This window comes from Phocoena sinus, chromosome 1, assembly GCF_008692025.1.
Source record: "Phocoena sinus isolate mPhoSin1 chromosome 1, mPhoSin1.pri, whole genome shotgun sequence".
In the NCBI taxonomy this organism is placed as follows: Eukaryota; Metazoa; Chordata; class Mammalia; order Artiodactyla; family Phocoenidae; genus Phocoena; species Phocoena sinus.
In genome coordinates this window covers 46,275,636-46,346,246 of record NC_045763.1, presented here as the reverse complement: position 1 = coordinate 46,346,246, position 70,611 = coordinate 46,275,636, and the positions used below count along the sequence as shown (strand labels likewise).

Here is a 70,611-nt window from a genome sequence, read left to right as displayed (position 1 = left end):
CTTTGGATTCAGTGGTTGAGTCCGGGAAGGCTCCATGTTAGGTCACCTGGGCTCGGGTTTGGCTGAAGGGGGTGCCCTTGAGTTGCGCTGCCATCACTTGTCAGCTGCAAGACCTCCTCGCCGAGGGAAGGAAGGAAGGTTCCTCTCCATCCCTGAGGTCTTGGGAGGGCAACAGATGGGGCGGGCAGGTGGGCGGGCCCAAGATGTGCTGTGCCAAAGCCAGGTCTGATTCCAAAGTTCTCCCTGCCGTGCTCGGTGGCGCCTTGCCCCTTCCTCCTTCATGCTCAGGCTTGCAGGCCCACTGCAGCCGTTGCCCAAGTCCACTCAGAGGGGACTGTGTCCTTGGAGAAGACACTTCAGGGTTGAATCCTGGCCAGGCCCAGGCCTGGGACACCTGCCCAGGCTGGGTGAGTGGTCTCTGCTCTGAATTGAATCCAGAGGACCTGGGCTCATTCTTGCCTCTCCACCCTCCATGGCTCTTGTTCCCAGAACCCGCTTTGCCATGGTGGGGCTGTGTCCTCTGCTCTGCAGTAGGGGTGGGAGTTGGGGGCGGGGGGGAACCGCGCCAAGCAGGAAAATGGAGCCCGCTGTCACTCGGCTTCGTGGGGTTCCTCACTGCGGGGCTAAAAGAAAACAGTATCAACTTGATTTCTCCAACCACTCATCTCCCCCTTTTTTTCTTTCTCCCCCGGCCCCCAACTGTAGTTAATTTTAGTGCCTTACAAATCCTAAGCTCAGAGAAAAGTTAGCTCCATTTCCGTTCCAGAGGGAAGGAAACCTTCCCAGGTCCCTGCCCGCCTAGTAGAGCTTGGTTGTTTATGCAGCTCTGTCTTAAGAACTGCCCAGCCTCAGCTGAAAACCCAGAATCTGAGAGGGAATTGTGTAAGGGAAGCTGGAATTAAGTGAACTGTGCCAGGCAGTGACATTTTCGGAGAGAGAGAGAGAGAGACCACTGCACCAGGAGCCAGGAGGCCTGGGTTTCAGTCCTTGCTGTATTCCTCACGAGCTCTGCACCCGTGGGCAAGTCATTTGTCCCTCTGAGCTGTAGTTTCCTCATCTGTCACATCAGCACACACAAGACCACCTGAGGCCCTTCTGCTGTAGAAGTGCAGAGCTGTCTTAAACACCACAACTGCAAACCCCATGAAAAGCCTCTTGTGTGGATAGTCAGAGGAAAAACAAATGATCTAAGTGGACGCTTGGGGGTTGTCTGCCGTTTAAGGTCCTTCCTTCAGCCCAAGGCCAGCTCTCATCTTTTCAGAAAGGCACAACCATGGCCTGCAGGGAAGTGTCAATCTTGTCACCACAGGTTGCCAGAATCCTCCCAGAGCCATGCTTTGGCTGCCGAGGCTCACTCATCCTGCCCTGGGCTTGGCGTGCTGCAGTGTCGCGGCGTGGTCCTGGGAGTTCTGGGCGCATTCAGGACACTCAGATGGCAGAGGAACCACTCTTCCCCATTTGGCCTCTGGAGGGGGCATAAGAAAAAAAAAGAAACCTCATTTTCTCGCTTGTATGCAAAGCACGTGAATACTGGCATTAGCTCTCCTAGTGGGCCCGTGGGCTTCCCGCTCGGCGCTAAAGTGATGATCCTACTTACTGTAGAGGAATGGTGAGCCCGAGCAAGGTTAGCCCAACAGATAAGGTCCCATCCTTTCACCAGTGGGGCCTCCGTCCCTGGGCCCCTGGGAGTGTGGCCAGAGATGCCAGCAGCTTCTGTTATCCTCAGTCCTACAAAGCAAAATCCTGCCCTTCGGAGACCTCACTCGGAACCCGGGACTCAGAAGGGAGGGAGGGTCTGGGGATCACACCAGCCTCAGGTTAGTGTTTCGCTTCAGTGATATCTTGCCTAGAAAGGGGCAGTCTTCCAAGCATGTTGAGCTGGGCGACCAGCTCTTTCTTGTAGCCAGTCTCGTCACTACCCGTCCAGATGGTGGTTTCAGGTGGAATTAAACTTGGCACATGGCGGGAGTGGGGCAGCGTGTGTGGAAAGTATAAGAAGAGGCCTCTCCCTTCCGGAACGCCGAGTTTCTCTGCATGAAGGTTTTCTGTAAAATCCGGATTCTAGCCAGTTTCTTTGGCTGGAAGGATACATAATCTAATTAGCTGTTACTGAGAGGGAAGGGGTGGGGATGGGGGTGGCAGTGAATGCTGTGTGATTTTTAGTTTTTTCCTTAATCGTGGGGACCACGGAAAAAGGCCTGGGTCCCCCCCCCCACCCCCCAGCAGGCTCTGCGGCTGCAGGCGCTGTGCCTACTGTCTGAACACTTCATGTCCCTATGGCTGTGTGGCCCCCGCTTCTGTAAGAATAAAAGTGTGATCTGGAAAGTAGCCTTTGTCGTTTCTTGCTCTGGGGACCCCGACGTAGAGGCACTCCTGGCCCGAGTGCAGGCTCCAATTTCCCTCTGAATCCGCGAGGGCTAGGAGATGGCGTGGGGGAAGGGACAGGTGTGTTAGGGCAGAGGGACCAGGGTGATTTTCTTAACTCTTTTTGAATTTCCGTCACCGTCACAATGACCTGGCGTAGATGTTGATAATATTCCCCTATCTGCAGGGTGGAGAACAGAGTACAAGGAGAAACTTGGAAGCTAGGAGACCAGTGAGAAGAGTTCAGGTGAGGTGGGGCTCAGATCGAGGTGGGGCTGTGCTTTTTAAGGCACCAGACATGACAGAAGCTCTGGGCAGCAGTCCTGGCTTTGTCACTTGGATGACCTAACTAATTTTGGCAAATCAGTTAATCCTATTGAGACTCTTTCCTCATTTACACACTGGTAGAGACCACCAACTGTCCACTAAAACCCCTTCCTTTGAGCACACCACTGGACTGCATTTCCCAGCCTCCCTCGCCCTCAGATGGGCCCTTGGGTTAGAGTCGCTCTAGGAGAATGTGAGCAGAAGTGGTAAAGTCCTGTGTGAGGTTCTCCTGGCTCTTCTGTTATTTGGACGCAGATGACAACCAGGCCATAGGTGGTAGCAGAGTCACAAGGGGAAGGAGCTAGGTGCCTGAATCACTGTATGGAGAACGGCCCACCAACCTGAACTTAGGCCTGGTCTGGGAACAGGAAATAAACTTTCACTGTAGTTGAGTCACTGCGTATTCAGGACTAATTGTTAGAGCAATTTAGCTCACCCTAATTGTTACAGGTCGTCAGGCTTAAATGAACAGAGACACACGGGTTGAGTTTAGTGCAATAAAGTTTTATGCAAATGCATAGATATTCATGATGGACATTTTCCTAAAATATATGTGATGTCAGGGTCCCATCCTAAAGTTGTTTGAGAGGAACCCCTTAGGAAATTCTTCTTCCAATTGTTCAGTTTCACAAATCAGGATTTGTAAATTCTCCTTAAAGGAGGAGAAATCTTTAATGTCCTTAAAACAGATTTTGTAGTTGAAACCTGAAATATCACCTTACATTTGAATAGCATGCAACATACAATATCTTCTTTAATCCTCACAGTCCTGTAACAAAAGCAGGTCAGTTTTTATCCCCATTTTACAGATGAGGAAAGTGAAGCTCAGGAAAGGTCAAGTGATTTGCTTGGAGGCCACATTGAGGCCATTACCGAGTTAAACAAGGATGCAGACTCATTAGTCTTAAAACATCAAAATGCTTCAAGAGCCTCACCCCAAGCTAGTTAAGACCGTAGTTCCAGGTCTAGAAAGAGTGAAATGAGACCCTTGGCTGAGCCCCACACATAGTGGGGATTCAGGAATCTCTTCATGAACTCAGCTCAGAAAGGAAGCCACTAGGGATCAGCAGAGGGTTCTGCTTTGACCCAAAGCAGTTCCTTCTGCAAGGGAACCGTCTTGCCCCACCAGACCCTGTGGGCACTGTGGGCAGTGTCCAGACACCAACATTCATGCCAGAGTTGCAACAGTTGGTTCTCCAAACTTGGCTTATATGAGAAAAATCACACACGCATGCACACACACACACACGTACACACACTACACAAGTTAAATGTAGATATGTTTCAAAAACATGTTTTCTAGCTATGTCCTGGTGTTAAGATGGCCTACAGGTTTCATCCTGTAGGGCCGCTGTAGTCATTGCAGGTTGTGAAAGATTGGGAGGCTTTGTTGATTTCTAGGAGGTGGTATTTTGATGCTATGGACTGTTTGTGACCTGAAATTCATATGTTGACAGTGTTATGGAATCGGGAGGTGGGCCTTTTGGGAGGTAATTAAGCCATGAGGGTAATTACCCTCATGATAGGAGTGGTGTCCTAAGAAGAGAAATGAAACAGCTAGCCCTCTTTGTGAGGATACAAGATGCCCATCTGCAGACCAGGAAGAGGGCTCTCATCAGATCTTCCAGCACTTTGACCTTGGACTTCCCAGCCTCCAGAACCATGCAAAATAAATTGTTGTATAAGCCACGCAATCTGTGGTAATTTATTATAGCAGCCTGAACTGCTGATGACAGATGGTTTGAAGATAGTTGAGCCAAAGAACCCAGAAATAGCTGAATCCTGCTCTGCCCATCATACTCCTCCCCATGGGTTTCCCTAGGGGGCAGATCCAAGGGAATGATAAAGAAAAAAAAAAAAAAAAAAAAATGGGGCACTGCAAGATCATATAAATAAATAAATAAATATAGATATAAATGTATATCTATCTATAGATAGAGATATAGATAGATAATAATAGATAGATAGATAGAGAGAGAGATGATAGATAGATAATCCTGGTTCCTGACACTGAACTCCTAAATCTCTTGGAATTTCCTGGGTAATGGGGTGTCTTTTGTTCTAATGAGGTGACTCCGGGTGAGCACCTGGATTGCTCTTGGATGGGGGCTGGTCACCAGAAAGGCCAAGCCATGATTTCAGCCCCTGCCACCACCGCCCCCATCCTCCAGGGTGGGGAGAGGGGCTGGAAATGGAGTTAATAATTGATCATGCCCGATTAGGCATGTTCCTGATTTTGTAAGACCATTCGTTCTTCTATATATGAAGGAACCATGAACAGAGCTCACTACCATCTCCTGCATATAATCTATAACAGAATTGCAGGGATTGGCAGTAAAAGCAAATAAAGTCAGCAATCTAGGGATCAATGACCACAGCCTGAATCACTCTTGGTTGACCAGTTAAACAACAGATAGTTGTGCATTCGTTGTAGGCTTGGCACTGTGCTAGGCATCCCAGCATTACAACAACAGGTAATCTCTGCCTGAAATTGCTAACTCTCTGTTTTGCCACCTTGACTCATATGAAGGACTTGAGGTATATCAAGCATATTTGCAGCTTAACTGATGAGTAAACAGAGTGGGTAATACCCCCAAATCCTTAAAATAAGAATAAGCACTACTTTATAGGATTTGCTTATAGGGGTCTGCTCCAACCTTCTGATGGGTGCCTACAATTCCTCCATTAGAGTCCCATCTTGTTAAGATAAGGGTTAAAATGCAAATAATTTCAGAAAGGAAAACATTAAGTTGTTTTTCATCAATTATGCCTCCTTGTTAATAAAATACTTAGGAGTAAGTTTTTAGGAAGACAGGATGAGAGCAAGAAGGAGTGTAGGGAAGAGGCATTGGCAAGTGGGTAAAAGGTTGAACTGAATGTTGAGAAAATGAGTGATTCCACAGGACTGAGTCAAATAAGATGAATTATTGTTTTGGATGAGCAAAATCAAGGTAGACTGTTACATAAGAATAGAAAAACACTAAAATTTGGCTATTTCTAATAATTTTCAGAAATTTCTCTACTAAGATAAAAAGCAAATGTGTACAACAGTGAACAAATCAAAAGGTTATTGATAATAAAGCTACAATGTCAAGGGCCTGAACCAAGATGGTGGAGTAGCAGGACAAGCTCTCTCTCCCTCTTGTGAAAACACCAGAATCACAACTAGCTGCTGGACAATCATCGACAGGAAGACACTGGAACTCACCAAAAAAGATACCCCATATCCAAAGACAAACGAGAAGCCACAATGAGACGGTAGGAGGGGCGCAATCACAATAAAATCAAATCCCATAACTGCTGGGTGGGTGACTCATGGACTGGAAAACACTTATACCACAGAAGTCCACCCACTGGAGTGAAGGTTCTGAGCCCCATGTCAGGCCTCCGAATCTGGGGGTCCGGCAACGGTAAGAGGAATTCCTAGAGAATCAGACTTTGAAGGCTAGTGGGATTTGATTGCAGGACTTCGACAGGACTGGGGTAAACAGAGACTCCACTCTTGGAGGGCACACACAAAGTAGTGTGCACATCAGGACCCAGGGGAAGGAGCAGTGACCCCAGGGGAGACTGAACCAGACCTACCTGCTAGTGTTGGAGGGTCTCCTGCAGAGGCGGGGTGTGGCTGTTGCTCACCGTGGGGACAAGGACACTGGCAGCAGAAGTTCTGGGAAGTACTCCTTGGTGTGAGCCCTCCCAGAGTCTGCCATTAGCCCCACCAAAGAGCCCAGGTAGGCTCCAGTGTTGGGTTGCCTCAGGCCAACCAACAGGGAGGGAACCCAGCCCCACCCATCAACAGTCAAGAGGATTAAAGCTTTATTGAGCTCTGCCCACCAGAGCAACACCCAGCTCTACCCACCACCAGCCCCTCCCATCAGGAAACTTGCACAAGCCTCTTAGATAGCCTCATCCACCAGAGGGCAGACAGCAGAAGCAAGAAGAACTACAATACTGCAGCCTGTGGAACAGAAACCACATTCACAGAAAGGTAGACAAGGTGAAAAGGCAGAGGGCTATGTACCAGATGAAGGAACAAGATAAAACCCCAGAAAAACAACTAAATGAAGTGGAGATAGGCAACCTTCCAGAAAAAGAATTCAGAATAATGATAGTGAAGATGATCCAGGTCCTTGGAAAAAGAATGGAGGCAAAGATCAAGAAGATGCAAGAAATGTTTAACAAAGACCTAGAAGAATTAAAGAACAACCAAACAGAGATGAGCAATACAATAACTGAAATGAAAACTACACTAGAAGAAATCAATAGCAGAATAACTGAGGCAGAAGAACGGATAAGTGACCTGGAAGACAGGATGGTGGAATTCACTATTGTGGAACAGAATAAAGAAAAAAGAATGAAAAGAAATGAAGACAGCCTAAGAGACCTCTGGGACAACATTAAATGCAACAACAGTCGCATTATAGGGGTCCCAGAAGGAGAAGAGAGAGAGAAAGGACCAGAGGAAATATTTGAAGAGATTATAGTCGAAAACTTCCCTAACATGGGAAAGGAAATAGCCACCCAAGTCCAGGAAGTGCAGCGAGTCCCATACAGGATAAACCCAAGGAGAACACACCGAGACACATAGTAATCAAATTGGCAAAAAAATTAAAGACAAAGAAAAATTATTGAAAGCAGCAAGGGAAAAACAACAAATAACATACAAGGGAACTCCCATAAGGTTAAGAGCTGATTTCTCAGCAGAAACTCTACAAGTCAGAAGGAAGTGGCATGATATACTTAAAGTGATGAAAGGGAAGAACCTACAACAAAGATTACTCTACCCAACAAGGATTTCATTCAGATTCGATGGAGAAATCAAAAGCTTTACAGACAAGCAAAAGCTAAGAGAATCCAGCACCACCAAACCAGCTCTACAACAAATGCTAAAGGAACTTCTCTAAGTGTGAACTACAAGAGAAGAAAAGAACCTACAAAAACAAACCCAAAAATATTAAGAAAATGGTCACAGGAACATACATATCAATAATTACCTTAAACGTGAATGAATGAAATGTTCCAACCAAAAGAGACAGGCTTGCTGAATGGATACAGAAACAAGACCCATATATATGCTGTCCACAAGAGACCCACTTCAGACCTAGGGACACATACAGATTGAAAGTGAGGGGATGGAAAAAGATATTCCATGCAAATGGAAATCAAAAGAAAGCTGGAGTAGCAATACTCATATCAGATAAAATAGACTTTAAAATAAAGAATGTCACAAGAGACAAGGAAGGACACTACATAATGATCAAGGGATCAATCCAAGAAGAAGATATAACAATTGTAAATATTTATGCACCCAACATAGGAGCACCTCAATACATAAGGCAAATACTAACAGCCATAAAAGGGGAAATTGACAGTAACACAATAAGAGTGGGGGATTTTACCACCTCACTTACACCAAAGGACATATCATCCAAAATGAAAATAAATAAGGAAACAGAAGCTTTAAATGACACAATAGACCCGATAGATTTAATTGATATTTATAGGGCATGCCATCCAAAAACAGCAGATTACACTTTCTTCTCAAGTGCGCACGGAACATTCTCCAGGATAGATCACATCTTGGGTCACAAATCAAGCCTCAGTAAATTCAAGAAAATTGAAATCATATCAAGCATCTTTTCTGACCACAACGCTATGACATTAGAAATGAATTACGGGGGGAAAAAACGTAAAAAACACAAACACATGGAGGCTAAACAATATGTTACTAAATAACCAAGAGATCACGGAAGAAATCAAAAAGGAAATCAAAAAATACCTAGAGACAAATGACAATGAAAACACGACGATCCAAAACCTATGGGATGCAGCAAAAGCAGTTCTAAGAGGGAAGTTTATAGCTATACAAGCCTACCTCAAGAAACAAGAAATATCTCAAATAAACAATCTAACCTTACACCTAAAGGAACTAGAGAAAGAAGAACAAACAAAACCCAAAGTTAGTAGAAGGAAAGAAATCATAAAGATCAGAGCAGAAATAAATGAAATAGAAACAAAGGAAACAATAGCAAAGATAAATAAAACTAAAAGCTGTTTCTTTGAAAAGATAAACAAAATTGATAAACCATTAGCCAGACTCATCAAGAAAAAGAGGGAGAGGACTCAAATCAATAAAATTAGAAATGAAAAAGGAGACGTTACAACAGACAGTGCAGAAATACAAAGCATCCTAAGAGACTACTACAAGTGACTCTATGCCAATAAAATGGACAACCTGGAAGAAATGGACAAATTCATAGAAAGGTATAACCTTCCAAGACTGAACCAGGAAGAAATAGAAAATATGAACAGACCAATCAAAGTAATTAAATTGAACCTGTGATTAAAAATCTTCCAACAGGGGCTTCCCTGATGGTGCAGTGGTTGAGAGTCCGCCTGCCGATACAGGGGACATGGGTTCATGCCCCGGTCCAGGAAGATCCCACATGACGTGGAGCGGCTGGGCCCGTGAGCCATGGCTGCTAAGCCTGCGTGTCCAGAGCCTGTGCTCCAAAATGGGAGAGGCCACAACAGTGAGAGGCCCACATACTGCAAAATACATAAATAAATAAATAAATAAATTTTCTAACAAACAAAAGTCCAGGACCAGATGGCTTCACAGGTGAATTCTATCAAACATTTAGAGAAGAGCTAACACCCATCCTTCTCAAACTTTTCCCAAAAATTGCAGAGGAAGGAACACTCCCAAACTCATTCTATGAGGCCACCATCACCCTGATATCCAAACCAGACAAAGATACTACAAAAAAAGAAAATTACAGACCAATATCACTGATGAATATAGATGCAAAAATCCTCAACAAAATAGTAGCAACCATAATCCAACAACATATTAAAAGGATCATACATCATAATCAAGGTGGATTTATCCCAGGGATGCAAGGACTCTTCAATATACACAAATCAATCAATGTGATACACCATATTAACAACTTGAAGAATAAAAACCATATGATCATCTCAATAGATGCAGAAAAAGCTTTTGACAAAATTCAACATACATTTATGATAAAAACTCTCCAGAAATTGGGCATAGAGGGAACCTACCTCAACATAATAAAGGCCATATACAACAAACCAACAGCAAACATCATTCTCAATGGTGAAAAACTGAAAGCATTTCCTCTAAGATCAGGAACAACACAAGGATGTCCATTCTCACTACTATTACTCAACATAGTCTTGGAAGTCCTAGCCACGACAATCAGAGAACAAAAAGAAATAAAAGGAATACAAATTGGAAAAGAAGAAGTAAAACTGTCACTGTTTGCAGATGACATGATACTTTACATAGAGAATCCTAAAAATGCCACCAGAAAACTACTAGAGCTAATCAATGAATTTGGTAAAGTTGCAGGATACAAAATTAATGCACAGAAATCTCTTGCATTCCTATACACTAATGATGAAAAATCTGAAAGAGAAATTAAGGAAACACTTCTATTTACCATTGCAAGGAAAAGAATAAAATACCTAGGAATAAACCTACCTAGGGAGACAAAGACCTGTATGCAGAAAACTATAAGACGCTGATGAAAGAAATTAAAGATGATAACAACAGATGGAGAGATAAACCATGTTCTTGGATTGGATGAATCAATATTGTGGAAATGACTATACTACCCAAAGCAATCTACAGATTCAATGCAATCCCTATTAAATTACCAATGGCATTTTTTACGGAACTAGAACAAAAAATCTTAAAATTTGTATGGAGACACAAAAGACGCCGAATAGCCAAAACAGTCTTGAGGGGAAAAAAACGTAGGTGGAGGAATCAAACTCCCTGACTTCAGACTATACTACAAAGTTATAGTAATCAAGACAATATGGTACTGGCACAAAAGCAGAAACATAGATCAATGGAACAAGAGAGAAAGCCCAGAGATAAACCCATGCACTTATGGTCAACTAATCTATGACAAAGGAGGCAAAGATATAGAGTGGAGAAGAGACAGTCTCTTAAATAAGTGGTGCTGGGAAAACTGGACAGCTACATGTAAAAGAATGAAATTAGAACACTCCCTAACACCATACAGAAAAAGAAACTCAAAATGGATTCAAGACCTAAATGTAAGACTGGCCACTATAAAACTCTTAGAGGAAAACATAGCAAAAACACTCTTTGACATAAATCACAGCAAGATCTTTTTTGATCCACCTCCTAGAGTAATGGGAATAAAAACAAAGATAAACAAATAGGACCTAATGAAACTTAAAAGCTTTTGCACAGCAAAGGAAACCATAAACACGACAAAAAGACAACCCTCAGAATGGGAGAAAATATTTGCAAATGAATCAATGGACAAAGGATTAATCTCCAAAATATATAAACAGCTCATGCAGCTCAATATTAAAGAAACAAACAACCCAAACCAAAAATGGACAGAAGACCTAAATAGACATTTCTCCAAAGAAGACATACAGATGGGCAAGAAGAACATGAAAAGCTGCTCAACATCACTATTTATTAGAGAAATGCAAATCAAAACTACAATGAGGTATCACCTCACATCAGTTAGAATGGGCATCATCAGAAAATCTACAAACAACAAATGCTGGAGAGGTTGTGGAGAAAAGGGAACCCTCCTGCTCTGTTGGTGGGAATGTAAATTGATACAGCCACTATGGAGAACAGTATGGAGCTTCTTTAAAAAACTAAAAATAGAATTACCATATGATCCAGCAATCCCACTACTGGGCATATACCCAGAGAAAACCATAATTCAAAGAGACACATGCACCCCAATGTTCATTGCAGCACTATTTACAATAACCAGGTCATGGAAGCAACCTAAATGGCCATCGACAGACAAATGGATAAGGAAGATGTGGTACATATATACAATGGAATATTACTCAGCCACAAAAAGGAATGAAATTGAGTCATTTGTTGAGACATGGATGGATCTAGAGACTGTCATACAGAGTGAAGTAAGTCAAAAAGAGAAAAACAAATATCGTATATTAACACATGTATGTGGAACCTAGAAAAACGGTACAGGTGAACCAGTCTGCAGGGCAGAAGTTGAGACACAGTTGTAGAGAACAAACGTATGGACACCAAAGGGGGATAACGCCAGGAGGGTGGGGATGGTGGTGTGCTGAATTGGGTGATTGGGATTGACATGTATACACTGATGGGTATAAAATTGATGACTAATAAGAACTTGCTGTATAAGAAAAGTAATAATAAAAAAAATTACTAGGACTTTGATTGGTATTGAATCTATAGATGAATTTGAGGGAATTGGCATCTTAACGACATTGAGTCTTTTGATCCATGATTATGGTATATCTCTCCCTTTATTTAGGTCTTCTTTAATTTCTCTCAGCAGAGAGAAATTTTATAGTTTTCACTGTACAAGTCTTATACCTCTTTTGTCAAATTTATACCTAAGTATTTGATAGTTTTGATGCTATTATATATGGCATTTTCAATTTTTGGTTGTTTATTGCTAGTGTATAGCAATAGTTGATTTGGGTATATTGATCTTATGTCCTGAAACGTTGCAGACTTATTAGACCTACTTGCACCTAGTTTGGCTTATCAACCTTTTTGAGGATTCAGTAGTATTTTTGTTTCGATAGACAACATGCCTGTGAATAAATTCAGTTTTACTTCTCCCAAAACAGTCATTTTGACATGAGTGACAAGGTAACTTCTGTAAGGCACTCATGCTCTTAAGATTGTTTGAAGTATTTTTTATCATTATGTGAGTTTTGTGGCTGAGGCTGTGAGTCTGCCTCCTCTTTTCTAAAGACAACATACTCCTGCCATCCCACCCAATCTCTCACTGTCCAAAAACAGTGAGGGCAGAAGCTCAGGACATTGTGACCAACCCGCACAGACCCACCTCTGGGCTAGACTGGCGTGCCCATGAGTTCTGACTTTGGGAGTGGAACTGTTTGTTCCCAATGGCTGCATGATTCCTGGAGGTCAGCAGCCTCCTCGTGGCATTTGGCCCTGCTGAGCTTCCAGGAGCATCCTGGGATGGAGATGGAGTATTCCCAGAGAGGGCCTACAGCCACCTTAGGACATATGCTCCACTCTCCCAACTCTCTTTGGGTTTTACTGATCAGGGATCCAAGGACTTTGGCTTTAGAATAAAAGGGGTTCCGAGAGTGTCAACCACATTCCACCCCTTTAGTCCATCTGCTGTCTGGCTCCCATGTTCATGTCACTAGCCGATTCTCAGGATAATTGATCTCTCGTATCAAAAGATATCTGGCCCAGCAGACATCATGACCTCCTGGTAGACATCTCCAGGAAAAGTGATCCCACCACACCTCTCCCCTCTCCCAGGCATTCCCATGTGTCCTTTCTCCAAGAACCCCCATTCCCACTCCTACTTTCCCATCCCCAGATCTGTCTTCAGGCCTTTGGGTCCTCCGGTCACTGCAAGCTGTCCTTCATGTGCGGCTTTAAGGAATAGGATCTGAATTGTAATCCACAGTTGGAGGGCACTTCCCCCTAGTAAAAAGTGTGATTCTTTCCCTTTAAAAAGACAGAGAAAGAGAAAATGGAACTGGTCCCTTGGAAGAGATTGAGCCCCCCATCCCTGGAGGGGCACCCACAGGGGATGAACAGGGTGCTTCCTAGGGGATCCTACGTTAGTTGAGAGGCCAAAATTGATAACCTCTAGAGCTTTTCCAACAAAACATCCTGGTTCTAAGGAGGAAATTCCTTTGCTATGCACCTACTTTGACTCATCAGAGCCCCCAAACCGGTTTGTAAGAACTTCAAATACAAAATCCTAGCACCTAAAAGACCATCCCAATAGGGAGACTGAGGGTCACAAAAAGGAGGGAACTTGCCTGAGGTCACCCTGATGACCAGAATTCCAGCCCAGAGCCCCTGACCACAGTCTAACGTCCCTCCCATTGCTCGGATTCTTTCCTAAGGGTGAAACCCATGAGGACTCTCTCTGGTTTCATCTCAGAAGCCATTTGGAAGGTGGCATTTTATAAGAACCCCTTGCTTTGTGTGTCCAACAGCATATACCAGCCATTACGGTGCACACATGTATGTGTTTGTTCATTGTCTTTCCCACCAAGACGTAAACTTGATGAAGACAGGACTTTGATGTCTTTATTGATACTTGCCCTATGCCTAGACTGTTTCAGGTGCTTGAAAGGTGGTGTCCACAAATATCTGTCAAAGGAAGGCAGGCAGGAGGGCGGGCTTACAGGGCCAAAGAGGCCTTTATGATCATCCGGTGGGTCTCCGTGCCTTCTGCTCTTCAGTCCTCCCCAGCCCACTGCCCCTGGCCTGGCTCAGAGCCTCAGCTCTCACCTGACACTAAGTCGGCCTCCTCGTCTCCATCCAGCCCCATCCCACTCCCCTACCCAACAATGCCACAGAGTACATCTTTAAAACACAAGAGTTACTTCCCATTTAAACGTTTTTGAGGGTCCGGAAGAAAATATTTGCACAATACATGTCTGATAAAGGATGTATGCCTGGAATATATAAAGGACTCTCAACACTTAATAGAAGAAAACAAGTAACCGTTTTTTAAAATGTGCAAAAGAAGAGATATGGAGGAGGTACATGAAAAAATGCCCAACATCTTGTCGTTAGAGAAATGCAAATTCAAACCACAAGGAAATACCCCTATTAGGATGGCTAAATTTGGAAGGAAAAAAAGCCTTATAATATTGACAAGGATGTAAAGCAATTAGATCCACATACATTGTTAGTGGGAATACAACCTTTTCAGAAAATAGTTGGGCAGTTTCTTATAAAGTTATACATACATTTATCAAGTGACCTAGAAATCCTACTCTAGATATTTCCCAAAGAAGAACAAAAGCATATGTCTACATGAAGACCTATATGGGACTGCTTATAGCAGCTTTATTCAAAATTGCCCAGACTGGGAACAACCCAAATGGCCCTCTCCTTGAAAGTGGATAAACTGTGGTATATCCATTCAAGAGAACACAAGTCAGCATTAAAAAGGGACAAACTGCTAATATAAGCAACAGTATGGATGAATCTCAAGAACACCATGCAAGATGAGAGAAACAAGATTCTACATACGGCATGATTCCATTTATATGACATTCTGGAAAAGGCAAAACAATAGGGCTGGTAATCACATCAGTAGTTGCCAGGGGCTGGGGCCTACGAATGGCACAAGGAAACTTTTAGGGGTGATGGTAATATCCTTTATCTTGCTTGTTTGGGTGATTAATTACATGACTATATACATTTGTCAAAACTCACAGAACTGGAAAAAAAATCTCATAGAGCTATATACCTAAAAAGGGTGAATTTTACTGGCTGTAAGTTTTACTATTATAAATCTAACTTTTACAAAAATCCTTCTGTGGCTTCTCACAGGTCAGATAAAGTCCGAGCAGCTTAGCTTCACAATCAAGGCCTCTAAGGACTGACCTAACCAATCTCACCTGCCTTATTCTCTGCGATTCCCCTTTATACACTCCATACATCATCCGAATCGAACCATCTAGGGTTTTCCGGACAGGTCCTGAGCTTTTTGGCTTCCTTTCCTTTGTTCATGCGCTTTCCTTTGTCCTAATTTTTCTCCTCCCTGAAAGAAGTGAACACTTGTGGAAAGAACACAGCTTGGAACCCTGGGGAAGGGGGATTCTGTGCTGAATTTCCTAAGAGTCCCCCTTTCCTGTTCAAACTTCCAAATCTCCCACCAAAGCGGCATGCACAGAGGCAGGCCCAGGAGGTACAAGGGGAGTGACCGGGTGTGAGCAGGTGGGGCGAGGACAGGAAGACTGGCCATGGTGAAGGCTATCTGTGCCTTAGCCTTCCTGGGTTCAAAGGGCCTTCTCTCCTGGTCTCACGCTCCAGAACGCTGTGGGTAAAAGAGTGGGGAGAGCATTCTGGACATAGAAAAGTCCCAGGCCCCTCCTGCCCTCATCCTTCTCACACCACCCTGTAACTGTAGAATGGGGGTTGAGTGCCTTCCCCAGAAAGGTGGGAGCCACTCTGGGACAGAACTGCTGTCTGTCTGGTTCTCTTCTGCCATGTCCCAAGATGTGCCTGCCACATAGCAAGTTCTCAATTACTTTTTGAAGATTACATGCATGAATGCTGTTGCCTAGCAGCGGCTTTAGGAAATCCCTTTCTCTCCCCAAATTTCAGTTGTCTCAACTGAAAAACATTGAGAGTAATTCCTACCTTTTAAAGTTATTGTATACAGTAAATACATATAAAATCACTTTGAATATTATAAATATACTCTAGTGATATAAGAATTTATTATTATTATTGTTATAAAAATGGATACTGATGATTTCAATTTCAGATTTCTGGACAAGGAATGTGACTTTAGTTAAAAATACTAAAAAGTTAGTATGCCTACTGAAGTATTTAGGAGGAAGTATTGATGTCTGCCATTTACTTTGAAATTTATCAGATTGTAAGGTAATTAAGATGGGTAGAAGGATGATCAGAGATAGGTGATCAATAGATTAACAGACAGGAAGCTATGTCATAAAACAAGAAGAATAAAACATGAATGGTAGAATCTAAGTGATGCACATACAAGGGTACACTGTAAAACCCTTTCTATTTTGGTGTACGTTTAAATTTTTCGTAAAAAAATGTCAAGTGAAAAAACTTAGGAAAAATAAGCTTCTGCCAGATCGAACTGGAAGTTTCCTTGCGTGGAGCACTGACTCATCCTTTAACAACTATGCATTGAGCTCCTTCTACACGTGCCAGCCAGACACTGGAGTTTGAGAATAGAGAAGTTCTGTTTAGTAGGGACCACAGGCATGTGAATAAATAATTACAATATAAAGGGAAAGTGCCTCAAACTGGGAATGCACAAGAGGCTGAGAATAAAGAGGCATTGTCTGGAAAAATCAAGGAAGCCTTCATATTTAAGCAGAGTTGTGGAGGATAAATAGGAATTTTCCAGACAGAAACTAGGAGAAGAGTGTTTCCAGAACAGATCACAGTGTGGCCAAAGCGTGGCCTGGCTGGAGTGCAAAGTGAGCATGTCCACACGGCCAGAGGGCGGCCAGATGGAGTAAAGAGACCAGGCTGTAAGAGCCAGAAAGGGGACCAGGTGGAAAACTTGCTCCATTGGTCCATCAGCCACATTTATGAAGCACCTCCTGTGTGTATAGCTCTAAATAATGGAAAGCAAAAGGCTGCCTTTCCACACGGGAGTCAAATCCCAGGCTGCCTCGCTGGAAGCCCAGAACCAGCGGTTTGGCAGGAAGAAGCAGGTGAGGCTTGGCCGTGACAGGTGAGAAAGATTAGCTTCCACTACACATTCCAGAAGGAGACTTTACAACTCTCCCACACACGCCCTCCCTTGCCTGGACTGAAGACAGCAAATTGTTCAAGGCCAAGTTGTGTTCCACACCCATGGCCTCTGCAAACCTGGCCAAGGAGGAGAGGCTGAAGTACAGGATCTGAGTCAGAGCCCTGGTCCCCGCCCTGCCTGTTTGGCTGCGGGTCTCTGAGCCATTTCCCCCACCTCTGCAGGCACTCACGTATAAGATGGGAAGACAGCCCTGACCACCGCTCTTTGCCTTTCTACAGCAGCCTCACAGTCTGTGGACCCTACACTTTTCCATCCACATCCGCACTGAGTCGTAGCCCGCAACCTACAGCCGAAGCAGGGATTGACAATAGCACATCAACATGGAGGAGTTGTGAGGCCCCAGTGAGAGCACCTCCATCCTTCCAGACTCAATTTGTTCTCATTAATTCTTTATTCCTGCCTTAGTTTTAAATTTATTTTGACTTTTTTAAACTTCTAGAGTAGAATGATTGCTTCTTTTGGTTTCAATCTTTCATATTTAATATTAAAAGCTATTAAAGCTATGAATTTTCCTCTAATGGGTGCTTTGACAATATTACATAGGTTTTTTTTTTTTTTTTTTTTTTTTTTTTTTTTTTTTTATGCGTTACGCGGGCCTCTCACTGTTGTGGCCTCTCCCGTTGCGGAGGACAGGCTCCGGACGCGCAGGCTCAGCGGCCATGGCTCACGGGCCCAGCCGCTCCGCGGCATGTGGGATCCTCCCAGACCGGGGCACGAACCCGCGTCCCCCGCATCGGCAGGCGGACTCTCAACCACTGCGCCACCAGGGAAGCCCATTACATAGGTTTTGATATAGAGTTTTTATTGTAATTAATTTCTAAATGGACTGTAATTTCAAACTAGATTTTCTCTTAGCCAAAAGCTTTTAAGAAGACTACTTACTAGTTTCCAAGTACTTGGTTTTGAGGGTTATCCTTTTATTGTTAATGTCTTGTTTTATTGTACTCTGTTTAGAAAAAGTAACCTAAAATTTTCTATGTAGGGTGTTTTTAATTTAGATATTTTAAATGAAATTTTCGTAGAAGATTAACTTTTATAAGTGTTCCATGAATATCTGAAAATGATGTGGAGTAAAACACACCTATTCAAATCCTCCAAATAATTATTTACATGTCCTTATCTGTCAAATTCTCAGGTCTATTAAGAATTCCCGGGCTTCCCTGTTGGCGCAGTGGTTGGGAGTCCGCCTGCCGATGCAGGGGACACGGGTTCGTGCCCCGGTCCGGGAGGATCCTGCATGTCTCGGAGCGGCTGGGCCCGTGAGCCATGGCCGCTGAGCCTGCGCGTCTGGAGCCTGTGTTCCGCAATGGGAGAGGCCACAACAGTGAGAGGCCCGCGTACCGCAAAAAAAAAAAAAAAAAAAAAAAAAGAGAATTCCCATTATGACTGTGGGAGTTTGTTGCTGTTATTTTGAGTGTGTGAAGGTTCATGGTTTTTATAACTTCTTCATGGATTTCATTGTTTACCATGATTAAATACTCATCTTTGTCCCATTTAATATTTTTGCCTTGAATTCTATTTTGCTTGGTATTGTATTACCACTTTTTGCTGTTGTTCACATTTATCTGGTAAATCATAGCTAGATATATTCTTATATTTTATGTCTTCCCCTTTGTTGAGCTCCTATGCTAATTCACTTTTCACTTGCAGTATATCTCCCAGTAATATTTTCAGAAAAGATACATTTGGTATATATCCCAAATTCTTGTGCATCTCTATTTGCACATGAATGATAGTTTGGCTACGTAGAGAATTCTAGTCTCAAGTCTTTTTCTTGTTGTATAAACAGTGTTTTCTATCATTCATGTTTCAGAAGAGAGGCCCAAAACATGTCTGATTGTCTTGTATCTAGATCGTAGGTTATTTGTCTTCTTAGATTTGACATCTCCAAGATTTTTATTTTACTTTTGAAACTCAGAAATTTCACCACACTTTTAGTGGATTGAATGCATACATTAACCTCCATCCCTCCTGAAATCTCACTAAAACAGGAGTAAAGGAATACAAATTTAAAATCATATACCCACAAGGACAAAAAGCATAGAAGCAGCAGCAGTAAGAGAGAATATTTAGGAAGTTGAAAAGCAGATGGAAGAATGGTAACTATGTTAGCATACCCAAGAAAGCTAAATCCTAAAATAGAAGAAGTTAAAGCTAAGAATTCCCTCACTCCAAAAGACCAAGGAATTGGCAGCACTAAGTACCTCTGGAATTGGGAGTGCACCAGAACAAGGATATGGGTTGAATGTCTGTGTAATATCAACTTCCCTCTCCACTCTCTGCAGCCAGATGAATACCCTTCATGAATGAAGAGTGCAGAATTTATTCTCTGGAGACAGAGAGGTTCTCTGTACAGGATGATACCGGGAAGAGTTGATGTCACAAGTATCCTATTTAAAACGGGGAATCAAATGGGAGTTTGATCACTAAATATTGAGATCTCTAAGTTCTTCTCCCCCACGTAACGTTCTGGCAGCCAGGTTTACATCTCTCAGAAGAGCTTTCTCCAGCCAAGGCCGAGAGAAAAAGATCTGACAGCACTGACACTGAAATTCCCCCAGTGAAAACACTCAGCTTGGTCATGCTATGGTGAACCAATGGTCAGCAAGTGCCCCAGAGTCTCTAGTAGGATTTTCAACTAGACATGAGTGCACTGTCAAGGATCACCAGATATTTGAGAAAAATCTCTGATATGGAAGATTGAGGCCAAAACAAACACATGAAAAAAAGAAAAACAGAAGGAGACTATGTCAGGCAAACTTGTTTTAATAATATCTTCAAAGGATAAGAAAGCATTGTATCCATGAAATATGAGCATGTTGTTACTAAAAGGAACATTCAGAAAACAAAAATAACTCTTAGAAATTAAAATATGAACTCAGAAATAAAAAACTCAGCGAATGAATGAGAGAACATTTCTCATCACCTGAAAACAGTCAGCAGCGCAGCAATACTCAGGGCAGAACCAAGCACAGAACAGGTCTTTCAAATGAATCAATCAATGAAAGAGCATATAAGGACATCCTTCTTCCCAACTTATGACTTACCTTCTGTGCCTCGTGGCAAAGTCCTCCTGACCCAAGAGTCCAATTGAGTTGGGGCTTCATGAACAACGAACCTGAGTCCCAGGGAGGATCATGCACCAGCCTGACCATCAGACACCCACAGGCACCTGATGGTTGGCTTCCATTCAGTAGCATTCATAAGCCTTAATTATGCCCAGCCATGTCCTGTAGGGTATAAAGTATTTCCCTTTTACAGATGGGAAAACAGCTCTGGAAGACAAAGGGTGACTCTTGGCTAGAGATGGGTCCACAAGAACCCATAATTGGTGTAGTCTGCCTCAAGAGTTCTTGTCCTTTTTTTAATTTGTTTCTTTCTAATTATAAAAAATAATATATGTTTACTTTGAAAAATTCAAACATTTCAGAAATAGAACAAGGTAGAATGCAAAAGACGCCCCAGGTGTAACCATGGTCAGCAGTCTGGGGCCTAGTCCTCCATGGTGTGTTGTCAAATGCATGTGGCAATGCATTTGTTAATGGGATTTTTAGTCTCCTATTTTTTAATATTCATATGTATTTACTCTTTCAGACAAAGTTTATAATAAATGTATTCAATTCCCCCTACCAACCCCTTACAATTTGATTAAAAATGGCACTAAATGTGTACATCAATGGGGAGAATTACTATTTTTCCAATATTGAGCCTTTCCATCCATGAATCTGGTATTCGCTCCAGTTATTCAGGCCTTCTTTAACATCTTTTAGTAAAGGTTTATATTTTTCTTCATTTATGCCTTGAATATACTTGATTAAGTGTATCCCAATGCATTGTATTGTGTAGCTCATAAGAATGGAATCTTTTTCTTTTTCTCAATTAAGTTTTCTATTTGTTGTGGCTGCAGTATCAAAGGAAACTATTTACACACTTTATTGCACTTGCTTCCTTACTTTGCAGTTTTAAAATGAACTCTCGGGACTTCCCTGGTGGCACAGTGGTAAAGAATCCGTCTGCCAATGGAGGGGACATGGGTTTGATCCCTGGTCTGGGAAGATCCCACATGCCGTGGAGCAACTAAGCCTGCGTGCCACAACTACTGAGCCTGCGTGCTACAACTACTGAAGCCTGCACGCCTAGAGCCTGTACTCCACAACAAGAGAAGCCACCGCAATGAGAAGCTCACGCACAGCAATGAAGAGTAGCCCCTGCTCGCCACAACTAGAGAAAGCCTGCATGCAGTAATGAAGACCCAACGCAGCCAAAAATAAATTATTTTTTTAAAAAAAAGAGTGAATTTAAATAAATAAATAAAATGAACTCTCTTGGATTTCTTTAGGTAAACACACATACCATTATAAATTGTGATGATTTTGCTCTTCTTTACCAATATTTTTATTTCTTGTCTTACTACATTTGTTAGAACCTCCAGAACAATGTTGAATAATGCCACTGATATAGGCATCCCTGTTTTGTTCTTGACTTCATGAGAAACCTTTGGTATTTCACTGTCACATTTAATGTTTTTGGCCTCCTCTTTCAAAGCTCCCACCCTCCCTCAGGGTGAAATGCCCTCCTGTTTCTCCCTGTCTCTATCAAATCTCCATCTTAGTAGTCTTTTCCTTGGATCTTTGACAACAAAGGGTGATTTAAGCCATTGTAGTTTCTCTTCCAGGGTGATGTGCATTTTCAGCCTCTGTAAAGAACTTACCCCTTGTCCCCAATGTTCATTGCAGCACTATTTACAATAGCCAGGTCATGGAAGCAACCTAAGTGTCCATCGACAGATGAATGGATAAAGAAGATGTGGCACATATATACAATGGAATATTACTCAGCCATAAAAAGGAACGAAATTAGGTCATTTGTTGACACGTGGATGGATCTAGAGACTGTCATACAGAGTAAAGTAAGTCAGAAAGCAAAAAACAAATATTGTATATTAACGCATATATGTGGAACCTAGAAAAATGGTACAGATGAACTGGTTTGCAGGGCAGAAGTTGAGACACAGATGTAGAGAACAAATGCATGGACACCAAGGGGGGAAAGTGGCGGGTGGGGAGGTGGTGTGATGAATTGGGAGATTGGGATTGACATGTATACACTGATGTGTATAAAATGGATGACTAATAAAAACTGCTCTATAAAAAACTTAATTAAATAAAATTTAAAAATTAAAAAAGAAAAAAAAAAGAACTTACCCTTGTATTAACAAGACGGAATTCGGCCAAGGCCTAGCAGCGGCTAAGGGCCCAGGAAGCCAGCACTTACAATATACCTACAAAACATCATCCACAGGGCAGGGCACATTTACATGCATTATGTCCTTCAGTCCTTAAAGCAGACTCTACAAGGTGGTTATTTTGTTTACTCTCACTTTTCAGATGAAAGTCTATCTCCAAGTAACATGTCCTAGGTCGCACAGCTGAGTAGTAGACACAGAATTCTAAGCCAGTTTACAAGGGAAATCCTGTAGCACTCACAGGCCTGAGTGTTGGATGTTTTTAACAGTGGTGAAAGGATACATCTGGACCCGAGGGGAAGGCAGATGTGCAGGGGGAGAGAGTTGAGGGTCCAGTGGGGGTGGGGCATCCTTTCCTTCTCTAGAGCCCTTTGCTGAGCAAATAGTATGTAGGATGGGGTTTTGCTGACAGGGTGGCTGGGAGAGGTAGTCCTGCTGGAATCAGAGCGTGGCACTCTTCCCAGCAACACCCCGCCCCCAAATCCTCACAAGGGCACTGGTGTGTGGAAAGGGCCCTGATCTAGGAGGAAAGGACTGGAGTCTAGTCCAGCTCTATCACTACCAGCTGTGTGACCTTGGGCAAGGTGTTCCTCTCTCTGGTCCGGTTGAACAACTGCAAAAGAAGGCTAACCGGGCTTCCCTGGTGGCGCACTGCTTGAGAGTCCCGATGCAGGGGACACGGGTTCGTGCCCTGGTCCGGGAAGATCCCACATGCCGCAGAGCGGCTGGGCCCGTGAGCCATGGCCGCTGAGCCTGCGCATCTGGAGCCTGTGCTCCGCAACGGGAGAGGCCACAAGAGTGAGAGGCCCACATACCGCAAAAAAAAAAAGGCGGCTAACCACCTTGGTTAGAAAAGGCAAGAACATGCTTTTGCACACTAAAAGTGGTCCACATGGCTTTCAGTCAAACAAGGCAGAAGAATCCACTCATTTACCTCTATTCCTTCCTACAATTTGCTAAAAGAACTATAAAGGAATTGTTTTTCAATAGACAAACAAGAAAGGGAGAAGTGTTATCAGGGGACAAGGGTGTTAACATATTTCAGGGAAATGCAATGTGCAGGGAGGCATCAACAGAGCTGAGAGGGCCTAAGAGCAAGCTACTTTCAGAAGGGGAGACAATGAGAAGCTTGCCAGCTCCTGCTGCAAACCCCAGAGAGGTCCAAGAATTGGAGGCACCAGTGTCTCACAAAGCAGGCTCAAGACTGATGATCAAAAACAAGGGGAAAGTTGGACACTCCTCAACACACACACTCCACCCACCCAGCAGGAGACTGGAGGGTTAGTGCTGAGAGAGACTCAGGGTGGGAGACGGTTGGGGGAGCTCAGTGGCAGGTGGGCAGACAGGCACCATAGTGAGCACAGACGGAGTAGGTGGAAGTCCATATACTGACTGCGACCCCCAGCCTCCTTCCCCTAAACACCAGCAACCACACTCACCACTGTCCCCTGCCCCCCAGGATGCAGGATCCTTTTCTAGAGAAGCTGAATGGTCCCACAGAAAGCCCCTAGAAACATTGACTTTGAAGGTGTCCCAGTGGAATGACCAGAGCCTGATCCAATCACTCCCAGTGAAGCCCTACCCAGACTCACAGCATTTCTTAATGCTTTCCTCCCAAATATGATCAAGTGAAAGGAAAAAGGAACTGGGAAGAAGTGGAGACAATTCAGGGAGCAAAAGGAAACTGAAGGAAGACTCACTGTCATCCTTAAATGAAAGAACACACTGCATACGTGGCAGAGCACTGGGGGCTAGTAGAAGAAAAAAAAATACAATGCAAAAGAACTCTCAGAAACTGAAAAACATAAGAGCCAAATTTTCAAAAGGCAAATAGCAGGGTGGAACAAAATTTAGAGAAAGTAGGAGAGAAAAGAAAGAAATAAGAAATAAGGGGAAGGGCTTCCCTGGTGGCGCAGTGGTTAAGAATGCGCCTGCCAATGCAGGAAACACGGGTTCAAGCCCTGGTCCGGGAAGATCCCACATGCTGTGGAGCAACTAAGCCCATGCGCCACAACTACTGAAGCCCGCATGCCTAGAGCCCGCATGCCTAGATGGCAACAAGAGAAGCCATCGCAATGAGAAGCCCATGTACCACAACGAAGAGTAACCCCTGCTCACCACAACTAGAGAAAGCTCGCGTGCAGCAACAAAGACCCAACACAGCCAAAAATTAAAAACCAATTTTTTTTAAATAAGGGAAAAAAGATAAGAAAACTAGAGCATCAAACCAGAATGTCTACCATTCATCTAAAAATAGAACACAGAAGGGAGGAAATCACTAAAGACAAAAACACAAAAAATTTTTCCCAGAATAGAAGGTCCTGAGTTTCCTTAAGGAAGGAACCCATTAAGTACCCAAAGCAGTGGATGAAAATAGACTCACAGTAGACCCATCATCAAGAAATTTCAGTACACGAGGGACAGAGAGAAGATCCTAAAAGCTTCCAGAGAGGAAGGTGCAGGTTGCATACAAAGGACAGGAAACCAAGATGGCATCAAAATTCTTAACAACCATGCTTAAAGGTCGAAGGCAATGGAGCAAAGCCTTCAAAATTCCCAGGGAAAATTATTTCCAGCTTATATTTTACTTCCAGCCAAATTACTGATCAACTGTGCAGAGAGGAAGAAGAATCTTTTTCAGGTATGTAGTCTATCAAAAATGGCACCTCCCATTACCCTTTCTAAGGAATCCACCAAAACAAGAGTGTCAATCAAGAAAGAAGACACATGGGCTTCCCTGGTGGCGCAGTGGTTGAGAGTCCGCCTACTGATGGAGGGGACACGGGTTCGTGCCCCAGTCCGGGAGGATCCCACACGCCGCGGAGCGACTGGGCCCATGAGCCGTGGCTGCTGAGCCTGAGCGTCTGGATCCTGTGCTCTGCAACGGGAGAGGCCACAGCAGTGAGAGGCCCGCATACCACAAAAAAAAAAAAGAAGAAGAAGAAGACACAGGTCCACTTTGATAAAAATATTTAAAAGCTGGGTTTTTTTTTGTTTTTGTTTTTTTTTTACCTCTCACTGCTGTGGCCTCTCCCGTTGCGGAGCACAGGCTCCGGACGCGCAGGCTCAGCAGCCACGGCTCATGGGCCCAGCCGCTCTGCGGCATGTGGGATCTTCCCGGACCGGGGCACGAACCCGTGTCCCCTGCATCGGCAGGCGGACTCTCAACCACTGCGCACCAGGGAAGCCCTAAAAGCTGTTTTTAAATATTTAGATCTGGTCCCCCAGAATCTGGTCCTCATGCTCTCACCAGAATTTCCGATGACAGAATGACAGAATTTCCAGTTCTAAAGTGCATGTTTATTCATATTTTAACGTTTCTGAAGTTGAGATTATACGGCAATTGATGGTATCTTAGGTCAATAAGACACGGCGGCAGCTAACATTTGCAAGCTGTTTTACAGTTAGCCACAGTATTCCATGCACTTTTTTCTTTAGGTTTCACAACAACTTCCTGAGGTGAGTTTTACCAGCCCCGTTTTCAACACCAAGAAGCAGATTCCATGTGGTGATGCCATGCAAGGTAATCCTAGACTGTGTGGGTTGTGGGTGGAGGAGTTAGCCTCGATGGAGTTCCTTTTCTCCTTACCACCAACTTTAGACAGAATATTCCATTTGGGTCTCCACCGTCCCCTGCTCATTGACAGCTGAGGGAAGTGAGGCTCAGAGAGGTTAAGCGATGTGCCCCACCTCACACAGCCAGTAAGCATCAGAGCCAGAATCTGAACTCTTTCCACTACCACAGCTGTTTGCCTGGCACTAGGGGCGGCAGCTGTGCTCCCATGGGAACCAAGCACAAGATGCTGGAGCCCCCAGCCCAGCCCAGAGTAAGCCCCTCTGTGCCCTTGCCCCTCTGCTGGAGCTCCAGTGGCACTCACTGCATGAGCCTGTCCCGGGCTGGGTCCAAGAGGTAGCACTTGGATCCACCCATGAACAGGGACCGGTATCGCTGCCGATGGTCCTTTGTCTCCATCAGCTGGGTGTTGAGGTAGCGACCCACACCCACGGGGTTCTGCACCAGGGAGAAGAGGCAGGACATTAACAAGCTGGATGCCTGGCTTGGAAACTTGATCTCAGGCCCCCTCCCCTCCCTCTAGGCTCCTCCTTACTCCATCTGTTACACAATGAATCATGTTCCACAAAGAGATGTGCAAGCCCTAATCCCCAGGACCTCAGAGTGTGAGTTTATTTGGAAATAGCTGCAGATGTAGTCAATTAAGATGAGCTCATACCGGAGTAGGGTGGGTCCTTAATCCAATGTGACTAGTGTCCTCATAAGCAGAGACATACAGGGGGAAGATGGCCATACAACATGGAGGCAGAGGCTGGAGTGATGCATTTACAAGCCAAGGAGTTCCAAGGATTGCCAGCCACCACCAGCAGCTACAAAGAGGCCAGGAAGGATTCTCCCCTACAGGTTTCAGAGGAAATGCGGTTTTGTCGATACCTGGATTTCAGACTTCTGGCTCCCAAAACTGAGAGAGGATAAATTTCTGTTGTTTTAAGCCATCTAGTCTGTGATACTTTGTTATGGCAGCTTTAGGAAATTAATACACCATCCCACCCAGAAACCTGGGTGGTAGGTACAAGAAGCGCCAGTGGAGAAGTTCAGAGAGGAGATGTAGCCTGTCCAGAGTGACTAGTGAGGGCAGGAGAATGGCAGGACAGGAACCTGCCATTTGTATAGAATCTGTCCCAAGGTCAGACTGGGTCCCCAGGCGAAGACTCTCTCCCCTGGAGGAGGTGCAGGCTGGAGGTGAGAAAAGGAAGAATGTAGGGACCTGATCGTCTGGACCTCACAAGAACCGAGCAGGGCAGGGGGTGTGGGCACACTGGGGGCCAAGGCATCGCTTGGGAGACAAGGAGGTGGAGTGGAAGAGGGAGAGCTGGGGTGTGGACCTGCGGGATGGGGCAGGGGGAGCTTAGTAGGAAGGCAGGTTCCAAGCAAGGTGTTCCCAGGGAAACCAGGAGAAAGCCACAGCTTAAAAATACACAGCTGTTCAGGAGGGCTGCGGCGGCAGGGGGTGGCAGGGCAGGCTGGCACGTCCAGCAGCAGCAGTGTCAGTGTTTGGGCAGCTGTTCGGGGCTGGAGGGGGTAAAGCCAGCAAGGGTGGCCCGACCCCCCCACCCCCGGGAGGCCATCCAGAGGCTTTGGAACACAGAGGAGATGCTAAGTAAGAAGGAAGAATTCCTGGAGAAGAAGATAGAGCAGGAGCTGATGGCCGCCAAGAAGCACGACACCAAAATCAAGCGTGCTGCTCTCTAGGCACTGAAGCGCAAAAAGAGGTATGGAAAGCAGTTGGTACAGATCAACGGCACGCTGTCAACCATCGAGTTCCAGCGAGAGGCCCTGGAGAATGCCAACACCAGCACCAAGGTGCTCAAGAACGTGGGCTATGCCACCAAGGCCATGAAGGCTGCCCACGACAACATGGACGTCGATAAAGCTGATGAGTTAACGCAGGACATTGCTGACCAGCAGGAATTGCAGAAGAAACTTCAACAGCTATTTCAAAATCTGTAGGGTTTGGAGAAGAGTTTGACGAGGAGGTGCTCGTGACAGAATTAGAAGAACTAGAACAGGAGGAACTAGACAAGAATATGCTGGAAATCAGTGGACCGGAAACAGTCCCTCTACCAAATGTTCCCTCTATATCCCTACCAACAAAACCCACCAAGAAGAAGGAAGAGGAAGACGACGATGTGAAGGAATTGGAGACCTGGGCTGGATCCAGTGCGGGCTGGGCCCGGTCTGATGGCCTGCGCGGCGGGCAGGCGCGTGCGTGTGCAGGGCAGGCAGGTTCCATCACTCTCGATTCTTCCTCCCAAGCAGTAGGGCAGCATCACTGCTCACTCTGCATAGCATGGTCTGCACCCAGCGGGACAAGCAAGGGGCGGGGGAGGTGCCTGCTGTTTATAATGTTGACTTTCTGTAAAATAAACTGTATTTGCAAATCCAACATTGAGCTTCTGGACTCCACTGACTCCACTGCTGAACCTCAATGGATAGGGTCAACCATTTGCAGTTGAAATGACCTGAAAATGTAGCCTCTGTCCTTTTAAGTCAGCTGACTTGTCACACATCTCTTTGTAAGACTTGTATGGTACTGGCAGGAGTTGTTTTGTATTTTTTTGATAAATTTATTTATTTTGTTTAATTATTTTTGGCTGTGTTGGGTCTTCGTTGCTGCACCCAGGCTTTCTCTAGTTGCGGCGAGCGGGGGCTACTCTTTGTTGCAGTGTGCGGGCTTCTCATTGCGGTGGTTTCTCTCGTTGCAGAGCATGGGCTCTAGGCACGCAGGCTTCAGTAGTTGCAGCACGCGGGCTCAGTAGTTGTGACACACGGGCTTAGTTGCTCCGCGGCATGTGGGATCTTCCCGGACCAGGAATCGAACCCGTGTCCCCTGCCTTGGCAGGCAGATTCTCAACCACTGCGCCACCAGGGAAGCCCAGGAGTTGTTTTTTAAAAGCCATAAGCTTTTCCTTATCCTTAGCTGTAATAATGCATCTGATTTTGGTTTCCTTGAGAGCTGTATTTCTGTCTATCACCTGTGTACTGGCTCCTGTGTTTCCCACTCTGGCCCACTCCTCACTCCCACTCCCCTGATCTTTTTGGAGTTTGTGACATTGATTTGAAACGGATGGTGTTCTCTTGAGAGCGCGTGAGATTGTTAGAGTTAAGTCCCAGCTATGCATTTTTCTAACGTAGCTCTAAGGTCCTTGTTGCTGTTTGTGATAACTGATAGATAACGCATACATTTATAATAAGATGAAACTATGGTTTGCACTATTAAATATCTCAATTAATTAAAAAAAAAAAACAGCTGTTCAAAACCAGGCAAAACTAACCTGCACTGCTGGAAGCTAGGAGAGGAGCCACCTGACGGGGCGGGAGGTTGGGGGGTGGCCCTGGGGTGCTGGAAACGTGCCCTTCAACCCTCTGGGGGGTGGTTACATGGTGAGTCCATTTTGTGACAATTCATGGAGCTCTTCACTTAGGACTCATGCTCCCTTCTGTATGGTTATTAGACCCCAGTAAAAGGTGGGCTTAAAAAATGAAGGACAGGAATGAGAAACGGAATGAGGCTGATGCCCAGTGCCATCTGGTGCGTGAAGAAGGCAGGCACAGGAGGCAAGAGCTTAGCTGTCTTATACGAACACCAACACACCGAAGATTACCTCATATATGGGGGATGGCTGCCTCTGGGGAGGGGGAGGAGAGGGGAGGGGAGGGGAGGGGAGGGGAGGAGAGGGTAGGGGAGGAGAGGGTAGGGGGAGGAGAGGGTAGGGGAGGAGAGGGGAGGGGGAGGAGAAGGTAGGGGAGGAGAGGGTAGGGGGAGGAGAGGGTAGGGGGAGGAGAGGGGAGGGGGAGGAGAGGGGAGGGAGGAGAGGGGAGGGGAGGAGAGAGGAGGGGAGGAGAGGGGAGGGGGAGGAGAGGGTAGGGGAGGAGAGGGTAGGGGGAGGAGAGGGGAGGGGGAGGAGAGGGGAGGGGAGGAGAGGGGAGGGGGAGGAGAGGGGAGGGGGAGGAGAGGGGAGGGGGAGAAGAGGGGAGAAGAGGAGAGGGGAGGGGGAGGAGAGGGGAGGGGAGGAGAAGGGAGGGGGAGGAGAGGGGAGGGGAGGAGAGGGGAGGGGAGGAGAGGGGAGGGGAGGAGAGGGGAGGGGGAGGAGAGGGGAGGGGAGGAGAGGGGAGGGGAAGAGAGGGGAGGGGGAGGAGGGGGAGGGGAGGAGAGGGGAGGGGGAGGAGAGGGGAGGGGAGGAGAGGGGAGGGGGAGGAGAGGGGAGGGGGAGGAGAGGGGAGGGGGAGGAGAAGGGAGGGAGAGGAGAGGGGAGGGGGAGGAGAGGGGAGGGGGAGGAGAGGGGAGGGGGAGGAGAGGGGAGGGGGAGGAGAGGGGAGGGGGAGGAGAGGGGAGGGGGAGGAGAGGGGAGGGGGAGGAGAAGGGAGGGGAGGAGAGGGGAGGGGGAGGAGAGGGGAGGGAGAGGAGAGGGGAGGGGGAGGAGAGGGGAGGGGGAGGAGAGGGTCCTTGCTCAACCAGAGATGAGAAATGGGTCAACTCCCTGAGCTGCCCCTGAGGCCTCAAGACAAATATGCAAGAGAATGGAGGGAGCATTTCCCTAGAAAATAAGAGGGTGGGATGGCTCTGGGTGATGTCCATTAGCACAGTGGTTCTCAAACTTGTCCCTGGAACAGCAGGATCAGCATCACCTGAGAACTCATTAGAAATGCAAGTTCCCAGGCCCCACCCCAGGCTTACTGAATCAGAAGGTCTGGCATGGGGCAAGCCCTCCAGGTGAGGCTGATGCCCGCTCAAGTTTGAAAAACCACTGCCTGAGAGAAATGAGACTGTGGAGTGGGTGTTAGTCCCTGGTAGAAAAAAAAGAGGTGGGATGGGCTCCCTCAGAGCATCAGTTCCCAGGCGGAAGGAGAACTTGGGGCTGCCTGTAGAATTAGGAGAGTGTTCCCTGCTTCTCGCTGTGTATCCCCTACCCAGACGCACTCACCCAGGTTCCCAGAACCATCGGGGAGGCCTTTATGCCTATCTGCTTGGGAGACAGCAGGAACGCCCAGCAGGAACGGTGGTTGGTTGATGTGTTTGCATTCCTTCTCTGGAGGAAGCCACATACTGGGACCAGACATGGCCTAGAGGTGAGGAACCAAGGCTGAAAGCTTGGCGAGGTCTGGCGGTGGTCAGCCTGGGGCCAGGTCTGATGAGGGCTCTGGGCGGCTGACCTCACCCCCCTGGCAGCCATGAGACTTGAGCCAAGGATGGTAGGAGGTACCTGGCCACCTCCCAACTTACCAGGAGCCCATCCTCTGGGGGTGAAGGTGCCCTGCGGTACTCTCATGGCCCCTGCCACCCACTCTATGCCCACCCATCAGCCTGAAACCTCTTTCCAGGTTCCCAAGGGCTCTCCCGGTCTGGCAGGGTCCAGAGAGGTGCTCTAGACCCCAGTCTGAGGAGCAGAAGCCACACGGACTTTGCAGCTAAATGAGCTGGGCTCCAATCTTGGCTCCTCCCCCTTGCTGGGAGCCTGGGCAAATCCCTTCCTATCTCTGGGCCTCAGTTTCCTTTCATGAAATGCAAAAGACAATCCCTCCCTCCAGGGGGCTGAAATGTGCCCTCCCCAGAGCAGGTATTCAGGAAATGTTGGTACCCTCTTTCATTCCTCTGGACACGCCCACCTTCCCAAGCCCTTAGCAGCTCCCTCCCTGGGGGGCAGAACCTGCTTGGGGGTCGACTAATGTCCAGAGCCTACTCAGATGACTGGCTGCCGAGCCCCCAGAAAGGAGCCCACCGCTCCCCTAAACAGAACCGGTGTGCGGCCTTCTGTCAGCCAGACCCCTTATTCACACTTGGTCCCGCTCCAGTTTTCCCCTCACCCTCTCTGCAGGGGAGGGAGGGGCAGAGATCAATGACCACTGGGCACTTCCTGGGTGCCAGGCTCCATGCTATAGGCTCTAGTACTAACCTCAATGAATTCTCACAGCCACCTGGTCATGCTCACGGAACAAGCGTGTAAACCAAAGCTCAGAGAGTGACAGACACTGATCCAACGTGACTAGTAAGTACAATACCAGGATTGGGAACCAGGTGAGTCTGGTACCCAAGGGTGAGCTTTCGGCTGAAATAGCCACTTCCACCCCACCCTGCCCCCGCAGGAAAGCCCCCTTCCAAGAGAAGAAGGAAGGAAGGCCATAGGGGCACAGTGACTAGTTTTGGGGGACACTGGCTAAATGTGGCCCAATAAATTCTTTCTGGAGGGGCTTCCGGGTTGCGGGGAACTTTTGAAAAAACTCCACGCTTCTTATTGTGACATGAGTTAAGTTCTTCCACGAAGCTCTTGAAATTCATCAGTTCCCTGGGCCGTTTTTTTCTGAGAAACAGAGGAGGAAAAAGAATATGTTATGTCAGGAAAAGCAAGAGCTGCGATGCTGGACCCGTACCACAATCAGAGACAAGCAGTGGTCCAATGAGGCATCACTCTCCCCCATGCCTGCCACTGTCCCATGGCCAGGCCAGTCCACCCTGACCTGGGCGACAGAGACGAAGCCCCCCAGCCAGGGGTGGGGTCAGTCTGATGGGGTCTCTAACAGCCCCTCCTCCGTGCGGTGCCCTGCAGCCCAGCTTGCCTTCATCCATTTCTTCTTTCTTTCACTTGTTTCGTGGACATTTACTGAGTCAGGCACTGTTCTAAGTAGGAAGGAGTGATAGTCCAAATATTTAAAAACCAGTGTGACGGGGGAACACTCAGGATTCTTAGGGCAGCAAAACTACTCTGTATGATACTATAATGGTGGATACATGTTATTATATATTTGCCCAAACCCATTGAATGTACAACACCAAGAGTGAGCCCTAATGTAAACCATGGACTTTCGGCAATAATAATGTGTCAATGTAGATTCACTGATTGTAAGAAATGTTCCCCTCTGGTGCTGATTACTGATAGTGGGGGCCTGGGCATGTAGCGGGGACAGAAGGAACATGAGAACCCTGTACTTTCTGCTCAATTTTGCTGTGAACCTAAAACTGCTCTTTAAAATGTCTATTTTTTAGATAACACAAAATAATATCCTGAGGCCTGGGCATTGGCTCTAGGGCCTACGGGAGTGTCTGAGGCCCCTGCTATGCTGACAGGACACCTTAGTAGCTGGTCATGGGGAGGCCTGGGAAGACCCAGGGAGGAGCCAGGTTGCAGGGCTCATTCAGTGGCTATTTACCAGCTGGTCCCAAAGAATTTCAACATTTCACCACCCCTAATTCCTAGCGCTCCTGTTGCCTTTACCACAGCACCCACTCCCTGCTAACATTCTATATTGTTTTCACTTGCGATTGTGTTTCTTTTTGCACTAGAAAGTAAGCACTTACTAGAAAGTAAGCACCACTGGGGCAGGTTCCCCTGCACTTAGACGATTACCTGGCCCAAGGCACACATGAGGGAAGGCACAGTAGAGGCAAAATAAACAGTTAGACAAACACTTAAGTCCAATTACTATGAAAGCAAAGCCCACGGTGCTAGGGATCACACAACAGGAATTTGACTGGTGCAGGAAAGGGGGGCATCAAGCTAAAATTCTACCTCATCTTCCCCTCCCAGCCCTCCAGTTCTCTGCCACTAACCCAGTCAGCTTAGCTGGGTCTGAGATGGCTGGGAAGTGTCTCCCAAACAGCAGGACACCCAGGCCTGCAGCATCTAGGTCCCTGCAGGCCTGGCAGCCTGTCTCCTATCCAGGCCTGGTACTGGGGCCCCCTGCACCTCCCCTGCAATTCGTGCTGGTACAGAGGAGAGGGGACTGGAGGTGAAGCCAGACAGATGCCGTGGGGTTCAATCCCGGCTCTGCCCCTACCAGCTGCGTGGCTAGCCTCAGTCTCCTCCTCTAACACAGGGCGCCTTACCCTGTCCTAGCTGGGAGCAGGGAGTGAGCAGGCTACGGGAAGAGTCCTGCGCAGAGCCTGGCACACAGGGTGCTGTGGATAGGTGAGGCCTGTTGTCCTGCCAGGGAAGGCATAGCCCGCCTGGGTACAGACCTGCACAGAGTAATGTCCATAAGGCTGAAGCTTGCTTTGTTCACCAGAGAAAGTGTCATAGAGGCCACGGGTGCCCATGGATCATGCCAGGTACGCCTCGATGCCACTTTTGAAGGTGTAGGTGCCCAGTGCCAGACTGCTCCCCTGGAACAGAGCACAGAGGACAATCCCTGCAGGTCCATCACCCCTTGGGGCCTCGGTTTCCCCATCTGCCCTGGAGTCCCCCCCCGCCCAGGTCTGTGCAGCAAGGTGGGTGAGGCCTGGCCAGGGTAGGGGATACCTGATGAGCCAAGGGGGGCGGTTTGTTTGTCATCCTGCACATGAGGCCCTTGGAATGAGGCCAGTTCCAGGCACTGTCCTCCAGCTTCGTGTATGGGTTGCCCTTCTCCCCATAATTTCCAGGGCCTGGATAGTAGTTCTGGGGGCGAGAGGGAGGGACATAAAAGCTGTTAGTCCCACGCCTTGTGCTGCTGAGTGCACCTGAGGAAGAGATGCCCTCCAGAGGGTAACGGGATTTTCAGAGTCCCTGTGTGTTAACTGCCCCCCAAAACACACAGCACTGTGGGCCTGTGAGCCTCTGCCACTGCTCAGACCTTCAGTTCCAAGTTCAGACTTCACTGGGGCCCCACTGGTCTGTCCAGCTTATCCCTCACTGTTCCCTTCCTGCATCTGACGCTTCAGCCAAAGTGAGGTCCTTGCTGGCCCCCACACCTATGCCGTTCCGGCAACCTCCTCGCCTTTGCTTGCGTGTGCCATTACTGCCACCCAAAATGCCTTTCCCGCCTTCTTGGCCTTGGAAAGTTCTTCTAATCCTGTGAAGCCAGCTCGAACGTCATCTCTCCTGGGAATGAAGCCTTCCTTCCCTGATCACCCCAGACAGCTGCTTGCTTTGGTGGTCTCGGAAATCCCAACCACTACACCCCTGTGTTATAGCCCTACGTTTACATGAATGGGTTTCCCACTGTGCTGTGAACAGTGCTGTGACCTGGAGGGATCTGGAGTCCTGGGTTCGAATCCTGACTCCACTGCTTCCTATCTGAGTGACGTTGGGCATGCCACTTACTCCTTAGCCCCATGGCCCACATTTCAAGCACAGGGATAGTAGAACTTTCTTCCAAGGTAATGAGAATGATATGAAATAACATCTATAAAGCTTCCTGCACATGCCCAGCCCATAGTGGGTGCCAACACCTAATAAATCAGGGTGGGGTGGCTGTCTTGGTGGGGCAGGGTAGGAGAGAAAGAGGTAGGAGAGGTTGAGAACTGTGGCTGGAATGAGAATCTGGAGCCTCGACTGCCAGGGTCGGAAATATGGCCTTTGTAGGTGGAATGAGAAGAGCCACCCTGCAGTATAGGTGGGTGAGTGGGTAGCCATCGTTGGGTCAAGACCCGGCAGGATGTTTTCTGCTGCTTTGCACCTTTTAGCCACACGGGATCGCTGCCACTCCACATATGGCTCAGCCCTGCCTACCTCCAGTCCCTGGAACTTCCCAGGAAGCAGCCCAGAACCAGGCCTGGCAGAGAGGGTGGGTAGTCAGGCCGTGGCAGGCATCAGATTCATTCACCCTCAGAGGAACCAGAATGCACATTGCCTCCTTCCAGGGCCCAGGGTTTCCAGGTACGTTCAGGAGAAAAGCCCCAAAGTAGGAAGGTGGGTCTCAACATCACGTGCTGGCTGCTTTACTAGGCTTAATATCTTGGTCCTAGAGACATCCTGATGAGATCAGATCAGTGCCACTTGCAATCAATAGATGGGGAAACTGAGTCTCAGAGAGGCAAGCCTTGTGTCCAAGGTCCCACCTCCAGAAAGGGGCAGCACAAGGGCTCTAACTTCAAAATCCATGCCTGATCCTCTGAGCTTCTACTGTTTCCCAGGCACTGTGCAGGCACCAGAGGTGGGAGAGAAATAAGCACCACAGTGTCTAGGGAGACCTCAGAAGCGAGGGTTATAACAAGGGGGTGGAGCTGCTGATCCCGGAGCTCACAGACCAGGAGGAGCCTAGTGCCGGCACTCTGTCGGCAAAGCCTCATCTCTCCCTTCAAACCTTCAGGTTCAGAGGTGCAGCAACACACCTGGGCTGATGTGAATACCCCTGACTTTAACTAGAATGTTATGTTTCAGGGTTTCTGGGACGCAGGCAGGAGTGCTTAATTCTGGGGGAAGTGGGAATTGTCATTTACAAGATTTTCTTTTAGGTGGACCTTGAAGAAAGAGTCATCTTCCCAGAAGATGAAGGGGTGGGACAGGTGTCCCAGGTAGAGGGAGCCATAGGAGCACCTTTGAGACAGTTGGGAAAGGTATACTGGGAAGAGAATGGGAAGGGCATCCAGACTTGATTCTGGGGCATGAGGACACTTAGGAAGGCGACTGGGGCAATAGTAGGTGACCAGGAAATCAGTCCTGGGGGCGCCCCTGGGCAGGGGGAGTGTGGCTTGGGCTTGCGCAGAGGTCAAGGGGATGGAAGGAGGAGGACGGGAGACAGAAGCACAGACCCCCGTGACTACAGGGGAACAAGGTGCCCATGGGCTTCTGGCTCTGGCCGCTGGGCGGTGCCATTGCCCAGGAAGAGCAGGCCTGTGGGAGATGCTGACATGGCAGGAGGGGGGCATGAAGAGTTTGAGGAGCCCAGAGGACCCCGGGGTGGGGATCTGAAGCCATGTGCATGGAGCCTGGCTGCGCAAGAGAGAACACCCCACAGAGGGTGCTGGGGGAGGGCAGGGCCTGGGAAACAGAAGCCATGGAGGGGGGCTGGCGAAGGAGCTCCAAGGACACACAGTCCAGTGTCCCCACAGCCAAGGGAGGGCAGAGCGTACTAGGAGGAGGATGGAGGCAGAGTCCAGTGCCAGCACAGAAGGCACTGGCTTTGCAGGGGTGTGCTTCAACAGCCCATCTGCTCTGGGGAAGGATTCACAGGACCCAAAGCAGGCACCCACAGCTTTGGCACTGGCACTGCAGAGGCCCCCATGGAGAAGTCAGCACCCTGCACAGGTGGCATTTGTAGGCCTGTCCCACCCACACTGGGGGGACAACTGGAGGGACCAGAGGCCAGAGGAGGCCATCAGGTTCTCAGCCCAGAGCAAGATGACAGCTGAGAAAGTCAGGCCTTGGATGTGAGCTCTCCCGGGGCTGCCTTCTGCCCACTGGGGCAGTGCCACCTCCTTGAACTTTCTGTCCAGCCTTGAGCCCAGGAGAGTGGCTTGGGGAAATCCCGCAGGGCCCAGTGAGGTTACTGCAGGAGCAGATGTGGGGACCAGAGAGGAGAAGAGACAGCTGGAATGGAGGGACAGGCCGTGGGACCTTCACCCTGCTCAGCCAACCCTTGCAGATGCTCCAGCGCTGGGGACCGGGCACAGGAGGAAACAGACAGCATCTGATTTGTTCCCCCAACTCCTCTGCCTTCAGTGGGGCTGGGCTCTGCCATTAGATCCTGTCCTCCACAGATGGTCAAGGAACCAACCAAGTGAGCCCAGCCTACGGGTCAAGTGCAGTTGTTATGTGTGGACACCTTGGACTCAATCCTGCCTCTGCCGCTTAGCAGCTCTGTGACCTTGGGCAGTCACTTAACCTCTCTGTGCTCGTTTTCTGTCTGTAAGTGGCGATGATAGTGCCTGCTTCACAGGGCTGTGGTGAGGAGTACAGTCATTAGTTCACTCATGTGCTTAGAACAGTGCCTGGCGCATGGCAAGTGCTGCATGGAGTGTCGGCTATTATTACTTTAGACTTGAAGGAAATCACTCATTTTTCAGGGCCTCCAGGCAGCCCCTCCCCCCACACTGCAGTTACAGCTTCTGAACCTGAGGGTGCACGTACACGTCCCCTGAACGTGGCAAGGAGTAATTCCCAGGCTCCACAGAAGGCTTCACAGCGGTGAGGTGTGGAGGAAAGGCCCTGGCTTGGGGTTTGCCCATTCGGTCCACTGGGGCAAGATGTTTATCCTCTCTGAGCCTCCAGGGCCTCATCTGGAGTGGTTATAAAAAATTAGAGTGTTTTGGAGAACCAGTACTTAGTAGGCAGGCATGGGCTTAGTCCACAAAGACTTATCACGTGCCTACTATGTGCCAGGCGCTGCTAGGACCTGGGGATTCTGCAGTGAACCAACCGGGCAGATGTGGTCCACCCTTGGGGGCTGCTGTGCGCTGGGGGAGAGACACTGGACCCACAGCCACAAGCGGAGCTCCTGGGAAAGGGAGATGGCACCTCATGGGGTCAGGTCAGACCTCGGAGCTGAGAGCTGAGGGATGAGCAGGGGGTCCTTAGGTGAAGGGGCCGCTGGGGGCGGAATGGCACTTCTGGTAGAGGGGAGAGCAGGGGCAAAGCACAGGACGAGTGCTTTGCCTCACTTTGAGGAGTGAGGAGGGCAAGGCTGTCCAGCCCAGGGAGCGTGAGGGGCAGGGGAGGAGGAGTGGCACTGGCAGCGTGGGTGTGACTCCCGCCTTTGCCCGCATGACCCTATGGAGCCTGAACCCCACTCATCCCGACCCACACCGATGCCACGGCAGCCCTCCCGCCACCCCCACCTCTCACCACAGTCACCTCCCATCTGGATGCCTCCGATCCCCTCCCCCACAAGCATGTCACTCAGTACCCCCCCACACAGAGCAAAACCCTCCTCCGCTGTCCACCCACAGCACCTGGAATCAAACCCAAGGCCCTCACCTTGCCAGAAGGGCCTCATGTCCTGGTCCTCACCCCTCTGCTCTTGCCTCCTCCCCCCTCACTCACAGATGCCGTGAGTCTCCATTGCTCACCTACCACAGGTTTTGCTCGAACACCACCTCCTCCCAGAGGTCTCCCCTGACTACCCTATAAATGGCACCTCATCGTTCGCCATCTCTCCCTGTCTCATTTTACCCCATGGCCCTCATTATATGTGATTTGTTTCTCTGTACCATTGTTTCTACCACTAGGACCACAGCTCCATGAGGGCAGGGACCTTGTCTTCATCACTGCTGGATCCCCAGGGCCTGGAACATTACGTGGCACTAGAGGGCGCTCAACCATTATTTACTGGATGGCTGGATGGCTATAGATATGGAGGAGTTTGTTGAGCACCTAATGTATGCATGGCTCTGTGCCACGGACTCAAAGATGAACAGACCCACCCCTGCCGGCAGGGAGCTCCTTGTCTGGTGGAGGAGACACAGAAACCTACGACAGCCAGTGGGCTGAAAGCTGTGGCACTGGAAAGCAGAGGGGCTGTGGGGTCCCAGAGGGGAGACTGGCCAAGCCTGGGAAGAAGAACGGTAGGAGAAAGGGTGCTTCCAGCCCCACCCAGTCTGCATGCTCTTCAGACAGAGCAGAGGGTAGGAGGGATCCCACTCCGTGTATGAGAACACCTACCCCAATGAGTCCTCGGAAGCGAACCTCTCCGGAGCTGAGCAGCCCCCGGGTGCTGTCCCGTTTCTCCTACAACTCTTCTAAGAAGTCTTTGGAGTTGTAGGAGCCAGGCCCCAGCTCTTCCTTCTGCCCCAAGAGAAGAGAGCAGAGGTGAAAACTTTACACTTGGGAGTGTCCACGCGGGCAGGAGCCCAGGCGAGGATGTGTTCCTTAAGGGATGAGCTCTACCTGGGCCTGGGAGGACACTGCAGGCCACCCTGGGGGCAGGCAGGACCAGGCAGGAGCACCTGGCACCAGCGGTAGGGCAGGGTGGGGCCCCAGGGGCCTCACCTGCTGCCGTTTCTCTTTCAGCATGGCCCGGTACTGGAAGTGGGGCAGCTGTGTCAGCCGGGTGGCTTCCTGGGCCTTGGCACAGCCTGTGCCCACCTCCTTCTTCAACTTCTTGATGCTGAAGCAGGTCTCCTTGTAGCCATAGGTCCCAGGTCCTATGTGGGACTGAGTCAGAGCACAGTCCGAGTGAGGCCAGCCACACCCACCAGTCCACCCACAGAGCAAGTCCTTGCCAAGCTGTCACCCTGACCTGGGAGTGGACAGGCAATACCCCTCTGGGGGCCCCTCCCCCAGCCCCGAGCCTGGCCCTCAAGGTGCAACCATGACGTCCTCTGTCACTGGCCCCCTTACACTTCAGAGAGGGCCCGCAGCCGGTCTGTGCAAGAGCTGCAAGTGGAGCCCAGGTCTCTGTGAATCTGACCCATGCTGTTTTCACTACAGTCCTGCGTTTATCAAACTCACTGAGGCCCCAGCTCTGAGTCAAGCTCTGAGCTGTGGGCTGAGGGCACGGAGGGGTGTGAGGCATGTCCCTTACAGATCAGCTCATCTGTCATGGGGAGGGACTCGGGGGGGCAGTGGCCAGACCACGTGGGAGACTCGGGAAGCTATGCAAACTCACCACGTCCACAGAGTAAACCCTGGAGTACGGGGCCTCCCTGAAGGCGCTGAACTTCTGGTTGGGATAGACAGCGGAGACGTCAAACCTGGGAGGGACAGATGCCCAGTGAGAGGCACCCAGCCCTGATGAGGGCAGTTCTGGGTGGTGGGGAAGTTGGCATCCCACGGGAGGTGACTTTGGAGCTGGCCCATGAAGGATGAGCAGGGCTGCTGCCTCCTCAGGGTCTTCGCCCTTCCAGGTTCCCTCTCCCTAGATTCCACCCTTGTCTGGTCCCCTAACCCGCTGCTGGGAACCTTTACTCAAAATCACCTTCTCAGTGCAACCACCAGCTGCACCACCCCCTGCACTCACAGGCTCCCCCTCCCCACTTCCTTTTTCTCCATAGCCCTCATCATTAGCCAACATTTTATATCTTTTTCTTTTTTTGTTTATTATCCACTCCCACCACCCCTCCCATATGAAGGCAAGCTCATGAGCAAGGGCTTTGCTGTTTTGTTCACTATTTTATCCCCAGATGCTAGAACTGTACCTGGAACATAGTAGGTGATATATATACATATCACCTATCACATATATATATATATATATATATATATATAAATATACACCACCTATGATATGATACATATATCATAGGTGGTATATATATATATATATATATGATATACACACGATATATGTCATATGTATGAAGGAAGAAAGACACCTGGGCTGAAATCCTACCCATAACTTTTGGGCTGAGTGACCTACTATGGGCCAGGCCACTCGGCCTCTCTGAGCAGCACATAGTAGGTGCTTCTGAAATGATTTTAAATAACTTAATAACGGTGGTAAAAGACTCTGGGCCGGGAAGTGCGGCAGGCAGGAGAGGTATAGAAAGTCCCGCCCCCACCCCTCACTGCCAGCCCTACGCCCCACCCCACCCCCACCACCCCCACCCGCCCCTCGAGGGAGCCCGTGAACCAGTTGGTGGCCGTGGCGCTGGCCCGCCTGCCGCGGCAAGGTCCTCGCGGAACTCGACTGTGGGACTTTTCCGCACCCGCCGGCAGGCCAGACCGGCTTCTGCCACCGCCGCCACCGCTGCCACGGCAACCCAGGCCTTGCGATTTGTGATCGCCACAGACCTGTGCGCTGCGTGTTTGCCCGCGCTGCGCCCCTGCAGGCGCGCCCGCAGGGTCCCTGACTTTTCCATTCGGCTATGCACATTTTCATTGCTGCCTTGCCAGACATCCTTCCCCGAGCCCGGCAGATTTAATGGCCCCTCGCGGTGGTTACTGTGGATGCCATTTGGTCGGGTTTTAGAATCATTTGTTGAGGAACCGTTTCCGATTTCTTGCTTTATGGCAGAGCCCCGCGCAGGGCCTGGTGGAGCGCAAAGGCCTCTTGATGTTCACCTTATGCTGGTGGGACCAGTGAGACACACAGAAACGGCTCGACTTAGGCAAAGGGCATTCCATTCCTTCTCCACTCTGGGGAGGGGAGGAGGAGAAAGAGGGAACGGGCAAGGGGGGCCAGAGCGTGGAGGGCAGGAATAAGGTGGTCAGGAGAGAGGTAGGGTTGCAGGGATGGTGTCAGGACTCATTCCTCCCCCAGTTACCTGGACACCCACTCTGGGCAGACATTGTGCAGGGTGCCTGGGACCCAGATATGGTCCCTTCCTGGAGAGTCTAGTGGGGGAAACAATGACTACACAGTGTGACCAGGTCAGTGTGATAGGGAGGCCTCTGACCCAGACTGTGGGTGTGTAAGTCAGGGAAGGCTTCCTGGAGGAGGAGAATTCCAAACTCAACATTGAAGAGTGTGTGTGGCTTGCTAGGTAAAGAAAGGGGTTGAGGGTATGTGCCCCCAACAGGGCATGGTCAGCTCTCTCCTCTCATCCTCCCTTATCTCCCACCAATGCCCCACAGTCATGCTACAGACTGTCTAATATCATCTCCCACGATTGCCTTTGATCCCTCCAAGGGTTTTAGGCTAAGGTAGGGCAAAGGGCCATACGCCATTTGACGATGACAAGACTGAAACCAGAGAGAAACAGGACCTTCCCGGGGGGGTCCTGCCTCCAGCCTGTGGTGGAAATGGATTACCAGGACAGTGGCTCTTCTTCCAGGCCCCACCCAATATCCTTTTGACATCCCAATATAGCATTTAAGCCATGAGCTAGACTCACGGGCCCTAGGCTGGCAGGCACATGGTCGCGGTTGGCAGAGCATCCACCCTGCACTGCTGAGCTGAAGGTGAGCGGCATCAGGCCTTGGGAACACACACAGAACAGTCACCCCAGGTCATCCAAGCATGGACTTTGCCCCTTCCCAACCATGTGACCTTGGGCAAGTCATTTCCTTCTCCGATTCTCAACTTTCTTACCCATAAAATAAATCCCGTAATCTCTTTATCTCCAGACTGCTGTGGAGATTAAATGAGCTAATTTAGGTATGCTCCTGGAACATAGCAGAAGCACAAGAGGTCATTCCCAGCCCTTGGAAAGGGACCTTACAGAAGGTCCAGGGGCAGAGATTGTGTGTCATTCACTCCTGGTGCAGTACGTGGCACATAGTATATGCTCAGCAAATATTTGTTGAATGACAAGTGAATGAATAAATGAATCTAACCCAACTTCCCAGTAATGCATAAATCTTCAAAGAGAATCATGTTCGAATCCTGGCCCTGCTGCTTCCTAGCTGGTGGCCTTGGGCAAGTCACCCTCGCTAAGCTTCAATTTCCTTGTCTGTGACATGTGACTGCAGTCTCCTGGTGGAGCTGTTTTGAGGAGTGAGTGACATGTGACTGTGTCCACTACCACATCCTATGTGCTGGGGAGGCCCTGCAACCAGCCCCAGGGCTGCTCAGGTGTTCTCAGGCCCAGCCCTGCCTGGGGCTGCTTTGCTTCTCTCGCAGCATGAGAGCCTTGGCTCTGGGACTTATGGAGGAATAACCACAGGATATAGGCCAAGGTTCACTGGGCTGGGAGTTCCGGCTGCCAGGCAGCTCAGAACAGGCCAGAGTGAGTCAGCTCTGCAGCAAGGCAGCCTGCTCTAATCAGCCCAAAGCCTTCCCATCACAGCAACTTACCGATCACAGCAATTAACTCTCTCTTGTAGGTACGATTGCAATCCTCTCCAACCCCTATTATACAGAAGAGGAAACTAAGGATCAGACAGAGAGAGTAACTTGCCCTGGTCACATCTAGTGAGCATCACACAGCAGATACAAAGCTCATAACTAAGTCTGCAAGAGTTTCTAACCCATCCTCTAGAGCCATCTATTATGTCAATAAAGTCAAATCAAGTTTCTTAGCCAGGATTCAGGCCTCTGTGATGGGGCTATGGCTGCTGCCTTATGTCCTCATCTGCTGTCATCTCTTCCCCATGCTCTGTAAGCTGCAGCCATATGGGGCTACTCTCCCTAGGCATACCCTGCCCTGGCAAAGCTCTAGCGTTTTCATGTGCCTTTCCTGCTGCTGAAATGCACCAGCAACCTAACCTCCCCATCCAACTCCTACTAATCTTCTCCGAGTCAGATCAAAAGCCAAAGCCACCCATTAGGATGGCCATTATAAAAACAAACAAACAAAACAGAAACAAATTACAAGTGTTGGTAAGGATATAGAGAAATTGGAACACTTGTGTATTGTTGGTGGGAATATAAAATGGTGCAGCTCCTGTGGAAAAAAAAGTGTAGCAGTTTTTCAAAAAAATAAACATAGAATTACCATATGACCCAGCAATTCCACTTCTGGGCATACAGCTAAAAGAAGTGAAAGCAGGGACTCAAACAGATATCTGTACACCCATGTTCATAGCAGCATCGTTCCCAACAGCTAAAATGTGGAAACAACCCAAATGTCCACTGATGAATGAATGGATAAACAAAATGTGGTATATACATACAATGGAATATTATTTAACCTTAAAAAGGAAGGAAATTTTGACACAAGTTACTACATGGATGAACCTTGACATTATGCTAAGTGAAATAAGCCAGACACAAAAGAATAAGTATTGTATCATTATTCCACTCATATGAGATATATAAAGTAGTCAAATTCACAGAGACAGAAACCAGAACGATGGTTGCCAGGGCTAGGGGAAGGAGGGCATGGAGAGTTGTTTAATGGGTACAAAGTTTCAGTTTGGGAAGATGAAAATGTTCTGGTGATGGATGGTAGTGATGGTTGCACAATGTGAATATACTTAATGCTACTGAACTGTACAGTTAAAATGGTAAATTTTATGTAAAGTATATGTTATGACAATAAAAAGGGGGGAAAAAAGCCGAACTCCCTGGAAATCTGTCTCTGATCCTCCCCAGCAGGTCAAGAGCCCAAGTTTCATCTCACGATCACCAGCAATTTATAGGAACAAGTTTTAATTAAAAGTTATTAAATTTTACATTTAAAATTACAGGTGAGGGATTTCCCTAGTGGCGCAGTGGTTAAGAATCCGCCTGCCGATGCAGGGGACACGGGTTCGATCCCTGGTCCAGGAAGATCCCACAGGCCGTGGAGCAACTAAGCCCATGCGCCACAACTACTGAGCCCACAAGCCACAACTACTGAAGCCCGCGCACCTAGAGCCCGTGCTCCACAACAAGAGAAGCCACCGCAATGAGCAGCCCGCGCACCGCAACGAAAAGTAGCCCCTGCTCCCCGCAACTAGAGAAAGCCCGCGCACAGCAAGGAAGACCCAATGCAGCCATAAATAAACAAACAAACAAACAAATAAATAAATAAAATAAAATCACAAGTGAAAAATATCTCCAGAATGTTGTTTTAATTTACCTTTTTATTGCTCAAGTCAAATATTTTTTCCAAGTTTACAAATTGGCTCTATTTCCTCTTCTGAAAATGCTGGTGTGTTTTTCAAGAAGATAAAGCAACAGGGTCTCAGGAGTCCAGCCCCAGATGGAATGAGGGGTGGGAGGGACTCAGAAGTTCAGACCTGGGACTTCCTTGGTGGTCCAATGGGTAAGACTCTGTTATCCCAATGCAGGGGGCCAAGGGTTCCATCCCTGGTGGGGGAACTAGATCCCGCATGCATGCTGCAACTGAGAAGTCCACATGCCGCAACTAAAAAAAAAAAAAAAAACCCACATGCTGCAACTAACACCAGCACAGCCTAAATAAATAAATACATATTTTAAAAAAGAAGAAGTTCAGGGGCTTCCCTGGTGGCTCAGTGGTTGAGAATCTGCCTGCTAATGCAGGGGACATGGGTTCGAGCCCCGGTCTGGGAGGATCCCACATGCCGCGGAGCAACTAGGCCCGTGCGCCACAACTACTGAGCCTGCGCGTCTGGAGCCTGTGCTCCGCAACAGGAGAGGCCGCGATAGTGAGAGGCCCGCGCACCGCGATGAAGAGTGGCCCCCGCTCGCCGCAACTAGAGAAAGCCCTCGCACAGAAACGAAGATGCAACACACAAAAAATAAGTAAATTAATAAACTCCTACCCCCAACATCTTCTTTAAAAAAAAAAAAAAAAAAAAGAAGTTCAGACCTGCTACAAAATCCAAGTCCTGGAGGACTAGCAGCTTTGCGTCAGGGAGCACAGCCCAATCTTCTGGAGGATAGGGGACTGATGCCAGGCCTGGGGGAAGGCTGGCAAGAGCAAGACAACTGGGCCACAGGTGGAACGCAGACTGAGTGGGAGCTGCTAGTTATCCAGAGTGATTAGAACCAGCACCTGGAGCCCCGTCTTTCCACTGGGGCCGACTGCAGGGCAGAGAGGAGGCAGAGAAATCCCAAGCGGGTAAGCCTGCTAAATAGTGGCCAAAGGAAGAGCAGCAGGAGGGGGCGGGCTCCGTTCAGAGGAAGCAGGACACTGAGGGACTGTGGCGGGGATGGGACAGCAGCAGGACTGAGGGTGGCTTGGGTGCTGCGTTGGAAGGGCCAGCCCTGACTCTCCTGTTCAGTGAGCTCGCACAGGGTGGAGCAGTGTTCAAGGAGGAAGGGCCTGGCTTTTTGGGGTTCAGCAAACTGGGTTCCCAGGCCTGCTCGGGCACACCCAGTTCCGTGACCTGGGCAAGTCCTTTTCCTCGTCTGAGCTTCAGTTTCCTCATCTCCTGAGCAGAGAGAGTAAAGGCACGCCTTTTGCCATGCACCGGGGGTTACACGCCCCGCGTTTGGCACTGCACCTAACAGGCACACCTGGTTGTGCAATGCGGGCGTCTAAAAGCCGTTGAGCTGCGAAAGCGTAAACACCCACAGGGCGCTCCCGAGCCGACGCTCTGACCCACCCACCGGCGGGCGGCGCCCCGGGATGGGAGGTGGCTGCGCCCCGGGCCTCTGCGCGCTGACCCTTGCCTCCCGCGCCGGGCTCGCTTGAGGGGCGCCCCCATCCACGGCGGCCTCCGGAGCAAGGCTCGGGGAGCCGCGGGGCAGCCATGGCGGAGCCCGAGGCCGCGGCCGAGGAGGTGGATGCCCTCATCGACGACCTGGACTACCTCCCTGGCCACTTCCACCTGGAGATGCAGCTGAACTTCGAGCCGCGCTCGCCAGCCTCGCTCCACGCCCGGGACCTGAAGCTGCAGCGGGACGGCCTGCGGCAGGAGCTGGCGCTGACGGCTGCCACGCAGCGCCCCGCCGTGCGCCACCTCCTGGGCGCCTTCGCCTTCTACCTGGAGGAGCTGGATGAGGCCCGCGAGAGCTTCCTCGAGGTGGCCCGCGAGGACCCGGGCAACCTCAACGCCTGGGCCAATCTGGCGCACGTGTACGGGCGGCTGGGGCAGAAGGAAGAGGAGGAGGCGTGCGCCGAGCGGCTGGCCGGCCTCATGGGCCTGGCGGGGGACCGCGGGGCCGCCGGGGACCCCTCGCTCCGCGCCGCGCGCTGCCTGGCCGAGCAGGGCTACGCGCACGGCTTCGACGTGGGCTGCGCCAGCCCAGAGGAGCGGGCGCAGGTGCTGGAGGCCGGCATTGAGCTCTATGACAAGGCGCTGGGCCACGCGCAGCAGGTGGGTGACCCCTCCCCAGGCTGGGAGGGCTGGGGTCGCGGCCCCTAAAGTCTGCAGGGATGCCCCCGGCCTCCAAATTCTCACCGAACCCTGGCCCTTTGGCTTCCGGAATACGGTTCCAGCGTGCCCCTCCCACATTGGGTCCTAGACCAGGCTTGTAGCTTTTCTCTGTCGGGCTAGGGCGTGGACCCACTTCCCAGCGGGTTAGCTTGCGTAAGTTTCTTTGCTGGCAGCACTGCAAACTCCACACACCAACTCATCCCTCTCACCCTGCTCTTCCCAGCAAGTACCTGTCCCTGCACCTGTCCACACCCACCTAAGTATAAGGCACAGCTCCACATCCCGCCAGAAACAGGCAGCATTCTTGCCTCCTCTCTCCCGCTCACTCACCATAGCCATCCACTCAGACCCCAGATCCTGTCCGCTCCGCCTCCTCATATCTCCAGGGTCTATCCGCTCCTCTCCTGCCTCCCCTCGCCAGTCCAGCCTCCATCATTCCCTGCCTGGGTTCCTGCTCTCTGGCCTGACCCTTCGGCCTCCTCCTCCACCCTTGCTGCCAGTGTCATGTTGCTCAATCCTGCTGGCCATATCCGTCAGCTGCTTACAACCCCCAGTGACTCCCTACTGCCTGGCACGTAAGTCCTAGGCTCTCCGGTGGGCACTAGAGACCCTCCGTGACGTTGCTCTCTGCCTTCCCTCTGCCGTGTTCCCCCTTCCAACCAGGCTTTTGCCACCGTCTACTTCCCCTTGGGCCAGGTCTCCTTACAGCCCACCTTGCCACTCTTTCGGCCTCTTTCAGAGGTGCCCTTTGCTCTACCCTTGCCTGGAAGGTTGTCCTCTCTCTCAGGCATCCACTCCGCTGACTTTTCCAGGCTGGGTCAGGCATCTCCCCTGGGCTCCCACAGCACTGCTCACACTGTCCATTTACAAGTCTGCCTCCCCACCTCAATCTTGAGATCTTCAAGAGTGGGGACAACATCTGTCTGGTTTACCACTGTAAAGCCAACACCTGGCCAGTGCCTGGACACAGTGGCACTCAGTAAATGCATCTTGAGTGAATGTATGTGTAGCATAGGGCCTGGAGCTAAATAGACAAATGCTAGGCATAGTAGTTACCCATTGTTGTATGACAAATAGCCTCTGAGACTTAGCAGCTTGAAACAATAAGCACTGATTGTCTCAGAATTTGCGAGCGGAAGAACCCAGACATGGTTTAGCTGGGTGCCTCTAGGCTGTGGTCTCATATGAAGGCTTGCTCAGCTGGGGGCGGTGGGGTGGGGGTCTGCTTCCAAGCTCACACTCATGGCTATTGGGAGAATCAGTTCCTCACTTGCTGTTGGCCAGAGGCCTCCCTCAGGTCCTTGCCACGAGGTCATCCCATCACTTCATTAGAAGCAAGTCACTAGGTCTAGCCTCCAGGCCGAGAGGGGGGGTTACACAAGAGCACAAATACCAGGCAGTGGGGATCACTGGGGGCCATCCCAAAGGCTGCCTGCATTGGATGACAGACAAATGAGGTAGAGGCATTATCCTCCTGTTACAGAAGAGGAAATCACAGTTCAGCGAGGTTCCATGACTCTTCCTTGAAGGCACAGCACAGGCAGGGTTGAGCTGATAATGATGGCTATTTGTGATAGTTAAATGACAACAAGCCTTCACACATGGGTAGGATGGCTCCATTCACAAAGGCTCTGCACACCCCCTTGGAGCCTTTTCCACCGAAGCCTATGGCTCCCCCATAAGAGGAAGTGTGGAGTCAAGACCTCAGGGAGTGCTGGGTGGGAGGCACGGACTTGACTTAAGGGGAGCAGGGCAGGGTGGAGGTTAAGACGGTAGACTCTGGGTCAGACAGTCCAGGTCCAAATCCCAATTCCCCATGCTCTTACCTCCAACTGGTCCGTAGCATGACTGAGCTTCCCTTTCTATGAAATGGGGATAATAATAGTGCTTGTATCCTAGGATTCCTCGTCCGTAAAATGAGGAACAGAGCCTGCACAGAAACAGCAGGATCACAAACGACCTCTGCCTCTCCTGACCTGGGAGAGCCTTCTCCCCGCTAAACTGTGTGCAGCTGTGGCTGTCTCCTGGGGCCAAAAGGAACCCAGGTTTCCTGTTTTAGAGCCTGAGCACAAGGCCCTGAATGCCAGCCGCCCTCAGTGGAAGGCGTGGCCAGCTTGGTGTATGTTGAGTATGGTCACAGTCTCATAGCAGGGCCTGAAAAGCCCTGGACTGGGAGCCAGGAGTCCTGGGTTCTCATCTCAGCTGCAACCACCCACGGTGGGGCCTTCTCCTGTCTGGGTGGTGGTTTCCCCATCTGTGAAAGTGAGGGGGGCGCACTGGATGGTCTCTGAGGTCCCTTCCTGCTCTCAGGAGAAGCCTTCCTGGAGGAAGTGAGCAGGGAGGCAAAGTTTGGGGCATAGGGAAGGAATGGGGGCCGACTCCTCCCTCCCTGCTGCTGGTCTGCCCAGCCACAGTGGGGGCCGCACCGTCCCCTTCAGTGACCGCTCAGAGGAGAGAGTGTCAAGCAGGGCACTGCCCTGTGCTCCAGGGAGGGAGCTGACTGTCTCAGGTGGGAGGTGGCCTGTGCTGTGTCCTTGGGCCTGGCCCAGCGGCTGCTCCCCAGGTCTGCACAGAGTATCTGTGGTCAAAACCTCCCCCCCAACCCCAGGAGAAAGTGGGTATTTGAAGCTCCCCCATTTCATCATCTGAGGATTAGGAGAGATCATGCTTATAAAGTACCTGGCACAGGGTAGATGCTCAAGAAATAGTCGCAATCAGGATGACAGTGATGATTTTGTATAGTAAGAGCAGGAGGCTTGGGTTCAAGCACCCAGGTCGCTTATTATTTTGCTGTGTGACTTTGTACAAGTCACTTTTCATCTCTGGCCTCAGTGTCTGCTTTATAAACATTAAACAATAGTGATTTCTGCCTCAGTTTACTATGATTATTCAATCAAATCATGGGGTAAAAGTGCCCATAAACTGGTAAATTCTGGGCATGTCTGAGACATACATGCTCAGCATCTTAACATTTATTGAGCACCTACTGTGTGCCAGGCCCTATCATTAAGAACTCCTGCCTTTTAGAAGCTCATGGACAAAGGGAAGAGCAAACATTAGTTCCTTCAGTAACCAGCCTTCCCTGAGCCCCATCTCTGGTAGTGGGGGCCAAAGGGGCGTGTCAGAGGTGTGCCTATGACTGGCTGAGGTCACAGGCGTTCATTACATGGCCTGTGCCAGGTGACAATCATCTCTGAGTGCTGTGCACCAGAGACCCATAGTTTCTGAACCAAAAACAGGACCCCCCCCGCCAAAAGGCTGACAAGGGAAGTGCACTTCGAGGACATCAGGACCCGGCGTTGGAGTCAGCAGGGACCTGGCAAGTCCAGGTCCTGGGGATAGAGTGACAGTAACTGAACTTCAGAGAGGACACACTTCCTTTCAGCACAAGTGACTGAGGGAGGCTTCTGGAAGAAGCAGTAGTGTACTGGCAGGAATGAGAGGAGGGCAATCCTGGCAGGGGCGTGGTGTGTGCAAAGGTCCTGCGGTGGGGGCTTTAGTGACAACTGAACTGGATGAGACCTGGAAAGAGGGCAGCCAGAAGCTTCATGGGGAAGAAGAGCGCATGGTGGCCCTGAGGAACTGCTGATGTGGTCTCTGAGGTCTGGTTCCTGCCCTCCTCTGAGCCGCATTTCCTCTTACTTCCCAGGGACTCTAAACTTCTCCTACTTCTCCAGACATGCTGTGCTGTTTCACAGCTGCCTGTGCAGGAACTTTTCCCTCCGCCTAGAAAGCAAACTCCATCCATCAAAACCCAGCTCAAATGTCACCTCCCCCTTGAAAACCTTCCTTCACACAACCCACCTTCACACAGTAATATTCATGAACGCTCTTCTCCGCGTGCCTTGCGGACTTCATCTTAGTCCTCACAAGAACCCCCGATCCCATTTTACAGATGTGGGAACTGAGGCAGAGCAAGGCTAAGTAACCTGCCCAAGACCACAGAGCTAGTAAGTGGCAGTTGAGTTTACGCCACTCTGACTCCAAAGCCTTTGCTCTTTCTGGAGAGGTGGGAGAATTGGGGTGCAGTAAGTGTGAAGCAGATGGCCGGCAGGATGGGGAGGGGAGCCCCCCACACCGGCCACCTCCTGGAAATCTAGGGTGGAAGTGTGGAGAAGTAGAGAGAGGGTTGCCGTGTATAGGGAGTGGTGGGGGGATAGGAAGGACGAGGGCAGAGGTGAAGTCAGCGTGGGGTCAGGGAAGGAGGAGTGGGGAGAGTGGAGCAGCCGCTGAGGGACCTCCAGTTGAGAGGGTCGCCACCCACAGGAGCGCAGCTGGGGGTGGGCGGCCAGGAGTCTGACCCAGCCGGTGCTGCAGCTCCAGGAGATTTTCCATCCTGAGGGGGCTGGGACTGTCCCAGGCAAGGAGGAGCCCCCGGAGCTCAAAGAATAAAGAGCAACCAAAGAACCAATGACGGCTGATCATCTGCTAACTAAAATTACAAGAGAGAACATTACAAAGTTAGTAATTCAGCCCATAATCCAAAAATAAGCCGCATGTCTGTGTACGAGTGGATGGGTGTCTGTGCCTTCCCTCTCAGCCCTTAGTTCCCTCCCTTTCCTCGTCCTCAAGTTACAAAAATATGATGAGGCAGATTGCTTTATCCGTCATTCCTCCGCACCCCCGTCACCTCCCCACACACACTCACAGACGGATTCTTGGTGGAGTCTCCAGGCTGAGTGGGTATTAGGAGCAAACACTTTGCAGTTAGACACACTCGGTTAAAATTCTGCCTCCATCACCAGGTGGCTACGGACAAGTGACTTCACATCTCTGAGCCTCAGTTTCCTCATCTGGAGGGTGGGATTCTAACATCACCTCACAGGGTTGCTGTGAGGATTAAGTGAGAGACCGTGAAGGGCTCCAGGCAGAGTGTAGGTCATGTTGGGGCCCAGCCCCTCACCTTGCCCACCCTCTGGCCGCCACAGCCCTCAGCTTTGCTCTGTATCAGTGGTTTCTGTCTTGCCCCCTAGAGGGTGAGCCCTCTGTCTTGGGCGACCCTCTGTCTCTACCTACCACCCCGTGTCTGGAACGGGGTTGGACACCCAAGAGGGGTTTGTGACTGTTGTTAAATTTAGTTTGGTTTTTTAGTCTTAAAATCCCCGTTATTTTTCTAAAATAAAGTAACTCGAACTTCTATTTCTCTAAAAAAGTAATATCTGTCCCAAGCTAACTCAGTCATTTGAGTTTCTTCCCCTTTTCCCGGAATATTGCGTGGCTTCACACACACACACACACACACACACACACACACACACACACACGCACGTACCTGCACACACACGCACAGGTACACACACATGCAGATCCTTCACCCCTGCTGCTGGCCCAGAGCAGGCTCAGGGTGGTAATAGGAAACGCCACCACAGTGGGTGCCATTGATCCAGCCTGTACACCAGGCACAGAGCTCAGAATGTTACGTTCGTTAGCACATCTGATTTTTATTCAAACCTCACAGACACGCTGCCACTGGTATTGTGATTCCCTGTTGCACAGAGGACAGAACAGGCTCAGGGAGGGGACTCGCCCCAGGTGACCGGGTGCACACAGGCCATCCAGGTTTCACCGGGCCTGCTGGGGCGGGCGGGGATGGACCCAGTGCTGGTAGGCCCAGCGGCCGGCCTCACAAACAAACAAAGGTGCAGGCATCCACACAGTCGCCTGGCAGGAAGGACCGACACACACAGACACACACAGCTGTGCCACCAGCGGGGAGGCCAGCCCCAGGACCTGGGAATTCCTCCAGGAGCTGCCCTCCCAACAGCTCTCCGCCTCCCACATGCCCCCCTCTCTCCCCCAGCCTCCCTTTCTCCCTCTCCCCTTCGTCCCACAGCTCCAAACCCTGACAACTCGGGCGCACGGTGCAGGCAGATGCGCTGCTGGGGCCGAGGCCAGAGTGTTGGTGAGGGAATCTGCAGGGACACCCTGGGTGACCTGGGCTGGCTGTGTAAGCTCTCTGAGTGTCCATGTCTCCCTCTGTGAAATGCGGGCAGTGGTACCAGCCGGGCAGGGGTGTGGGAGGAGGAACTGGGGTCACGGAGGGAAGGCCCAGCCCCAGCGAGCTTTGATGGACGTGTCCTTCTCATCCTCATCCCCTGATGGGGCTGCCAGGACTCCTTCTAAGTGAGCCCCCGCCCTCTTTCTGCTTCCTCCCACTTCCTCCTGCCCCTTCCTGAGCTTGCCCTCAGCCCAGCCCAGCCCAGAGCCAACTTTAGGAAAAGAACAATGACATCGGGGAACACCCTACTTGGAGCCAGGGGTCAGGATTTGGGTTCCTGCCTCAGCCCTGCCCCGACTGGCTGTGGGACACTGGGCAAGTCCTCTGTGGACGGTGGACATTTCCTCCTCTGTCACTGGACTAAGGTGGTGGCCAGGGTGATTTCAGGGACAGGAAGGACTTTGATAATAGAGAAGTGGGGGAAGGAATGAACCTCCTGGCAGAAGAAAACACATAAACACACAGAGGGAGGTAGGAAACCACAGCTTGGGGAATGTCAGGCACGGTGTTTTGAGGACTTTAGAGTTGATCTCCAACTTTTGAGATCATGGGCAGGGTTTCTCCTCCCATGGTGCTTGCAAACAGAAACACACACAGCTCCACAAATCTGAGTGGTTTGATTTGGATGACGCTGGGCGATGAGCTAGGGACTGTGCACTTGTGTTCTTTTCACAGACTATCCCACTTGCTCCTAGAAATGCTGGGGAATCAGAACTGTTATTAACCCCATTCTACAGATGAGCAAACTGAGGCTCAGAGAGCTGTAGCAACTTGCTCAAGGGCACACAGCCATGAGTGGCTGGCTGGAACTGAACTCAGTTCTCTCCGACATAAAGCCCAGGCTGAGGGACAGCTTTCCTGACACTCTAGCCCCAGCCTTCTGATGGCCTCAGTGCTGCTCACATTTGCATAACAGCACCTTCTGAATTTGCTGCTGGCTTCTTTCCCTCCACACCTGGCAATTTTGGGAACTGGGTCTCCCCTCCTTATTGATACAGGACCCCAGAGCCAAAGTTGCCTGTAGCATCATCTGACCCAACTGCCTTCTTCACAGGAGGAAAGATAGAGTGTGTTAAGGGTGCACACAGCCCGGACCCATGGGAGGGGCTGAGAAAATGCAGGACTTCTTCAGACCTACCCGGTGCCGGAGCTGGATTTGTACCCAGGACTGGACAGGGTCCCTTTTCTCTAGGGACCATGGAATAGAGAAGTGGCTCTACTCAGTCCTGCGAGCCTGTGGAACCAGTGCAAAGCAAAGCTGGCTCACAGAGTCTGCGTCTGCGTGACAGATCTAGGACCAGAAAGGGGGTGACAATGGGGAGCTGCAGTCGATCTGCTCCACTCTTAAAATCCACAAAGACCATGCAGGGAACCCAGCCAGGGCTGAATAGGTGACTCACCTCCATGGCACAGCACCCAGCCCCCCAGTCCGCCCTGCCCAGTCACACTGATCACTCCCACCCATGTGCCTGTGACACAGGCAAACCCAGTCCATCATCCCTGCTTATAGATGAGGAAACTGAGGCCCAGGCTGGGCCAGCGGACTTTCAAGGAACCCTGGGGTTGGGTAGAGGCAGGGGTGGGACTCCAATCTCAACCCTCTGTTTACTCCCCACCCCCACCGAGGCAGGAGCTGGATGAGGAAAAACCGCTGCCCAGCCTTTCTGGGGCAGACCCCCAGGGGTGCCAGGCCAGCCAGGTGGGCTGGGGCTGGAGCTTCGCGTGCAGAGCCCGAGGCTGCTCTGTGTCATCACAGAGGACATTCCACTTGAGCAGGAAGAGCATGGTCCTGAGACCTGCCACCTGGTGACTTTTATTTCTGCAGCGTCAGCCTTCACAGACAGGGTCAGCCTGATGAGGTGGGAAGAACAGGGGCACTGGAAGGAGGCAGATCTGAACTTGAATCCTGGCACCTCCCCCTGGGCTGTGGGGCTGGCCGGGCGGCTTTTCTCTTAGCCTCTGTTTTCTCACCTGTAAAAGGAGGAGGCTGCATTACACCTTCTCGGGCTGCTGTGTGGGTGGATTCAGTGCCACGATGCACGAAAGTGCCCAGTGGACAGTTGATGGTTGAGAAATGTTCATTCTCTTTCCTCCTTCTCATCCCCCCTCCCCTGAAAGAGAGTCAGTCAGCTCTCAGGAACTGACTCTGAAACACAGAATACAACGTCCACAGGGGCAGAGTTCAAACTGCAAGGCAAACATTTTCCTTAAGAACCAATAAGGTCTCTGTATAGCCTATGCAGACACATATAGATTCATAAACCATTAGCATATTGAGATCTTCTATTGAAATCCTCTAAAATAGCTAAGCCCTACAACATTTCCTTCTGTGGGGACCACCTTTTGAAGTAAATGGAGTAGCCAGCTGAGACCCATCCTTATATCTGCCAAGTTAACACAAACCTGCTCTGTAACATCTAATCCTCATCCTGATATCCTCTGCAGGTACTGCCAGATCACCCACCTTTGCCAGTTACCCACCCAGCTGTAGCAGCTTGGACCGTCAGGCTTCCAGAGGATCATAACTGCTGATCCTTTTGTTCATTTAAAAAGAGATGCACTGGTGCACCGGCCTGCCATTTTCACCTGGCTCTCTGCAGTGCTAGACTCTAGTGCAGTGGTTCTATCAGATTCCCAGGTGCTGCTGATGCTGCTGGTCGGGGGACCCCACTTCGAGGACCACTCGTCCGCTGCTGGGTTCCCAGCTCTGCTACCTTCTAGCTATGCCACTCTGGGCCACAGGTGCCTCTTCTGTAAAACTGGGATAATCGTAGTCCCTACCTCCTAGGTAACCCCGGAGTTAACACATGTAAATTATGTGCCTGGTGCATAGTAAGTGCTCAATAAAAGGCACTATTATTAGTATAGCTAAAAAAGCAGCATTTCCAGGTTTCAGTCCAGGATTTCACACTGGCTTTGTGTCTGTGAGGATGTCTTCTCACCTCAGTGTTCCCATCTGTACTATAGGGGTGATGATAACCCACTCTACATTCCACAGAGGGCTTTCTGAGGGTCGTGTGGCATCGGTGTGAGTGCACTTTGTAAATGGTTAGCACTGTACAAACGCTTACAGCGAGGTGTTGTGGGAGTAAGGTGCGCTTGAAGTCAGAGACCTGGCCTGAAATAGGTGAAGTAGGCACATCTCTGCCTCTTTGAGCCTCGCTTTCCCCATCTCTATAACGAGGGAAATACCGGTGAGGGCCTCGGAGGAGCTGGGAGATGTCCTGAGAACCCCTTGCCTGAAGTCGGTGCCTCTCTCTCACCCTCACCTAGTACCAGGATCTAACCAGCTACTTAAGGGCAGTGCTGGTGCCTGGGCCTTGCCAGCTTGAAGCCTCGGCAGGCTCACGCTCTGGCCAGTGCCCGCTCATAGACCCCAGAACCCCCGGCTCACCGGGTCCTGATGAGGATGAACAAGAGAAAAGGTGGGGTGTCCTGCCAAAGCCCACACGGGGAGGCCCTCAGTCAATATTCCTCTCCTGGCAGAGGTGCTGTCAGCCCCTCCCAGGCTGCCTCCAAATATATTGCCTCTGGGAGCCATCAACTCTGGAAGTGAATTCCTTGCAGCCACAAGAGGTTTCACAGCAACTTCATTCTCCAGGAGAGAGGAGGGGAGGGGGCAGTCAGAGGCCTGTTTAATTTAATTTAGCATACGTGGCTTGCCAGGTTGCCCCTGGTAACAGCTTCAGCTGCTGCTTCAGTTACAACTAGAAGGATTTTTAAAGAGACAGCCCATTTTAAGACCAGAATTGATCAGCAAAATGAATGGACTCTCCCTACTAGCTCCATCACAGGGATGGAGGATTGGAACCCAAGCACAGTGAGGCTTCAAACGAGGTCTGTTTATACCATTAACTCCATTCCTGATTCGCAACCCCATAAGCCCTTCTGCAGATGTTACTCTTTTTTTTTTTTTTTTGCAGTACGTGGGCCTCTCACTGTCGTGGCCTCTTCCACCGCGGAGCACAGGCTCCAGACGCGCAGGCTCAGCGGCCATGGCTCACGGGCCCAGTCGCTCCGCGGCACGTGGGATCCTCCCAGACCGGGGCACGAACCCGTGTCCCCTGCATCGGCGGGTGGACTCTCAACCACTGTGCCACCAGGGAAGCCCTGCAAATGTTACTCTTAAGTGGGATCTGAGGAGGGGCTACATTTGGGATTTGTCATAGAGATGTCACTCAGCTAGCTACTTCTCTGAAAATCAGTTTTAGTCTTCAAGTAGAAGGGGAGTTAACCTTTAGGAGTTGCCCCTGCAATTCAGGCACTCTGCCACCAGGTGGTAGTATTGCTTACTTAGTGCAAACCATAACCAGGCTTGACTTACTCAAGACTATCACAATGGTGGTGAAACCACTGGGTTTTAAGTCCTGATACTAACCAGTGTGTGACCCTGAGCAAGCTGCTTCACCTCTGTGGTCTCACTATTCTCAGAGACATAATAAGGGGATTGATTGGATCTAGATAACTGAGTGCTGTGGACAGGCTTCGGGCTAGGACTAGGAAGGCATGAGTTTATGTCCCAACTCTGTCATGTACTAACTGTGTGTTGTGGACACATAACTTAATTTCTTGCATCTTGAATACCAAACAAGAAAGTGGCTATGAACCAGGGAGAGCCCTGAGGACAACACACTGCTCTTCAACATTGGGGACCTGTGGACCCCACGGGGCATGTGAGGCCCTAGGAGCAGAGTGGTGGGGTAGAGAGGTAGAGAGTGGGGTGAGGCAGGATAGCCCTGGACTCCAGAGCCTGAGACTTCAATGCCCCACCTAGAACTGAAATAAGGCAAAGCAAACCTCCTAGACACGCCTAACTCTGCACGTTTCTAACCCAAACCAGGAGAAAGGGGGCGAACGTTTATGGAGATTTATGGGCACGGTCCCCAGGCAGGTCACTGCCTCACAATGCCCCTTTGCAGGTAAGGACAGAGCCTCTGAGGGGTAACACATCCACCCAGGGTCACCCCCCTCTTGTGGCCAGACCTGTTGCCCACCCGAGCCTCTGCTCTCTGCACTGTAGCCCTCCCTTAGTCTAGGATACCTGCTGTCACTTGTGGTCACATCTCCTTGTCAGGAGCCTGAAAGGGGGAGCAAGTTCTGTGTCTCCCCACCATGACTCAGTCTGGCCAACCTCAAAGCAGGCATGGGGCCAGAGGTCACGAGATCACAGCCACAGGCAACCAGGGAGACTGAGGCACACGTGCCTTTCGTCTTTCACACAGACAGGTGCTGACATTATGTCAAGGTCCTTGGCCAGCTTGGCCCACAGTAGGTGCCCCATGAATCTGAGTCCCCTTCCCATGTCCCAGGTCCCGTGCAGGTGCAGCAGGTAAGGTCATCTGGCAGCCCATCCAGCTTTTTGCTTTGGCCAGTGTTCTCCATTGCGCTCTCAAGGATGCCCTTTAATCCTTGGGTCCCGCCCCTCTCCCCTCCAGACAGCCCTGTTCCCAGCCAAGCCCCCATACACGTATTCCAACCTAAGTAACAGGATAACTCCCCACCTCTAACCCCTTCTATGCCTCCCCACTGCCTTGCAGATGACTTCCAGGTCCTGAGCCTGACACTCAGGGGACGCCCCTGATGTTCCCCTGCTGGCTCATCCCCTCGCCCCTTACAACTGGGGTTCTAGCCGCTCTGGGCTGCATGCAGCCCCCCGACACACCTGCTCGCTCATCTCTGAGGTTTTGCACATGATATGCCCTCCATCTGATGCCCTCTCTCACTGTATCCACCTGGTTGGTTCCTACTTGTCCCTGAGAACCCTGCTCCAGCACGTCCTCCTCTAGAAGTCTTGGGGGTACCCCTGGATCATGTAGGAAACCTCCTCCCATAGCCCTGGTGTTCCTTCTGCTCTAATTTTGTCTTGGTCTGGCTTCCTGCCAGACCTGGCTTGGGTCAGCGTTCAAGACACTCCCCTATGGGCAATCACACTGCTCACTGAGATCTACTCACAGGTCCCCCTTCCTCTCTTCCTCCGAACCATCCAAGGCCACCTCAGAGCAGTCGCAGCCTAACTTGGCAACGTTAGCTCCCGCCACACCCCAGTCATACTCACCGTGCCCCATGCTCCCCAGCTGCCCACTCGTGTCCGTGCTGAACCCCCCGTCTGGAATGCCCTTGTCCCCCACCTCACCCTCTCAAATACCACTGCTATTCAAGGCCCACCTTACAGCCCATCCTCTATGAGACCTTCTCAGAGTCTTCTGGCTGGAAGTGGCCTCTTCATCCTGCTGCATTTGTCTGCATCCCCCTCTCAGCCTTGATCAAACCCTGCTTCATATTATAGCTATTGGTAAGCCAGTGTAATGAGGGGAGCAAGGGCTTTGGAGACTAACAAATGGGGTTCAAATCCCAGCTCTGACACTTGCCTGCTGTGTGACCTTGGGCAAGTCATTTTGCCTCTCTGAACTTCAGTATGTGCCTCTGTAAAATGGGATGACACCTACCTCATAGGTTGTTGTGAGATTGAGATGATGAGTGTCAGGATCCTGGCACGTGGCAGGTGCTCCTTCAAACCCCATTATTTATGGTCTCCCCAACCGAGTTGTGAGCCCATGTGGGCCAGGGTGCAGGTCCCATTCAGTGCCACAGCTCCATAGCACCCAACACATCATAGTTGGGCCTCACACCACAGATGCCTCACACCATAGAAATGCTGGCTGGACTTAATGCTTCATCCTAGCTGCTGAGGGTGGGGTGGAGGGATAATAGGGGCCCTGAGCTGAGAAGGCCTCTGCGGATGGCCGGTGGTGAGTGCAGAATGGAGCCTGGAGATCAACCACAGGAGATGAATGTGGAGGGAGGGGCTGGAGCCTGAGGCAGAGCTGCTGATATGCACTGGGGGTTTTATTGGTTTTCATTAAAATTCCTTCCCAAGGCAGGAGCAGCTACTCCCATAAATAACGGCATAAATATTTTATCTGGTGCCCAAGTCAGTCTAAATGCACAGCAAAGTTGGCAAGAAAAACAATGGGAAAACAGTTCAGGGTGGGGTCCTGGGCTTCAGCTGAACTCACTCACATGCCCAAAGGGGCTTTCTCAGGAAGGTGGAAGCTGAGGGATGGCGCCAAAGGGGAGAAGCGGGGGGAGAGAGAAGGTGACTGGTGGAGTGTGGGCCCTGCGGTAGTGGGGAGGGAAGGAAATGGACGCCACGCCCGCTCTGTGATGGACACCTTGCTCGGGGCATTCACACAGGTCATCTTGTCAAATCCTCTGTGGTCACAGAAGTGAAGTGACTCGCCCAAGGTCACCCAGCCAGCCAGTGGCAGAACCAGCACTATGACCAAGAGTGTACTTGCTGCTTCTCAGGGTTCAGGGAAAGCGTGGGAGTCTATGAACAATGTCCCAAATGCTTCAAGAGCAGCAGCACAAGCCATTCTCTGCTTCCCTAGATCCCAGACAAGGAAAAAAGGGGCTGGTACTTCACCATGGCAACGCTCTTCATCAGGTCAGGCTATGGGTTGAGGATGGGATGGTGGGGAGGGACGGGGAGAGGTGGGGCCTGGAAGCCAGGGGAGAAATGGCTGAGCCCATCTGCGAGGCAAGGGCTCCCCGAGTTCCTCTCCCTGCCCACTGGCCTGGGGAAGACTCGCGGCACCCTGGGGACGGCTGGAAGGGTGCTGACCAGCCGCGTCCCCTTCTCTGCCACAGGTTAGATGGCATCTTCCTGGAGCTGGGCAGCGAGGAGCAGAAGAGGTTACCGGCCTTCAACCGCACGCTGGCCCTGCTCCGGCAAGTCCTCAAGTCGTCGGAACCCCACCACCAAGGCAGGACCCGTGGGGACGGGTGGGAGAGGAGCCTCTGCCCCGTCCTCCCTGCACCCGCCACCAGCCCTGCCAGTCTTGTCACTGTCCCCACCTCTAGCACTGTTTCGCTGTCCCTCACCCTCTGTCTCATCCACTCCCTTGTTCACTTCAGGGAGCGCGCACACCTCGCACAGGTGAACGGGCACCTGCAGATCACTCCAGGTGCACGTGTCCAGGCCTGTGACCGAAAGTGTAAGAGACAGAGTTCTCGCCATTGCAGCCTCTTACCCCCATTTTGTAGTGGGAGGAGGGAAGACTGTTCTGGAGAGGAGTCGAGTCATTTTTCCACAGGGACCAGAGCTCCAGAGCTGGGGAGAGCTGGAGTCAGAGAGCAGGGTGTCCCGCGTGACACAGTAAACACAACAAGCACTGAAACTGTTCATCCCTCCACTCACACGTCCCTCTCCCCACCCTTGTTTCTCTCGGTCCCTGGCTGGCCCACAGTGATTTCATGCCACTTCCCCTCCCTTTGTCTTCCTGGGGGCTGACACCTGGGGTGGCACTGGCCCCCTGCCTCCTCATGGCTCCCCTCCCTCTCTCCACCCCGCTGCTGCCTGAGACCCCTCTCCCGGCCTCACCCCCAGCTCTGGCCTGGTGCTACCTCGGGATGCTGCTGGAGAGGAAGGACACCTTCTCCATCACCCCCATGGGTGTCCATGACTGCGGGTTTTCAGGAACCGACCCCCTGGACTGCTTTGGCAAGGTATGTGCCCCCGGCCACAGAAGCTCTCCGAACCCAGATTGAGACTGACACCTCAGCCTCCTCTCCTGGAACCCGCTGCTTCTCTGGGTGTCATCCCCACCTCCCTGCCTTACTCAGGATGTGCCCTTACTTCAGACCTTTCTCTCCATCCCAAACAAAGCCCAAGTGCTCCCTTGTCCTCTTGGCCTATGAGTCAGACCCTCTCCACTTCTCTAGGCCTGTCTTCTAAGCTAGTCACGATTTCCCAGATATACCCTCAGGCCTTTCCCCTTCACACCCCCGGGAGCAAAGTGGAAAGAAGACGAGGTTAGCTGGGGTCTGGATGCCAGCTCTGCCCATAGGCCCTGTGACCCTAAAACAAGTCACTTCCATCTCCGAACCTCCTTATCTGTTAATTATGTGATCTGTCCACCATCTAGGATATTGAGAGACTGAAAGGAGGTAGTGGATGAAACCGTTCACTGTAAACCGTAAAGTGCTGTTCAAGCCTTATTCTTGGCACCTCGTTTCTGTGGCAGTTTCCACACTTAGCTCAGTTTTTGAAGACTTTCCTGGAGGCCAGGGACCCTGTGATTTTCGTTCCCCTTGCGGTCAGCACGACGTTCTGACCCAATTTAACGCACTGCCTTTGCCCCTCCTTGGGAACCTACTCTGTGCGGGGCACAGAGGTGGACAGATGGGGCCCCTGCCCTGTAGTTCACCGTCTCAGGTTCAGCAACAAACACAAGGCAGGCAGCTGTCAGTAACAATATTGGGGTGGTGGCGGGGGAAGTGCTGTGCCCAGTTAGAAACACTGTGTGAGTCTGGGGGAGGTAGAGGCTGATTCTGGCCCCTCCCCCTACCTGCCCCAGGAAAATGGGGGAGCACACAGCGACGTGTCTGAGGAAGAGGGGTTTGCCTGGGGTCTGGAGGGATTCACTGGACGTGTCCCGTGAACATGGCAGAGAGCATGGCAGCGAGTCAGGCTCTCAGGAGTTGAGTGCCAGTGAGCTGTGCCCAAAGTGTTGGGTCCCACGATGTGGTGGACGTGAGGAATAAGATCTTTGGGGTAATATGGCTCTACTGAGAGAAGGGGTTCCAGTTCTGGCAAACAGCCAGACAAATGGTTTGTTCTTACCTCCTCCCTTACCCAGGCCATTGAGATTGCCAAGGACCAACCCCCAATCCTGAATCACCTGGCCAAACTCTTCCACTTCCTCGGAAAGCAGGATATGGCCATTGGTACCTGCAACATGGCCCTGGACACCCTACGAGATCCGGAGCTCAACTGGCAGGCGTACTGCACAAGGGCCAAGGTGAGTCTACCCGCAGCTCCACCCCATCCTGCCATCCAGAATCAGAGAACAACGGCCAAGACCCTGTGGCCAGAGCCCGGAGGTCAGGGAGCCTTCACGGTGGAAGGGAGCTTAGGTGTCATCAAGGCTCACAGTTTGTGTTCCTAAGATTGTTGAGTGAGAGAATGAAGGACCTTCCCGCCCACTGCTCATTCCTTCTGTAATGACCTGGCCAACAACCTGCCAGCCTCCTCTTTGATTAGAACCTTCGGCAGTCATACTGACCTGAGTGGAATTCTGGCCTCTCTACTCATCACTGTGGGACTTGGGGCAAGCCACTCACCCCTCCAAACCTCCATTCCCAAATCTGGAAGATACGGATAATAACATCTATCTTAAAAGGTGGTCAGAAGACTAAGTGAAATAACATCTAGAGCAGGTGCCTGGAGCATGGGAGGTGCTTGTGAAAGGCAGAGGGTATATTGGAGGAAGTCTGATGTCGTAGATCAGAGCTCTGGCTCTCAACGCCGCTGGCCTCGGTTCAAATCCCACAGCACCGCTTACACGCTACGGGACTGTAGACAGAATACTCTTGCCCGAAGTCTGAGCCCCAGTTTCTTCTTCCACAGACTGGAGATGATTGTACCTGTCTCACAGAGTTGTTATGAGAATTAAATTAGAGTCTTGTGTGAAACTCAGTACTGACCACATGGTAAGAGTTCCTAAGTGGTTGAGCAGTAATATTAGGTGTATTTTTAACTGGCTCACTGTCACTTGAGGCAGTCCACTATGGTCACTGAGCTCCGCGGATTACGCATTTAACTGAGAGCTGCCTGCCTCTGGCTTCCCCCTACTGGTCCCAGATCTGCCCTCTGGAGCCCCTACAGAACCCATCTGCTTGTGGGCAAAGAGCTGGAGCTCTGAGTTCACTTTACTCCAGGCTGGACAGCCTTCTCCACTACCTTTCATGGGACCTGATGGCGAATCTGCTCCCTTGGTCTTGGTCTGTATGACATAATCATTTCGCCAGCAGGTACTAGACAGTCAGTTCCTTCATGGCAGTTGATGTGGTCATTATCAATAGTAGTGCTATTACTCATGATTGATAGTGAATAATAACACCTTTCTATAACACTCTGCATTTCACCCAGCACTTTCATATTCATGGCCTGATTGAATTCTCACAAGATCCTGTGAGAGGCCAAACGTGTGTCATTTTACTAATGAGGCAACAGAGAGGCAGTGACCTTCACGGGGTCCTGCATTCCGTTAGGGGGAATCCAAACCTCACTCTCCTCACGCCATCACAGGTTGGCCTGTAACATATGCTCGCTGTCTCCCTGTAGCTCCAAAGATCACACTTACTACTCAGATGACCAGACTGGCACCAGGTTGGAGGCAGGGCATAGTGAGGAGGAAAAACAGAAGGGAAGGGAACGCATCTGTGTAAAAGCCTCAGTCCCTGCTAGCCTAAGGCCCTACCTGGCCCATGACCTTGACCCACCCCGGCTCAGCTCCCTCCCTCCCAGCCACACTGGGGTCCTTGCAGCTCCTGAGGTGTGCTCTTGCCTCAGGGCCTCTGCCTAGAATGCTCTTCTCCCAAATATCCAGTTGGCTTCCTCCCTCACTTCCTGGAGGGCTTGAAGAAAAGGCAGAGCTGCTAGCAGCCGTCTTCTTGAAAACGTCAGCTTCTCACCAACACTTTGTGTCCTCCTGTCTTCGTTTGTTTTTCCTTTTTAGCACTTATCACTCCCTAACACACTATTTGCTGATTTATCATGTTTATTGTCTCTCCCCCCAGCTGAAATACACGCTCCACGAGGGCAGGGAATTTTGTCATTTTGCTCTCTACTATATATCCTCAGCTCCTGGAACGTAGTAGGCTCTTGATGAATATTTGTTGAAAGAATGAATGAATGAACTGAGCACCTACCATGTGCTAGGTCCTGGCTAGAACATATTCTCTCCATTGTCATGGTAACTCTCCAAGGAAGATCTTAGTGTACTGATTTTTCAGATGTGGAAAATGAGCCTCACAGAGGTCATGCTAATAAAGAGGGGGAGGGACTGGAATTCAGCCAAGTTCAATTGGCTCCAAAGGCAGAGCTTCCCACTCCCACCCCACCCCCACCTCATGAAGCTGTCTTAGAACCAGAGCCCACCAATGGCTATAAAGCATTAATACCTTCAACGGCAATGACCCCCTTTTTCTTACTTCCTCCTTCTCCACCCCTTCCCTACCCCTCCTGAGCCTCTAGATTTTCTAAATGCTCCAAATAGATGTGGGGAAAAAGGGAGGAAGTGGTGATGAAAGCAAGGGTCTGGAATCATTTGTAATTTGATGCTTGTGAGCTGGGGCCACCTGCCATTCTTCCCACACTACTTGCTTACACAGACTCTCACAAAATCGGTGCTGCCATCCCCTCTCAAATAACCCCCTCCCCTAGTCACCTCTATCCCATCACCCTGTTTATTTTTTCATACCACTTGTCACCACTTGAAGTGGTACCATGTACTTTTTTATGATCATCTCCCCTACTAGAACGTTCTGCCAGGGCAGGGACCTCCTCTCTTATCAGCACTGTACCCCAGTACCTAGCACAGGGCCTGGCATATGGTGGGCACTCAATACTTATTTGTTGAATGAATGAGTGAATGAATGAATGGCTCTTACTTCATCCAATACCCTTCATTGTACAGAGAGGGGTCAGTGTACTAAGGCCCAGAAAGTGGAGTGGCTAGCCCAAGCTGGTACAGGAGTAGAACCTCGGACTCCCGAGTTCCAGTCACAGGGGCTTTCCACTGCACCACAGAACCTCCCTGAGTTGCTGTTAAGAAATAAACCTTTATTTAGGATAGAAAAGAGGGCAAGGGTCCTTGCTTGGAGCATCTTCCCTGAGCTGACTCTCTGTGGGCAGATCCACGTCAGAGCCTACCTGCATGACCTGGAGCGAAGCAAGATGGGGCTCGGGGGCATGCCTGACAGGAACCACCTGGCCTGCGCCAAGGCCGACCTCGAGGAGGTGGTCAAGGTGTGCCCAGGCCTCAAGACCTACCTGAACATCAGCCAGGTAAGGTGGCCTCTTGGCTAGGGTAGCCAATAGTTGACTAAAACCCTATTAACTCTCTGCCAGGCCAGGCCTGGGCACTGAGGACACAGGGAGGAACGTGGGGCATCCCCAGGCCTGATAACAGGACCTGCCTCCTACTGCATTGGTGAGGATTATAGGAGATGATGCACCCACAGCGTTCAGAACAGGGCCCAGTTCTTTCTAAGCACTCAGAAAGTGTGGGCCATTATTCTGTATCCTTCTGTGCCTTCGGTGAGCACGGAATGACTACCAGAGGTTACAATATCTTATATATGAGAACACTGAGGCCCAGAGATTGCCCCGCTCAAGGTTATATGGCCGAGAGCGCTGGGGCTGGAACTGGAATCAGAGTACTGTCTCCTTTGCCAGGAGAGGGGCACCAAAATTTGCGATGAATAATTGTCGAGGGAGGGAGGGTGGGAATGAATGCGTGTAATTTTTAAAACAGCAAGTGTGGGAATGGAATGAACGGGCAGCGGAGACGGCAGGGGAGAAAGGCTCACTCCGAAGCCCCCACCCCAGGTCTACTACTACATGGGCGTGGACGCTGTGCAGGAGCAGCTGGCGGTGGACGAGGCGGCGCTGAACCAGGCGCTGGTCTTCCTGGCCAAGGCCGGCGAGTCGGAGCTGGGCGCCACGCTGCCCGAGCTGCAACTGTTGCGCGGCAAGTGCCTGCGCATCAAAGGCGAGGAGGCCAACGCGGCGGCCTGCTTCAAGCGCGCCGTGGAGCTGGACGACGCGGGCTCCAGCCACACCGAGGGCTTCGGCTGCCTGCTCGAGGCGCTGCTGGCGCAGTGGAGCCAGGCGCAGCTCAGCGACGGCGAGCTGGGCAGCCAGGTGGACGCGTGGCTGCGCTGCGCCCAGGACAAGTACCCGGCGGCGCGCCTGCGCCAGGAGCTGCAGCGCGTGTGGCGCGGCCACACGGGCGAGGTGCTGGGGCTGGCCCGGGCCTTAGTGGTGCAGGGACGGCCGGCGCTGGTGCGGCTCCTCTTCGAGACCATGCAGCGCGAGGCCGTGGGCCCACGGAGGGGCCGCCGCGCGTTCTCCTTCGAAGGTCCCTGAGGCCCCGCCCCGTTGAGGGCCCGCCCCGTTGAGGCCCCGCCTATAAGTGATTGAACCTGGTCGGGGCGCTGCACACCGGCTTTCACTGCCGGAAGCTGGCGGGTCCGGGGAGCCCGTCAGATTCTCTTTCGGGAACTGGAATGGAAACGTTAGGACCCTAGGATGGTTTGACGTGCCTACGGAGGCAAAAGGGCCTGATTCAGCTGGGGCAGACGCGAGGGGCCACTGGGAAACTGTGAGTTGAAGGACCAAATTGTACAAATATGCAGAAAAAATAATATGGAGCCTCCCAAGAGATACAGAAGATAATTGCCTCCATTTTGGTGGCTTTCTAGTACCCAAGAGCCTGTCTTTGGATTCCGTGAGCCACGCTCTATCCTTATAATAAGGCCCCCTTTACTTAGGTTGACTGGAGTAGGTCTCAGGTCCTGCCTCCAGGGAAGCTGTGGCTAGAGAAGAGGGCACAGCTGCCAAGGAGCAAGTAAGGGAAGGGCGGTAGTCTACACCTGGCTGCTCAGGGCTCTTTTCTGCCTCTCTAGCAGCCTTGCAGCAGGCCTCATCCTTGGCCAGCTTGGTCTGAAAGGCCCTCAAACTCCCTGAAATAAAGCCCATCAGTAGTACCTTTGCTTGGCTTCTCTGTTCTTGGGGGAAAGTAGGGGCACCACCCAAGGAAGTGCCAACTGCCCCCAATCTCAAACATTCTACAAAAGAGTGAAGAAAATCTTGGAATTTTGGAATCATAGTCATAGACTCTTAGACATGGAATTTTATTGTCAAAGTACTTAGGCTCTGATTGCCAGCAGAACGTCCAAGCTGGATTCTTGTGGTCCTACTTACTTACAAGAGCTAATTTAACCTAAAATTCCAAATCAAGTTCTTTCCAGACTGCAAGAATGCTGGTTGTACGTAAATGCAATGGCAAGACCCCCTTAATGGTTTGTGATTTATTTTGCACTTTTCCCCTTTTAAAAAAAAAAAAAGTTATACTCACTGCTTTGTTCATTTTCCTGGTGCTCAGACTGTACCAAGGATAGGCCAGCACCCCTGCATCGCTTCTCATGTCCCCAGTGACAGATGGAGAACAGACCAAAAAGTGCAATCCCTAGAGATCACGCACCCGGATGTCTCACTGTGCACATGGGAAGACTGAGAGCCCTGGAAGGGAAGTAGCTTGCTCAAAGTCACGCTTCCTAGCCTCCCCACCCCTGTCCCTCCAACTTACTCTCAGCATTTTTCAGGTTTGGAAAAATACTAATAAACTGGTAACACTAAAGCATTAAGTGTTTACGTGTTAAGGGTTTACGTGTCACCTGTCACCTGGGGCACTCTGATACCATTGGGATAATGCTGTCGTTCCAGGCACCTGTGAAATCCAGACAGTGAGGCCACCCTAAGGCCCTTGAATCCCACCTCAGGGCTCATCGTGGCTCACCACTTCAGGTGGTGACTTTCTTTCCCTCCTTCCTTCCTCTCATCTCCATTGCAGGAGAGTCCAGGAGGTGACTGGACAGCAGGCAGCATACACAGCCCTGTCCACTTCTCCCCCATCCCTTCTCCGCCCATGGCTGTGACCTGTGACCTTCCCTATGACAGGAACCCATCTCTTTCTTCTCCTGCTTCCCCAGACAGACAAACTGAATTCAAGGTGGTTTACTGGTGAAGTTGGGAAGTTGGTGAGGTTTGTGCCTTCCCCGGGCTTCCCAGTTTGTTTCCTTCCTCGCTTTTCCTGTCCTCAAGGTCATGCGTTTCTCCCTCCATTCCTGCCAGACCTTTTCAATAAGCTTCTTTCCGATAATCTCATTCACAGAATCATATAAATGACTAACAAACACCCACTAGGGCTTCTGTCAGGGGTACTGACAGAAGCCAACAACAGAAAGGAAACCCCATTTTTGGGACTGCCTCTTGTGTACGATACACTTCATACGTGTAAACTCATGCAGTTTCCTCACCAGCCTTGAAGAGTAGGCATCATGATCCTGGTTACAGATGAGGACATTGAGACACTGAACAAGGTCACACGTAAGCATGGGAAGAACCAGACCTGCCCCGTGTGTGCTGTCTCCTGGGACACAGCCCTTCCTGGGAGATGTGTCATGGGTAGTCTAGAGTTGGGCCTGTGATCCCCAACGCAACCTGTCACTACCCTGCTCCCTCCCCACAGTGTACTCGTCTCCCAGCTCGAAAACTGCCTTACCTCTGTGCCTTTGTACATCCCATTCCTCCACTGGCTTTTTTCCTGTAATTTCTATCCCAAGTGCTAGGCTCAAAGGTGCCTCCTCCAGGAAGTCTTGCCAAATCCTCCAGCTCTCATTAATCACCGTTTTGTGCACACTCTCAAGGTATTGTGTCCCTCGGCACTGCTTATATCCCCTTGTCCTTGCACCATAATGATGTCACCATGTCTGTTGTCCCCATTCAACTCTGGCTCTTTACAGCAAGGACCACGTCTGATTCAGCCCCATGACCCAGCACTGAGCTTGGCACGTAAGACAGGCTCAGTTTTGGTTGTTAAACTGAGTAAACTCACAGCAGGGACATGGCTACGTCAGTCCCAAACAGGCGACTCCATCACCAGGTCCACAAGGGCTGCGGTTGGGGCCAGGTCTACCACCTAGGGAACTTTGCAGGCTAGAGCTCAACCGGAGAGCATGGGCTTTCTTTCCACCTCCTCTCCAGCTTTAGACCAAATCCCGAAATCTGCGGCTAGGATACTGAAGCCCAGGCAGGGAAACTGAGGCAAGAGAGCAGGGACTTGCCCAAGGTCAAGCAATGAATCAGTGACGGATAGAAGCTCGAACCCCACCTCCAGCCCCTTGGGCCAGTGTTCTCTGCCCTTGGGGCTGCCTCCTTTGCCAAGTTCACTTCTGTTAAGTCCAGGAAGACCACAGGCCTACCAGTCATTCACTCAGCATTTATCGAGCACCGGCCAAGTGCCAAGCATAGTGCCAAGCTCTGGGGCTACTGTGCAGAACAGAATAGACCCTGCCCAGGCCTTCAGGGAGCTCACAGAGAGCATGCAGAGCAGGTCATGAAGGACCTCGTGGGCCACAGTGGGGACTTTGGAAGACCAATGGGAAGCTCTCGGAGGTTTAAGCTGGCAGAGCTGGCTACTCCACCCTCCACGCTGTTCACACTCATTCTGTGTTAGCGGCCTTTCCCCAGCCCAGTGCGGAGGAGAGGATGGCTGTCCCTGGGGCTCAGGACGTGTCCTTGGCCACGCCTCTTCAGCAAGCCCCTGCTGAGGCCAGGCCTGGCAGTCCGCCAGGATCGTGGCTCTGGCTGGTTTGATCTTTATTCAATTACAGCTTTGAGTCCTGTGGAACACCCCTGCCTACTGGGCAGCTGGGAGGACAACTCTCTGTCACACAGCTGAAGCAGCAGGAGCTCCTTAGGGGAGCACTGCAGAGTAAAAGCCTTAATGACCCTATAATCAGAGTAATGAAGATGAATCGCACCTTGTGCTGCCTGCCCGTTCCTTCCTCTGTGTCTAGCAGCCAACATCAGGTGCTAGAAACTCCTGTTTAGCCAGCATGAACTAGGCATGTTAAAGATCATGAAAACAGGTAAGATTTTTCAG

At 50.4% G+C, this 70,611-nt stretch overlaps 3 protein-coding genes and 1 pseudogene across 5 annotated transcripts in view; 3 read left to right on the top strand and 1 right to left on the bottom strand.

Moving 5' to 3' along the window:
- DHCR24 (24-dehydrocholesterol reductase) overlaps positions 1-2,328 on the top strand; it is a 39,219-nt gene extending 36,891 nt beyond the window's left edge. Inside the window, exon 9 of one of the 2 annotated variants that reach the window (XM_032649408.1) lies at positions 1-2,328. This exon is cut by the window's left edge and continues 593 nt beyond it. The gene's annotated coding sequence lies outside the window, so the exon portion shown is untranslated. The other variant, XM_032649416.1, reaches the window with a different exon arrangement.
- Positions 2,329-13,137: 10,809 nt separating this feature from the next.
- LEXM (lymphocyte expansion molecule) lies at positions 13,138-41,285 on the bottom strand. Its single transcript, XM_032638872.1, is given in 12 exon segments — positions 13,138-13,210; positions 26,157-26,290; positions 30,778-30,849; positions 30,851-30,916; positions 31,989-32,151; positions 33,358-33,362; positions 33,813-33,950; positions 34,087-34,224; positions 39,148-39,270; positions 39,475-39,639; positions 40,094-40,178; positions 41,032-41,285. Coding segments are annotated over 12 exon segments (1,416 nt in total).
- On the top strand, positions 27,185-28,934 carry LOC116757906 (annotated as a pseudogene).
- A 4,929-nt stretch (positions 41,286-46,214) lies between the features above and the next one.
- On the top strand, positions 46,215-68,307 carry TTC22 (tetratricopeptide repeat domain 22). Of its 2 annotated transcripts, none has more exons than XM_032626220.1 (7): positions 46,215-47,037; positions 60,487-60,542; positions 60,746-60,861; positions 61,485-61,603; positions 62,737-62,898; positions 65,796-65,948; positions 66,418-66,690. In XM_032626220.1, the coding sequence occupies exons 1-7, from the start codon at positions 46,471-46,473 to the stop codon at positions 66,553-66,555; spliced, it is 1,311 nt and encodes a 436-aa protein (XP_032482111.1). In that variant the 5' UTR covers positions 46,215-46,470; the 3' UTR covers positions 66,556-66,690. The 2 variants fall into 2 exon arrangements, with proteins under 2 accessions (XP_032482111.1, XP_032482026.1); XM_032626135.1 differs by having other exon boundaries at positions 46,217-47,037; positions 66,492-68,307.
- Positions 68,308-70,611: the final 2,304 nt, after the last annotated feature.

Coding starts and splice junctions, on each gene's coding strand:
- TTC22 (XM_032626135.1), top strand. CDS start 46,471: ATGGCGGAGCCCGAGGCCGCGGCCGAGGAGGTGGATGCCCTCATCGAC. Junction 47,038..60,486: donor CGCTGGGCCACGCGCAGCAG/GTGGGTGACCCC, acceptor CTGCTTCCCTAG/ATCCCAGACAAGGAAAAAAG. Junction 61,604..62,736: donor CCCTGGACTGCTTTGGCAAG/GTATGTGCCCCC, acceptor TCCCTTACCCAG/GCCATTGAGATTGCCAAGGA.